General features: G+C 40.7%; 2 protein-coding genes and 2 long non-coding RNA genes across 6 annotated transcripts; 3 read left to right on the forward strand and 1 right to left on the reverse strand.

The window, feature by feature from the left end:
- The first annotated feature begins 20,673 nt into the window (after positions 1-20,673).
- On the forward strand, positions 20,674-22,225 carry LOC116045266. Its single transcript, XR_004103889.2, has 2 exons — positions 20,674-20,773; positions 21,791-22,225. It is a non-coding gene; the product is annotated as an uncharacterized LOC116045266 (long non-coding RNA).
- Positions 22,226-23,210: 985 nt separating this feature from the next.
- Positions 23,211-24,209, forward strand: LOC116045264 (mannose-specific lectin-like). Its single transcript, XM_031292807.2, has 3 exons — positions 23,211-23,294; positions 23,558-23,651; positions 23,813-24,209. The coding sequence occupies exons 2-3, from the start codon at positions 23,562-23,564 to the stop codon at positions 24,074-24,076; spliced, it is 354 nt and encodes a 117-aa protein (XP_031148667.1). The 5' UTR covers positions 23,211-23,294; positions 23,558-23,561; the 3' UTR covers positions 24,077-24,209.
- Positions 24,210-30,406: 6,197 nt separating this feature from the next.
- LOC118494368 lies at positions 30,407-43,105 on the reverse strand. Its single transcript, XR_004896496.1, has 3 exons — positions 42,579-43,105; positions 33,225-33,226; positions 30,407-30,418 (listed from the first exon to the last, which is right to left on the reverse strand). It is a non-coding gene; the product is annotated as an uncharacterized LOC118494368 (long non-coding RNA).
- A 9,977-nt stretch (positions 43,106-53,082) lies between these two features.
- LOC116045265 (lectin-like) lies at positions 53,083-60,540 on the forward strand. Of its 3 annotated transcripts, none has more exons than XM_031292809.1 (3): positions 53,083-53,139; positions 59,944-60,037; positions 60,133-60,540. In XM_031292809.1, the coding sequence occupies exons 2-3, from the start codon at positions 59,948-59,950 to the stop codon at positions 60,391-60,393; spliced, it is 351 nt and encodes a 116-aa protein (XP_031148669.1). In that variant the 5' UTR covers positions 53,083-53,139; positions 59,944-59,947; the 3' UTR covers positions 60,394-60,540. The 3 variants fall into 3 exon arrangements, with proteins under 3 accessions (XP_031148669.1, XP_035854117.1, XP_031148668.1); XM_035998224.1 differs by lacking the exons at positions 59,944-60,037; positions 60,133-60,540 and adding exons at positions 55,343-55,436; positions 55,596-55,992 and having other exon boundaries at positions 53,103-53,139; XM_031292808.2 differs by lacking the exon at positions 53,083-53,139 and adding an exon at positions 54,890-55,005.
- Positions 60,541-61,428: the final 888 nt, after the last annotated feature.

Here is a 61,428-nt window from a genome sequence, read left to right on the forward strand (position 1 = left end):
TGATCGCTTAAAAGGGTTTGGTGAGTTTCCCTTCAAGTTAAAAGTTTACTTTCTGTGGTCTGTGCTTTAGAGACAGACATTCATTTATTTACTTATGCACAAAATACATACATCTCATTCACTTGTCCAGAATACAAAAATGTTCTTGTTGCATGTCAGTTGAACCACCATCTACAGTAACCTTAAAGAAAGATGAGCTGAAGGTGTTTGCTTATCAAATGTAAATGACTTGCTTTACCATGTTTGGTGCCAAGGAGTAACTTGAGTTAGTTCAAATGAAATGCAACAAAGCACCACAAGATGTCACACTAATCTTACTGCAGTCTGTATCTACATATGCTTCACCTTGCATGGATATTCCTGTGTATGGTTACATGGAACAGCTTCACATAAAAAAAAACATGTTAAATGTAAAATGTTCTTTTAATATTAAATAATGCCTCTCTCCATGTTAATTTTCTGGACGGAGACTTTAAAATGTCAGATTTAAATGCCAACAGGCTAAATCCCTCCTTAGATACATTTTGCAGACTTGTTAACACAAAATTAAAAGGAAAACACTCATGCATGAAGGGGAAGAGAGACGCTTTGAAAGACTTGCAATCAGACAAGAATCTCATAAAACCAGCTGATATAATAATAAAATTCCTGCTGTATTTATTAAACTTCCTGCTGTATTTATTACATTGCTACTGTATTTCTTAAATTTATAGTGTATTTGTATTGACTTTTTTTGCCTGTTAAGACCTGGCTAGGGACAACAGATGGAAACTAGATACGGCCACAGACTACGGCCTTCCGGCCGTAGTCTGTGCGGCTTCAGGTTTATAATGGACGCGCTCTGCTGTCGACATGCTGCGGCAGACGTGTCACGTTTGTGCTCCGTGTAATTGTGCGGTAGTTTTGGTTTTCCACCTCCGATGTAGAGCAGCGTACAGCCGCTTCCCTAAACTTTGTCTCATTCAGAGACCAGAGTCTCAAACGGGGCTCTGTGTCTGTCAGAAGGTCTGAGATCTACCGTATCAGCAGAGCAATCATGTAATGCACAGCAGACATTACATTACATTACATGTCATTTAGCTGACGCTTTTATCCAAAGTGACTTACAATTAAGTGCTTTCAACTGTGAAAGTTCAAACTCCAGACAACAAGTAGTAAGTGCAAATACATTAGCTTTAAATAAGCAAAACTACAAAGAGACATATGAAAGTGCATGTTCAAGAATGTTTGTTTTTTTAATCCGAGGTGTAGTTGGAAGAGATGTGTTTTTAGCCTTCGGCGGAAGATGTGTAGGCTTTCGGCCATCCTGATATCGATGGGGAGCTCGTTCCACCATTTGGGAGCCAGGACAGTGAACAGTCGGGATTTCGTTGAGTGATTAGTTCTCCCTCGCTGTGACAGGGCAGCCAGCAGTTTGGCTGATGCAGAACGAAGTGGGCGGGTTGGGGTATATGGTTTGACCATGTCCTGGATGTAAGCTGGGGCTGATCCGTTCGTGGCCCTGTATGTAAGTACTAGTGTCTTGAAGCGGATGCGGGCCGCAATTGGTAACCAGTGAAGAGAGCGGAGGAGTGGTGTAGTGTGAGAGAACTTGGGGGAGGTTGAAGACAAGCCGAGCTGCAGCATTCTGAATGAGCTGCAGGGGTCGGATGGCACATGCAGGCAGGCCAACCAGGAGGGAGTTGCAGTAGTCTAGACGTGAGATGACTAGAGCCTGAACCAGAACCTGAGCCGCCTTCTACGTTAGAAGGGGACGTATCCTTCTGATGTTATGCAGCATGTATCTACACGATCGGGTGGTTGCAGCAATGTTAGCAGTGAAGGAGAGTTGGTTGTCAAGTGTTACACCCAGGTTTCTAGCAGTCTTGGTGGGGACTACCACAGAGTTGTCAATTGTTATAGTCAGGTCTTGGGTAGGAGAGCCCTTCCCTGGAAGGAAAAGGAGCTCAGTCTTGTCGAGGTTGAGTTTCAGATGGTGTGTAGACATCCAAGAAGAGATGTCAGTCAGACAGGCCGAGATACGTGCTGCTACCTGAGTTTCAGACTCAGGAAAGGAGAGAATTAGTTGGGTGTCATCTGCATAGCTGTGATAAGAAAAGCCGTACGACTGAATGACAGACCCGAGAGAGTTGGTGTACAGAGAAAAGAGGAGGGGACCCAGGACTGATCCCTGAGGAACGCCAGTTTTGAGTGGGCAAGGTTCTGAGCTAGATCCTCTCCAAGTTACCCGGTAGGTTCGGTCGGCCAGGTAAGATGTGAGCGCAGAGCCTGAGACACCCAGATTTCGGAGTGTCGAAATGAGGATCTGGTGGTTCACTGTGTCAAAGGCAGCAGAAAGATCCAGAAGGATGATGATGGAAGAGAGAGAGGTTGTTCTAGCGATGTGAAGCTGCTCAGTGACAGCAAGGAGGGAAGTTTCTGTTGAGTGACCAGCCTTGAAGCCAGACTGGTGGGGATCAAGAAGGTTGTTCTGGTGGAGATAGGTAGAGAGTTGATTATAAATGGCACACTCAAGAGTTTTAGATAGAAATGGAAGAAGGGAGACGGGTCTATAGTTATTTACATCAGAGGAGTCGAGTGTTGGTTTTTTGAGTAGTGGGGTCACTCTTGCCTCTTTGAGGAAATCGGGGAAACAGCCAGTTGACAAGGAGATGTTAATGAGATGGGTGAGGAAAGGAAGGAGGTCAGGAGCAATGGACTGGAGAAGGTGAGAAGGGATAGGATCCAGGGGGCAGGTGGTTGGGCGGGCAGAGGTAATCAAAGTAAGAATTTGGTTTGGAGATAGAGGGGTGAAAGAGGAAAGAGTACTGGATGTGATGGATGGTAAGGTGATTTTAGAAGGTGTGTTGGAGAATGAAGAGCGTATGTCATCTATCTTTTTTACAAAATAGTTGACAAAGTGGGTTGGTAGGAGGGAGTAGGGATGAGGTGGACTGGGGGAATCTAGGAGATTAGAGAAGATGGAAAAAAGTTTTTTGGGGTTCGAGAAAGAGGATTCAATTTTGGTTTGATAAAAAGAGCTTTTGGCTGCAGAAATAGAGGCAGCGAAGGAGGAAAGAAGAGACAGGTAAGCAGATCATCTGGGTGTTTAGATTTCTGCCATTTCCTTTCCGCTGCCCGTATAGTTGATCTTTCAGCACGTACTGAGTCAGATAACCACGGTGCTGGGGAGGACTTGCGAGCCTGTCGTGAAGTAAGAGGGCAGAGAGAGTTGAGAGAGGAGGATAGAGAGGAGAACTCTGAAGGTCTGTGGCAGCGTTGGGAGGCATGAGTAAGAAAGAGTCGGATGGAGGGAGGGTTGATAAAGTACATGCCGCCAGAGAAGAAGGAGAGAGTGAACGAATATTACGGCAGACAGGTATGGTGTCTCTTGAGATATGGTTGTGAGCTTGGGAGAGTGGGAGAGAGTAAGAGATGAAGAAATGGTCTGATGTATGGAGTGGAGTAACAGTGAGGTTGGATGTAGAGCAGTTTCTGGTGAAGATGAGATCTAGGTGGTTGCCAGCTTTGTGAGTGGGTGGTGAAGAAGAGAGTGAGAGGGCAAAAGAAGAGAGAAGGTGAAAAAAGGCAGCTGACTTCTCTGTCTGGATGTTGAAGTCGCCCAGAAGTACCAGCGGAGGGCCAGTTTCAGGGATGTTTGAAAGAAGGACATCCAGCTCCTCCAAAAACTCCCCCAGAGCACCTGGTGGGCGGTAGATAACAATGATGACTAGTTGTACCGGACGGGTTATGGTGACAGCATGAAGTTCAAAAGAGAGTGGAGTGAACTGTGGCAGTGGGTAGAAAGAAAATCTCCACTTGGGGTTAATGAGTAGGCCTGTCCCCCCGTCTCTCCCAGTGGGTCTTGGTGTGTGGGTGAAAGAGTAGGCAGAAGAGAGGGCAGCAGGGGTGGATGTGTTGGTCGGTGTAATCCAGGTCTCAGTGAGGGCAAGGAAGTCAAGGGATTTCAGGCTGGCAAAGCCAGAGATGAACTCGGTCTTGCGAGTGGCAGACTGGCAGTTCCACAGGCCACCTGCAACAAGGTGTTGAATGTGTGTGGAACGGGTGGAATAGGTAAGAGATGTGGGGTTGCGGAAATGTTGCGAGCTAATGCGTGGTTTGTAGTATCTCCGAGAGGAAACACGGACAGGAATGGAAAGCAGGACATTTCCGGATGAAGACACTGAGCAGTGTAAGTGAGATAAAGATAAAAGATAAAGATAAAGATAAAGTTAAGCCCACTTAACTTCCCACTTAGCCTCCCGCGAAGACTCCTGCGTAGACTCCTTTGTCTTTGTCCTCCGAGACTATGGTGCAGGTAGATTATTTTCTGTGTATAGTATAGTATAATGACTTTATTCTTGTAATAGCCTATTATCACTTTATTTTTCTCAAAATATCAAGACTCCTCCAAAACACAGAGAGCACAGATGGGATATATTTTGAATGTGCAAAAAGTTTTGAACATGAGCAGTAATCTTGCTCAAACACATCTGAAATAGTACAGTCCAGGGCTTTATTAATCCATTAAAATGAATTAATGTATCATTGAGGTGAATAATTGTCATAGGTTACTTCCTCAACAAAAGACGCAAAAGAGGAGGGAAGAGTAAATTATAGGCTACATGTGTGCTGACTCAGATATAATTAGAAAAGTCGATCTACAGGAGAATAAATAGCAATACAGAATGCCTGAGAGCCATATTGTAATATATTCCATTATGTTTTTATATTTGGATTGTAATCATGTTTCCCTTTACATAAAGATATTTCCAGCATACATTGATTCAGAAAAAAGTAAATAGGTGCATAAAAATTCACCAGAATGCAGGAAATTAAGTGTTTAATGCTCAAAATTTGCTGCTCATAGACTACTTTTTTTTTTTTTAAAGAGACCCCCACAAAGATGAAATCAGAATTCGAACCCTGGTTGTGTAAGAAATGTGAGGACAGTAGCTGTCTCTTCTTCTCCTGGTATTTCTGGTATGATTTAGTACAGGAGGCAGTGCAGCAGTTGGTGGCCATGAATAATACCAATAATGTTTGAAAGATGTGGAATATAATGATTTAATATTTGTAGTTCATTTTAAGATGATGCTAAATGGGATTGCTGGCTTCAATTTGGATGACACACACACACACACACACACACACACACACACACACACACACACACACACACACGTTACACAGGACAGATATTAATCTTACAGTGAAGCTATGTGACGGAGGAGTGATCGGAATGAAAATAAGAGCTGATACAAAAAGATAGAGACGTTTCTATTGTTCAGCTCTAACATCAGGAGACGCCAGCTCCAAAGATGAAATCATAATTTGAACCCTGCTCAAATCCTAGCAGTCTCAAAAAAGAATTTCAAAATGACTGCATGAACTTTCATCACGTAACATTACGGGTTTCAAAACTGATAATACATTTACAAAAAAACGTTGTTGTTGTACAATGCGAAAAAGATAACGAAGCATTAGCTTTTATATTCTGATTCTGAATTTGCTGGGTTGCATTGCACTAATAAAGGGAAAAAAGGAAAAAAATAGTTATGTGATTAATCATACCTTGGCGTTTAATTCTAACAATAAAACGTTTTCCTCTAAAAGCACTTGTGACATTCAAGACTGTAAGTACTCTGTAGAGCCAATAGGTCTGTAGACGATGCAGTCAACCTGGCCCTCCACTACATCCTCCGGCACCTGGACTCCGCAGGAACCTACGCCAGGATCTTGTTTGTGGACTTCAGCTCTGCCTTTAACACCATCATCCCGGCTCTGCTTCAGGAGAAACTCTCCCAGCTAGGTGTGCCTGACTCCACCTGCAGGTGGATCACTGACTTCCTGTCTGACAGGAAGCAGCATGTGAAGCTGGGGAAACACGTCTCCGACTCACAGACCATCAGCACCGGATCCCCCCAGGGCTGTGTTCTTTCCCCCCTGCTCTGCTCCCTGTACACCAACAGTTGCACCTCCAGTCACCAGTCCGTCAAGCTTCTAAAGTTTGCGGACGACACCTCCCTCATCGGACTCATCTCTGATGGAGACGAGTCCGCCTACAGGTGGGAGGCTGACCACCTGGTGACCTGGTGCAAGCAAAACAATCTAGAGCTCAATGCTCTAAAGACAGTGGAGATGGTTGTGGACTTCAGGAAAAACCCAGCCCCACCTGCCCCCATCACCCTCTGTGGCTCCACAATTGACACTGTGGAGTCATTCCGCTTCCTGGGAACTACCATCTCTCAAGATCTCAAGTGGGAGCTGAACATCAGCTCCCTCGTGAAGAAAGCACAACAGAGGATGTACTTCCTGTGGCAGAAATTCAACCTGCCAAAGACAATGATGGCTGTGTAGAAGTGCACCATCATTGTCTTTGGCAGGTTGAATTTCTTCAGCTGCCGCAGGAAGTACATCCTCACATCCTCCATCACCATCTGGTACGCTGCTAGCACAGCCAAGGACAAGGGCAGACTGCAGCGTGTCATTCGGTCTTCAGAGAAGGTGATTGGCTGCAATCTGCCGCCGCTCCAGGACCTATACGCCACCAGGACTCTGAAGCATGCTGGAAAGATTGTGGCCGACCCCTCCCACCCCGGACACAAACTCTTTGAGTCACTCCCCTCTGGCAGGAGGCTGAGGTCCATCAGGACCAAAACCTCACATCACATGAACAGCTTTTTCTCCTCCGCCACTAGCCTTATTAACAAGGCCTGGAAACCACCCTGACTCTCCACCTTCATGCCACTGTTCTCTCTCTGCTGTAATGCTCTTTGCTCTTTATTTTTTATTTATATCTATATTTATTCTTTATTTTTAATTTAATACATACTGTGTACATATACTTATATTGTTTATACCTATACTTATATTGTTTAATATTCCATCTGGAGAATGTGTGACGTGCACCAACAACACCAAAACAAATTCCTTGTATGTGTTAAAAAACGTACTTGGCAATAAAACCCTTTATGATTCTGATTCTGATGGATTCATATGTAGATTCCTGAGCAAGAGTAGTTTAACGCAGAGTCGTTGCACGATGCTGTTAAATCTGTTTATAATAGGTACATCAGGCTTATTGTGGTGATGAACTGAGGTAGACAAATAAAATTTTCATTTTCAATGTAAGAAGCAAAAGTAGAGTTACTATTCAGTTACAAATTACTGGTGCAGCACGAAAGAAATGCCAAAAATACACACATGGTGTCAATGCAACATTACCGATTTAGTTGTTTGTCTCTTTCAGAATCATGAGTAAGGGACCGTTCGGTATTTATGGAATGGACCACCGGAGGAAAATAGGGGAGGGTCATGTCTTTTTATTTTTTTCTGAGGGGAGGGTCATCCAACATTTTTTACTCTGGGCTGGGGGGGGGGGTTCACCCAACTTTTTTATTCATGAAAAGAGCAAAATTTCAAAGTGGCTTGTTTGGTGCATATTTATCCATGTAGCTCTCAGTCTCGGCCCCCTAGCAGATGGTCTGACCGCATACGCAGAGTTTGCTGGGGGGGCAGGAGGAGCACTGCCCCCCTGGTGGCTCAAACAGGTAATTGCATTGTTTAAAAAATTAGTGGAATAATTAGACCTGGCATGACCAGATATTTTATAAATATCTTAAATAACACAAAACAACTAAATGGTGATAGGTAATACATCTGATTTCATATACTGCTTTAGTAAAAATAATATTACCTGGCTGACGATGGGAGCAGCAGGACGCAAAAAAACGAAAGTTACTGTTGCACTAGTGTGATGTGTAACATGAGAATGCAGAGGTTAACTCCTGTCTGTCATGGCTGTAAAAATCAAATGGTATCTATACGTTTTTGTTAGATGCAAACTTGCACGCAAGTGGAGGGTCATGCCTCTTTCTCAGATCGTTTTGGAGGGTCATAGGAAAATTATTACTGATGAGGGGGACAGCTCAAGCAGTGCGAGGACACAATGTTCAAACAAAATAAGGATTTTATTACAGTTCTAGGGAATTAACAAAAAACACAGCATTCCAACTTCACAAGTGGGATCCGGTTAATCTTCAAGGGTCAAACTTCAAATAATGTCTCTTCTGGTTATTAAATCATAATCTTGATTCCCTCAGGTAAAAACAATCCTTTCAGCCTTACTTCAATCCGAGTTGCAGCCCGTGGCCAATCCAGCCTGTAAGTCCTTCACACACACACACACACACACACACACACACACACACACACACACACACACACACACACACACACACACACACACACACACACACACACACACACACACCACACACACACACACACACACACACACACACACACACACACACACACACACACACACACACACACACACACACACACACACACACACACACACACACACACACACACACACACACAAAAAGCTCTTCAGCTCATCAGGATCTGATCAGTCTCAGCTGTGTGTGGGAATGTAGTGTCTTGAGGGGAGGAGTTCCCGACTGCACCAGCAGATGGAGCCACAGCTGCTTGTGACTGCAGCCACTTCAAAGAAATGTAACGTCCCTCCAGGACACAGCCTCTCGTGACATCACACATCCCCCCCCCCTCGAGACCGACGTCCTCGTCAGGGCAAAGGCCGAGAAGAAGGCATCACGCCGGGAGAGGGCATCCGCGTTGCCATGGCGCTTGCCAGCCCTATGGACGACAGAAAATTTAAATGCTTGCAAGCTCAAAAAACATCTGGTAACTCAGTTTCTTTGTTCTTGGCCATCCACTGCAGAGGGGCATGATCAGATACCACCGTGAAACGTCGGCCCAGGAGATAGAACCGCAGGGACTCCAGGGCCCAGGTTACAGCGAGACACTCCTTTTCCACCGTCGAATAGTTCCTCTCCCTTGGAAGTAACTTCCTACTCAGGTAGAGAACTGGATGTTCTTCACCGTCATGTGCCTGGGCGAGGACAGCACCCAGACCCACCTCTGAAGCATCCGCTTGGACAATGAATTCTCTCTTGAAGTCCGGCGCCACCAGGATCGGACTGGAGCAGAGTGCTTGCTTCGGTTCGACGAAGGCCGCCTCCGCTGCAGGGTTCCACTTCACCATCCGTGAGTGGCGTTTGGTCGTCAGCTCTGTCAAAGGGTTAGCCTTGGTAGCAAAATCCGTAATAAAACGTCTATAGTAGCTGGCTAGACCCAAAAATGACCTCACCTGCTTCTTGGTGATGGGCCGTGGCCAGTCCTGTATGGCCTGCAATTTGGCTTTCTGAGGTTTGACCAACCCCCGCCCAATGGTGTACCCCAGGTAGTTCGTCTCACTGAAGGCCAGCCTGCACTTCTTCGGGTCCCTGCCTCCCTGAGCGAATCTAGCACCGCTTGTACTCGAGGTATGTGGCTGGCCCAGTCTGGACTTTGTATGACCACGTCATCCAAATATGCTGCTGCATACCTCTTGTGGGGAGCAAGGACACGATCCATCAGGCGTTGGAACGTGGCAGGTGCCCCGTGGAGACCAAACGGAAGCCGGGTATACTGGTAGAGCCCCTCCAGGGTGGCAAATGCTGTCTAGTCCTTAGACGCCGGGGTCAGGGGCACCTGCCAATAGCCTTTTGTGAGGTCAAGAGTGGTTAGGAAGCGAGCATGCCCCAAGGAGTCTATTAAATCATCGACACGAGGCATTGGGTATGCATCAAATTCAGACACTTCATTCAACTTCCGATAATCATTACAAAATCGTACTGATCCGTCTGGTTTGGGAACTAGTACAATGGGACTTGCCCAGGCACTTTGGGACTCCTCGATTATTCCCAGCTCCATCATCTTCCTTACCTCCTCCTGTATAGCTACTTTACGAGCCTCCGGCACGCGGTACGGGCGCTGGTTTACCGTCTGGCCAGGCATGGTGCGGAACTCATGTTGGACCACTTCTGTGTGTCCGGGAAGGGAGGAGAAGACATCCCGGTTTCGGTCCACGAGCTCCAGGGCCATCTGTCGTTGATGTGGGGACAGATTTGAACCCAGCTGAACCTCTTCTCGCACCGGTTCCTTGGACTCTGTGGGGGGGAGACAGCTGAACATTGCCTCTCTGGCGTGCCACTTCTTTAAGAGGTTAACATGATAAATTTGCTCAGGTTTTCTTCTATCAGGTTGCCTCACCTTGTAGTTTACCTCTCCCACCCGTTCAATGACCTCATATGGTCCTTGCCATGTTGCCAGGAATTTACACTCGACGGTTGGCACCAGGACCAGCACTCTGTCCCCCGACTTAAACTCTCTGGGTTGAGCAGATCTGTTGTAGGAGGCTTGCTGTTGCCGCTGACTGGCCTCCAGGTGTTGGGTAATGATTCCCCACCTTTCGTATTCCTCTGCAGCGAGCACAGCTTGTAGTTTGTCTCTCCAAAACCCACACACACACACAAGTGTGTCTCTAGGCCTTAAAAAGCTCTTCAGCTCATCAGGATCTGATCAGTCTCAGCTGTGTGTGGGAATGTAGTGTCTTGAGGGGAGGAGTTCCCGACTGCACCAGCAGATGGAGCCACAGCTGCTTGTGACTGCAGCCACTTCAAAGGAATGTAACGTCCCTCCAAGACACAGCCTCTCGTGACATCACAATAGTTATTATGTTTATTTATCAATAAACCTTTCATTGGCACTTTAACCGATTGGACTCCCCTCTTTGTCACATGCTTTGAGCCGGTTTGTGACTATATATATATATATATATATATATATATATATATATATATATATATATATATACAGTATATACTGATTATTTAAATAGTGAATTTGAAAAACAGATCTGAGAAGACGTGGAACACAAATATCACAACAGTGATATTTTTAAAGCAGATCTTCACACTTTGTGTAAACTGTGACCAGGAAAGGGGCAGTAGTTGTTATTTATGTTGACTTGTCATCATGTTGGTTGGTTGCTGTCCCTCCATTTCTAAAACATCATTTTGTTCCCTGGATGTGGCTCGTCTAGACAGCACCATTGTCTTCTCTGCTCCTTGTGCGAAGAGTAAATCTCATTAACAGTGGGAGGGATAGGCAGAAAGAGGGCTCACTCACACAGAGGCTCTCTGTGAGCACTGTGTGCTAAAAATAAAGACAGAAAGTGATTATTATAAAGCTCTGTGATTACATCTGAACTGTTAATCGGGGTGGATCTAATACTATTTCTGAATCAGGCAATATAAATGATGAGGCTCTTTGGGGCCCCTATGAGGGTTTTCTGTGCCTGTGTCTATATTTTAATTAGATGACATGTTTTACTCCAGCAAGACTAAAGAAATAAAGCATCATCTGAACCTGAATGTCATCATCTGTCAAGTCTGGATTCAAAATGTGAAAATGTGTATAGTTAGAATAATTGTGGTCTTGTGTGTCTTATGGGGAAACAAAGAGTAAAAGGCAGAATAAGAAGCAATAATTACACTCAAGGATGCTCTAATTATTTTGTTTACATCATCATACATATATATATATATGTTTATGTTTATAGTTTTTATAGTTTTATAGTTTATGATACCTTTTTGTTTTTACTTCATTGTCCTCTGTTGTGTTCTTTATCTGCTGTTTTTTCTGGAAAGCACTTTGTAACCTTGTTAAGAAAAGGGCTATCGAAATAAAGTTTATTATTATTGGTGTGAATGCCTTCAGCATTCACAACTATGTTATTCTACATCAAAACATTCAGCTCGATTCAGAATGCATTGCTACTATTTATAATATTCATAACATTCATAATTTCCGAAATATTCAACATTTAGCTGGCATTTTTTCCCCATTAAAGCAGATGGACTGAATGTTCAAAGTTGACACATTTTCATACATTTTCAACTGCTAGCTACTTATTTATACATTCACCAAGAAACTCCATTCAAACTTTGGGTTAGGGTTAGGGTTTAAACTTAAAACGTTCCACATCTTTCATACATTCAGGGTTGGTGTTCAACTTTAAAATCCCATTACTACTTTTTAAAATATTCAGTCTTCTTTGAGGCTTAGAAAGAATGCCTTTCTGCCATTTTTACATTGGTGTGTAAGGGATGGAATGCTTAGACTCAGAGGGCAGGGCAGGAAATTCTGACTTTCACAAGAGGCACAGTGAGCTGTCCTCACATTTCTTACACAACACACACCATTCTTGCACAGGATGTTCAGCAGGGTGTTAGATCTCTCATAGTATTAAACATTAAGTGATAGGAGTTACGGTTTTCAAGCTAGAAGTAGGACTATCAAAGGTGTGCCAGAATCTCGTCTTGGTGTTGAGGCCTGAGATCAGTTATCAGAGTCCGTCAGTTTGTCAGTTAGTCCATCATGACATCATGTTAGCTGACAATTAACACCTCCTTTCTTGCGTCTGTGTGTGTGTGTGTGTGTGTGTGTGTGTGTGTGTGTGTGTGTGTGTGTGTGTTCTGCAGCATTCCTCCTGTTCAGACTGCTGGGTCTCCTGATGTTAGAGCTGAATAATAGAAACGTTTCTATCTTTTTGTATCAGCTCTTATTTTCATTCCGATCACTCCTCCGTCACATAGCTTCACTGTAAGATTAATATCTGTCCTGTGTAACGTGTGTGTGTGTGTGTGTGTGTGTCATCCAAATTGAAGCCAGCAATCCCATTTAGCATCATCTTAAAATGAACTACAAATATTAAATCATTATATTCCACATCTTTCAAACATTATTGGTATTATTCATGGCCACCAACTGCTGCACTGCCTCCTGTACTAAATCATACCAGAAATACCAGGAGAAGAAGAGACAGCTACTGTCCTCACATTTCTTACACAACCATAGCATAGAGGGCACTCTGAGGGAACAGGAAGGCCCCAGGACAGGGACAGAGAGGCCTCGGCAACAGGGAACAGAGAGGCCTCGGCAACAGGGGACAGAGAGGCCTCGGCAACAGGGGACAGAGAGCAGCAACGAAAGCAGAAGCCTTCAGGCGGCCGAACAGGTTGGCGAAGGTAGAGTCCCTCAGGCGGCCAAGCAGGACGGCGAGGACTCCGAGGTGGCCGTCGACGAGGGTAAAACCCCTCTGGAGGGCAGCGGCGAAGACCAATCCCCTCAGGAGGCCGTCCGCAACGGCGAAACCCATCAGAAGGCCGGCGGCGAAGGCGAATCCCTTCTGAAGACTGGCGGCGAAGGCGAAGCCTCTCGGAAGGCCGGCGGCGAAGGCGAATCCCCTCTGAAGGCCGGCGGCGAAGGCGAATCCCTTCTGAAGGCCAGCGGCGAAGGCGAATCCCCTCTGAAGGCCGGCGGCGAAGGCGAATCCCTTCTGAAGGCCGGCGGCGAAGGCGAATCCCCTCTGAAGGCCAGCGGCGAAGGCGAATTCCCTCTGAAGGCCGGCGACGAAGGCGAATCCCCTCTGAAGGCCGGCGACGAAGGCGAATCCCTTCTGAAGGCTGGGCAGGCTCAGCAGATGAAGGGGCAGCTGGGCTGAAGACAGGCGACGGGTCAGCTGGGCTGGAGACAGGCGACGGGTCAGCTGGGCCAGTGTCTGCCAACAAGGTAACAGGATCAGTAACAGACAAAGCAACAGGGTCAGGAGTTGGCAACTCCGCCGACAGGGTAACTGCAGCATTAGTCGGCCGGACCACCGACAAAACACGGGGAGCAGGAGTCGGCCGGACCGCCGACAATACACAGGGAGCAGGAGTCGGCCTGACCGCCGACAGGACACGAGGGGCAGGAGTCGGCCTGACCGCCGACAGGACACGAGGGGCAGGAGTCGGCCTGACCGCCGACAGGACACGAGGGGCAGGAGTCGGCCTGACCGCCGACAGGACACGAGGGGCAGGAGTCGGCCTGACCGCCACAGGCAAAGTCTCATGGGGGCAGAACAAAGGCAAAGTCACTAGGGAGGTCTCTGACAGGCCCCCAGACAGGCGGGAAAACAGAAAACAGGAAGTAAACTGAACAAGACAAGTGAGAACAAACAGATTACAAAATAAAACAGGAAACCAAGCAAAACAGAGAAACAAGACTACACAATAAAACAGAACAAATACCAAAACCCTGACACAACCAGGGTTCGAATTCTGATTTCATCTTTGTGGGGGTCTCTTTAAAAAAAAAAAAAAAGTAGTCTATGAGCAGCAAATTTTGAGCATTAAACACTTCATTTCCTGCATTCTGGTGAATTTTTATGCACCTATTTACTTTTTTCTGAATCAATGTATGCTGGAAATATCTTTATGTAAAGGGAAACATAGATTACAATCCAAATATAAAAACATAATGGAATATATTACAATATGGCTCTCAGGCATTCTGTATTGCTATTTATTCTCCTGTAGATCGACTTTTCTAATTATATCTGAGTCAGCACACATGTAGCCTATAATTTACTCTTCCCTCCTCTTTTGCGTCTTTTGTTGAGGAAGTAACCTCCTTAAATGTGCATATGACAATTATTCACCTCAATGATACATTAATTCATTTTAATGGATTAATAAAGCCCTGGAAGCTATTTCAGATACATATGTGTTTGAGCAAGATTACTGCTCATGTTCAAAACTTTTTGCACATTCAAAATATATCCCATCTGTGCTCTATGTGTTTTGGAGGAGTCTTGATGTTTTGAGAAAAATAAAGTGATAATAGGCTATTACAAGAATAAAGTCACTATACTTCAGAAAATAATCTACCTGCACCATAGTCTGCTGTGCATTACGTGATTGCTCTGATGATACGGTAGATCTCAGACCTTCTGACAGACACAGAGCCCCGTTTGAGACTCTGGTCTCTGAATGAGACAAAGTTTAGGGAAGCGGCTGTACGCTGCTCTACATCGGAGGTGGAAAACCAAAACTACCGCACAATTACACGGAGCACCAACGTGACACGTCTGCCGCAGCATGTCGACAGCAGAGCGCGTCCATTATAAACCTGAAGCTGCACAGACTACGGACGGACGGCGCGCTGCTCATCTCTATTTTTACAGCGAGAGTGGACACTAAGCGACGCACAGGTCTTCTTCAGAGCTCCGTGTGTTTTGGAAAAGTGCTTTATTTATGATTTAAATAATGGTGTTGATGATTTTTAGAGACCCCCACAGGTGTATGATTTTACTGCTTTCATGGGAGCTCATCCTCTCTCTATAGGAGCTCAGCTCCCACTGGCTCCCACGTAATTCGAACCCTGTACACAACACACACCATTCTTGCACAGGATGTTCAGCAGGGTGTTAGATCTCTCATAGTATTAAACATTAAGTGATAGGAGTTACGGTTTTCAAGCTAAGTAGGACTATCAAAGGTGTGCCAGAATCTCGTCTTGGTGTTGAGGCCTGAGATCAGTTATCAGAGTCCGTCAGTTTGTCAGTTAGTCCATCATGACATCATGTTAGCTGACAATTAACACCTCCTTTCTTGCGTCTGTGTGTGTGTGTGTGTGTGTGTGTGTGTGTGTGTGTTCTGCAGCATTCCTCCTGTTCAGACTGCTGACTCCTGATGTTAGAGCTGAACAATAGAAACGTCTCTATCTTTTTGTATCAGCTCTTATTTTCATTCCAATCACTCCTCCGTCACATAGCTTCACTGTAAGATTAATATCTGTCCTGTGTAACGTGTGTGTGTGTGTGTGTGTGTGTGTGTGTGTGTGTGTGTGTGTGTGTGTGTGTCATCCAAATTGAAGCCAGCAATCCCATTTAGCATCATCTTAAAATTAACTACAAATATTAAATCATTATATTCCAAATCTTTCAAACATTATTGGTATTATTCAACTTTTCAAAGACATTCATGCTAATTAAACCCATTCCCACTTTTTCAACTATTCTCACTACTTCACCTTCTTCTTACACAATTCAAGTCAGCAATCCAGTGTAGCGTCAGCCTTTCAACATACAGCATTCACACCGCAATTTCTTCAGAAATTGCATTCTCTAGTTATTATTAGGGCCCAAGCGCCGACAGCGGCGAAGGCCCTATTGAAACTGAAGGAATTATTAGGGCCTGAGCAGTGAAACTGCAAGGACCTATTGTTTTTGCTAAGATAATTATTCTGCAACGTCACTCGCATTTTTGAGGGGCTTAGCATGCTGGAAAACTCACAAAAATTTGCACACGTCAGACCTGGCAAAAACTACAAAGATTCAAGTATGTACACATATCCACCACTAGGTGGCGCTACAGCAGAAAAAACGTGTTTGACCCTATAACTCCCAAACCGTACATCGCACATTCAAAAACCATATATCTTCATATTCCCTGGATTCAACTAAATCTCCTGATATAGGCCACGCCCATTTCTGCCTAGACTTTTATGCGTGAAAAATCGTGATTTATCGAAAACCTACTTTGTCGAAGTCCCCCTAGACCGTGCGACCGATCTGCACGAATCTTGGCAAGCAGCATCTCCAGACCGACCTGACAAAAAGTTATCAAAAGAATTTTTATAGCATAAAAATTGCGCGAATTATGCACAAACAAATTTGTGTAGCTAACTATAAAAACACCAACTTTGCCATATCTGGACTAAAATTAAGACTATCAAGGCGAAACTTTAGATTATTGTTTGCCATGACCCTCTGGAGGTCCCTCACACATTTTATGAACATTGGCCACTAGGGGGCGCTACAAGTACAACAAATGTGTATCTCATGAACGGCTCATCAGATTTTTACAAAATTTGGAGGATACCATCTAGGTTAACTCTGAAACTATTTAACGTGTTACCCTCTTTCACATCCATCAATGACATGTCGTCCTTTGAAGATCATGCTTATGTCACAAAAAACCCAAATACTGCACGATTGAGATGTTTCGGAGAGATTTGAGTAGTTCAAGCAGACAGGGACATTCACTTCTCATTATAAAAGGAGGGGCATGGCCCTCCCCTTCTCTAGCTTCATCCCCTGCCCATATGCTACTATAAAAATGGAGTGAATTTCACATCTTGCACTTTACTCCTTTTCCACAACTTGCAGTCTGACTGGGGTGGGACATTCAACCCTGTAAGTATTTCATACTTTTATACTAATGGATGGATTCATACATTTCTGAGAAAGAGTAGTTTCATGCATTAAGGAGTTATTGCAGTTTGATGTTTAATCTGTGCTGTTTAATTTAGGTTTATAATTGGTGCATTAGACTTATTGTGGGTATAAACAAGGGGGAAAATAACTACTATTCATTTTGGGAAACCAACACACAAAACGCATGTTTTCAATGCATTTTCAGTGTTGATAGACACAGCAAAGACTGTCTTTGGTTACAGAATCATGAGCAGGAACTTCTTGTCCAAAAACAATGAGCTTCGCAAGGGAGACTTTCTGATTTCCAACAACAAGGAGTATAAGGCTGTCTTCCAGGTGAGTAACTCCAAATATTTGTGCACTCCAAACATTTACAGTATAAGGATGCATTATACATATTCACTGATCAGTGTAAAAAGTAAATGCAAAAGTAAGGGAGCAAGTGTTTGAAGATGCACACTTTGATAGTGATCAAATGTCTGTTTCTGCCTGCAGGATGATGGTAACTTTGTCATCTACGGCTGGAAGCCTGTGTGGGCTTCAGACACTTGTGGTTCAGACGTTTTCCGCCTGTGCATGCAGGCTGACTGCAACCTGGTCATGTACAACAAGGCTGGCAGTCCAAAGTGGCATACAAACTCCTACAAGCCAGGAGATTGCAACATGTGCCGTCTTCATCTGACCAACGATGGCAAACTGGTGGTGTACAAGGAAAGTGATGAAAGTAATTTCAACATATTATTGATTGTAATAGTCCATATATCATTTCAATTTCGCAATACAAAGAAATAGACTAAACGATTTAGTCTGAGTGTCATTCTCAATTTCACAATGAAATAAAACGTAACCACCGTCTCAGATATCCTCAGTGTCATAATGCATGTAGTCTTTAACTTCTACGCAGGGAAAATGCACTAACTGGCAATAATGAATAAAGCCATTGCACAGCCAAACTATGTTCTAGTCTTATAATGTATACGTAGTGGTAACAACACCTGGGTGTTCAGTCGTATCGTGTGTTGAACCGTGGAAATAAATAGACAAACAATTTTGGAATTTGCACTGAGATGTTGTCGGGTAGCCTATTCACTGAATATTCCGCCATCAGAGATTGCATTGTATTGCTGACAGGTGTTTCAAAATATCTGGGAACTTTTCCAGAGCTCTGAATGGCAGAGGATAGCTACAGATTTATTTATATTTAAGATGTATTGGTGGTATTTACCTCAAAAGCACATTAAGCTAAAAGCAAGGTGACTTGCGAGTGCTGTAAAATCGATCGTGGCCTATGCGGTTTGCTCACATAGTCTAGTGGTGTGGTGGTGAAGTGCAGTCATGCTGCGTTCATGAGCGTAGGGTAGGCTCAGGTCTACGTCCTGTAGCCTATATTTTATATTTTAATTTAACGTCTTTAATGGTAAGAGACCACACAGGGATGGATAATGAGCATTGTTTAAGATTAAATTACAATGCCACATATGGCAGACACCTTCAGATATGAGAGACCCCCTCAGATTTTTGACTTTGTTGCTTTCATGGGAGCCAGTCCTCACTCTATGGGAGCTCGGCTCCCTCTGGCTCCCACGTAATTCGAGCACTGCCTGGTTTTAGTTCCGGGAAATCTGGTCACCCTATTGCAGCACCATCATTAACAGAATTATGATTTACAATCATTTATTTCTTTTAAATGTCTCTTACTGGTTTGTGTCCAGGGAACTCTACAGAAACGTTTAAAAAACGTTTCAGAGCGAGTCACATTCTTCTGATGGCGCTTTGCTACAGTGGCTTTACTAAAATGCTTCGCATCACCAATATTGTAAAGAAAACTGCTGTTTGCAAAAAAACGTAATGCGACACAAATAATCTGCTGGGATGTAGAGCATGTTCACGATGGATGACGTTAGTGATATGAGGACGGATAAGGTATCTACATATCTGATGGACTGTGAAGAAAAACGATACTGCTCAAATAGGTAATTATCTGGAAAACGTTTCAGAAAGCAGGTTTAGTGAAAACTCTGAGTTTGTTAACCCTGAGATGAGGGAAACTGGGTTTTCTGTTTCAGAAAGAGAGGTAACTTAACCTCAGAGTCAGTTACTATGGTTACTGAGTCTGTGAACCTAACCTGGTCGGGAGCAGGTTTGCTTCAATAAAATTTATAATTTATAAAAATGTACGTTTAAAGTGCTTGTTGTGCTGTCTGATAGTCTGAGGTATAAAAGAGAGAGCATACCGCTTAGTTCGTGTCACGGGAGGCCTTAGCCTACCACTACGTTCCATAACTGCCAGTCAAATTACCATGAAGAGGGTGACCCAGGTCCCTCGTTATTTTCTGTGGCATTTTTGCCAGGCAGTCATCATATACTTGATCCACTGTATTTAACTCGCCTACCATTTTTCCAGCCCTTTTAGTCACTCTATCAATCCTGGCCTTCTCGGTTATCCCAGCATTCCCACCCCAACCCACCACACAGTAACTCCAAACACTACATATCACTGACATAAAAAACATTCTCACCACATCTGTATTCACCTTAAAGGACTGCAACTTCCTCATACAGTATACACGTGGACTTAATTTTTTCATCAGTAAGTCAACATGATCTGACCATGTTAGCCTATCATTAAAATAATATGCGCATTTACTCTAGCAGCAATTTTCTCCCACGCAAATTCCCTCTCTTTTACAGCAGCTGCTGTGATTGCTTTTTTAACGAAATACATGTTCAAACTCACTGTATGTGCGCATGAGTATTTCCACTGAGCCGTTTGTTTGTGGTTGTTGCCATGGTGAATCGTAGTAGGCCTATCATGGATCCATTCATGCTGCCTTTTTATTGTGGTGGTGCAGCACGTGAACCTACTCTGACTTGATTGAACCAACTCAAATCAGCTGTTCTGGAACCGAAAACTCAGAGTTTCACATCTCAGGGTAAATCAACTCAGAGATCAGGGATAGACTCAGAGTTTGTTAAACCTCCTTCCTGAAACGGGCCCCTGGTTACGTTCACAGGCTCAGTTACCATAGTAACTGACTCTGAGGTTAAGTTAGCCTACCTCTCTTTCTGAAACAGAAGGTTCCCTCATCTCAGGGTTAACAAACTCAGAGTTTTCACTAAAAATGCTTTCTGAAACGGACCCCGGGTAACTGAAATAAATCCAGGGCATGTTGATCTTGATTCGTAGCACAGACCTCTGGATTGATTTCCGTTACCCGGCTTCACCTAACCTAACAACCACGGTCCCGCATAAGCTGTGTCACGACGGTGGTTAACAACTAGTTCAATCAACCCAGAGTTTCCCAATCCAGCGATGCGCACGTTCACTAAAAGGAGGCGGTGTTTGCACATGACCAATCGCAAACATCTACCAGAGCCGCGTATTTTACATAAGCATTACTTCTAGAACTATAATTCTACATAAATATGAAGAACACAGACACGATTTTACAGGCAAAAAGCAATACAGTCGCTGCTTCCTAAAACAGGAAGGAAAGCTGGCAAAAAATAGCCGACGCTGTAAATGTAATGTAATATAATAATGTAAATCACTTCCCCATCAGTCAGACACAAGATCTGACCATAATTAGACTTGTGCTTTCCATAAACTGTCGTCTATTATTTCAGTTGCAACCCTGGCAGTGGTAGCGATCATGGGAGCAAATAAAAAATATAAAAACATAATTCAAACCGATGTGTCATCATCATGCTGTTTATGTTTTCTAATGACTTCACAGCCACTGATGGACTGTGCAGTTTGCTACAAAACAGCAGCAAACCAGATAGTCGATCCCCAAGCCGTATGTTCACTGTATCCAGAAACCGAGACTCACAGAGGTATTGTTCTTTGTCCTTTTGTGTGTGTGTGTGTGTGTGTGTGTGTGTGTGTGTGTGTGTGTGTGTGTATGTATGTATGTGTTGTTATCCCCTATCTGAAGGTTTTTGTTAATTAAAATAAATATACAAAATGAAAACCCATTATTCCACCCTTCTTCAGTAAGCTACACAATGCTTTATTCCCTCGCCAAATGAGTGTGGCTATCTTGCCTTTATCAGGGTGGTGCCTGTCGTTTCCAGTTTCCTGAAAAAGAAAAAAAGAAGAATTCAACCTCAGACCGATCAACCTCAAAGAGGAACTCTACTAAATTTAGATAATTAAAGTCTGTTTAAAGGTGTTGAAGAGTATGGCTGTACATGTGAAAAAAAGTTGTATAAAACCTTTTGTGGCTCTAAAGGGAGCTTCAAGAAGTTTGATGAATTGCCTCAAATGACATCACTTGAGGCTGCGTCAGTTGGGTCTAAAGACAAGTTTGAAAATGTAAAAAAGTCTGGAGGTATGGAGTTGGAGAGAGGTGAGATTAACCTGACCTCTGTAGCCCGCTCCTCATCTCTCTCTACATTAGCCGCTACTAGCATAGCACACTCGAATCTAGGACCAAACTGTTGGCTGTCAAGTTGCATTGTGGGTAATGTCAGCGCCAAGTTTTGACAAGGAAGATGTTTTTTTTCCCACACTATCATTTTCCACAACTATATACATATATCATGAAATTATTAATAAAATAATTTGAGTTACATGAAAACATTCACTTGGAAACTCAACAGCAGTTTGGTGAGGTGAATAAAGCATGGTCTACTGGAGATGAGTTATGCAACATGTTTTAATTTAGCATTGAAGCTCACAGTGGTCTGCACTTTGCTGTGTGTGTGTGTGTGTGTGTGTGTGTGTGTGTGTGTGTGTGTGTGTGTGTGTGTGTGTGTTCTTAAAGTTAAAATGGTGCAGTGTATGTGTTGCTTCCTGCACACAAAGGATGCCTGAACAGACATCTTCAGGTGTTTTCTCTCTTGTTTCAGGAGATGAGGACCACCAGGACAGAGCACTGCAAAAAAATGACTTACAACAGTGGAGCTCCTACGCTGTTGGCTGTGTCTACTGGCTAAAATAAAAAGCAAAAATACCATCCTTCATAATATAGTAAACGGAGAATCTGCGCTTCACCTGTTGCATGCTTAATTCACCATAGTGTCGTAACTTTGACAAGCCAATTCTCATTGCAGTTTCCTGCAGATTTCTCATCCAGGCTTCACTTATAATAAACAAATACAAAAGCAGCACATCTGCATATTCATTCATTGTGTTTTTGTTATGTTTTCCCATCTATAAAGCTGGTGGTTCAGCCTCACTTTAAGCTCCTCTCTGCTGTGATAAATGAGTTCCTTCATTGCTCATAAAGTCACTGTATTACAGATGTAACATTGTGTAATAAAAAAAGAAGAACAAAAAGTGTTTATCCATGTTGTGTGTAGACTTGTTATGATCCAGATTCTTTACAGGCTGGAATCCTCATCATGGATATCTGCCTTCCTACAACCACACTCTCATTCAGTACTTCCTAGGCTGTACGCAGGGTTTTAGAAATACAGAGGTCCAAAAACTGAGCTTAATAGAGGGGTTCTGGGTCCCCGCCCGAAAGAAATCAGATCTAAATATGTAAAATCATATCTTTGGGTAAAAAACAGCACATAAACGTGAGCAAATTGTGTGTGTCTTTGTGTTATTGGGAATATCTTTGATATACACAGAAATACTGAAGTCCGGGCCTCAGTGACTTTAATGGTGTGTACGGGTAACAACAGCTAAAATAAAACTTTGTTTTTTCCCTCAAGAGGCACAGCTCAGCCACAAAGGGCAAATGGGCTGTTGCTCGGGCAACTTTAGCCCATTCTTGTGCAAATCCTGTAGTTGACACAATGTACAGAGCGTGGGAAGTGAGGCAATAAGAGCCTTCTTTGTCTTCTTTGTTGTCTGTTTGGATAAAATGGAAAGGTTAATAAAATATCACCGCCTGCTCAGATTTCAACTTTGATTTTCAGGTTTGTAAACTGAGTGAAAAGCTTCAACACCTGTCACGCTATGACTTGCTGACTTATCCTGTAATTACAGTATGACAGCTTAATGTCAAGCTCATGCATGTTCCCAGATGGGTAAAGACCCTTGAGCACGTTCTTGTGTACATCAGAATTGGTAGCTAACTAAGGTGTCAATCACTGCTTAACTCTGAAACTATTTAAGGTGTTTCCCTCTTTCACATCCATCAATGACATGTCGTCCTTTGAAGATCATGCTTATGTCACAAAAAACCCAAATCCTGCACGATTGAGATATTTCGGAGAAATTTGAGTAGTTCAAGCAGACAGGGACATTCACTTCTCATTATAAAAGGAGGGGCATGGCCCTCCCCTTCTCTAGCTCCATCCCCTGCCCATATGCTACTATAAAAATGGAGTGAATTTCACATCTTGCACTTTACTTCTTTTCCACAACTTGCAGTCTGACTGGGGTGGGACATTCAACCCTGTAAGTATTTCATACTTTTATACTAATGGATGGATTCATACATTTCTGTGCAAGAGTAGTTTCATGCATTAAGGAGTTATTGCAGTTTGATGTTAAATCTGTGCTGTTTAATTTAGGTTTATAATTGGTGCATTAGACTTATTGTGGGTATAAACAAGGGGGAAAATAACTACTATTCATATTGGGAAACCAACACACAAAACGCATGTTTTCAATGCATTTTCAGTGTTGATAGACACAGCAAAGACTTTCTTTGGTTACAGAATCATGAGCAGGAACTTCTTATCCAGAAACGATGAGCTTCGCAAGGGAGACTTTCTGATTTCCAACAACAAGGAGTATAAGGCTGTCTTCCAGGTGAGTAACTCTAAATATTTGTGCACTCCAAACATTTACAGTATAAGGATGCATTATACATATTCACTGGTCAGTGTAAAAAGTAAATGCAAAAGTAAGGGAGCAAGTGTTTGAAGATGCACACTCTGATAGTGATCAAATGTCTCTGTTTCTGCCTGCAGGATGATGGTAACTTTGTCATCTACGGCTGGAAGCCTGTGTGGGCTTCAGACACTTGTGGTTCAGACGTTTTCCGCCTATGCATGCAGGCTGACTGCAACCTGGTCATGTACAACAAGGCTGACAGTCCCAAATGGCAAACAAACTCCCACAAGCCAGGAAATTGCAACATGTGCCGTCTTCATCTGACCGACGATGGCAAACTGGTGGTGTACAAGGAAAGTGATGAAATTTGGAGCTCTGCTAACTCTAGAGGCATGAAATGATGTCATGACATGACAAGCCTATTAAAATTGAATGCTTTGCAAAAGAAAGTCATCTCTGGATGGCAGCTTGAGTTACAATCAACCTGCCAGCCATGTAATCTGTAATCAAATAAAAACACATTTTCACAATGTATAAATGTGTTTATCTTCTCTTTGTACTTGGTACTGGTTATGTTAAACAGTTTTACTGTGATGTAGATGTCTTGGTAAAGAGCACTAGTAGTTTTTGGGCGGTTTGTGTCCAGAAAAAAAGGGAAAGTAGAAAAAGAATAATGAGATAAATCGGAGAACATGAGTACACTTCACTCAAACAAAACTAGTACTACTTTATACTTAAAAGTCCTACTTAAAAAACATTCTAATAAACTAAAATATAAACGGAAAACAAAACCAAGGCATGATCGCTTAAAAGGGTTTGGTGAGTTTCCCTTCAAGTTAAAAGTTTACTTTCTGTGGTCTGTGCTTTAGAGACAGACATTCATTTATTTACTTATGCACAAAATACATACATCTCATTCACTTGTCCAGAATACAAAAATGTTCTTGTTGCATGTCAGTTGAACCACCATCTACAGTAACCTTAAAGAAAGATGAGCTGAAGGTGTTTGCTTATCAAATGTATAATTATAATTCAGATTACTGTATCTGCAGAAGATTAACATTTCTCTGCAAGAGCCAGACATACTCAGTGGTAATGTTTTATGTGAATACACTGATCAACTGAAAATGTTTGAATGAATAAAAAATCTATGAATGGGGCCCCGGATAGCTCAGTTGGTAGAGCGGACGCCCATATATAGAGGTTTACCCCTCGACGCAACAGCTGTGGGTTTGACTCTGACCTGCGGCCCTTTGCTGCATGTCATTCCCCCCTCTCTCTCCCCTTTCATGTCTTCAGCTGTCCTGTCTATTAAAGGCCTAAAATGCCCCAAAAATAATATTTAAAAAAATAAATCTATGAATGTTTCAGGAGTAAGGACATTTGTTACTCAAAATGTTGTCTGTTTACATTATAAAACAACCATGGTGTCTGAAAAACTGTAAATGACTTGCTTTACCATGTTTGGTGCCAAGAAGGTGTGGTATCTAAGTTAGTGTTCAAATAAAAGAAATTATTGCAACTGCAACAAGGCACCACAAGATGTGACACTAAACTTACTGCGCTCTATACAGTATCTACATATGCTTCACCTTGCATGCATATTCCTATGTATGTTTACATGGAGCATTTGCACATAAAAAAACATGTTAAATGTTTTTTCAATATTAAGTAATGCTTCTCTCCATCTGAATTTCTGGTAGGAGATATAAAAATGTCAGATTTAAATGCCAACAGGCTAAATCCCTTCTTAGACACATTTTGCAGACTTATTAACACCAAAATTAAAAGGATTTCAAAAACAACTTGCAATCAGACAAGAAAGAAAGCTGAGACTCTAGTGGATTAAATGAGATAATTTGCATTCATGTGTGAGGATGTCAGTCCCAATAGTAGCCATGTCATTGTAGTGAGAGCATTTTATGAAACTTGACCTCACTGTATAAAATGACATGTTGTGACTTTAAGGATTATCACAGCCTCATAAAACTTTACATCCCCAACCTAGGACATTCAGAAAATGGCTTTCATTCTGTAAGTGCATTGCAGTTAGCGCAGCCCACATTATTTTGGGATAGATTCAAATGCAGCAGATTTGTCAGCATTCTTTGTGTAAACTCTACTCCAATAGTATAACAAAAATAGGCTTCAAAATTCGTAAATTCTGTCTTATTTCATACGGCTCAACCCTATAATGGACTTTGCTGTTGTTTACTTGATCAAGGCCCTTCATTGCCATTTTCTATCCATCCACCAGACTTTCCCTCCCACCTCCCTCATCTGCTGTTCAGTCGCCTGCCTTTCCTACACACCCCCTCTCCTGCATTTTATTATCTCACCCGCCTCTCAGTTCATAAACCAGCCGAGTTCCATTCCATAAATTCCACTTACTTTGAGCCTCTGAGCCCCAAAACATACCCTAAAGCTGTACCTGCCTGATTTTGGACTTTGATTAAATGTAGTCTGCTTTATGCATTTACCCTGAGAATCTACCAGGTTGGTCGTCAGGGCCACGCCTTCTCTGCTATCTATAACTCTATATCTGCTATATATTTGTTAATTTCATATGTATTTTCATTTTTAACCCTTGTGTGGTGTTCATATTTTTGTTACACAGCCAATGTTCCCGGGTCTGGTGGACCCACCACATTATTAGGCTTTTAAATCAATACAGCCATAACAATTTACGTAAAAATACTTAACAGATGTTTACTTAGCTCAATTACCAATGAAATATACATAATTTATGGTTCATAATTGCCATTTACCCCTGTAAGATCACATTTATGATCATATGAACATTTTCGTTTTTTGTGAGAAAACAAGGAAATTCAATTATAAAAAAAGGTTAAAAAAATATAAACAAGATTTTTGATAATTATTGGTGCTTATTTTTTAGAACTTAATCTGAACAGGTGAAAGTGCTTGAAATGTAACAATTTTGTAACTTTGTGTGGGAATAGCAGGTGTAGAAAGACAACATAGTTTCATAGCACCTACAATTAAATACACTCGGGTCCAGTAGACCCGAACACCTCATATGTAATAGTTATGTGTAGGGGGGGGTGTACTGTGTGCAGTCATTGAAAATAAGTTATTTTTTATGTTCTTCACAGAAAATGAGCCAAGGCCAATAAGTTTGAGTTAGAAGAAATAATAAATATTTTTTTTAAATAATTGAAAACGCACACACAAGGGTTAAGTCACTTCCCACGAGTCTATTATCGTAATTTAATTGCTACTCTCTCCCCTGGTTGTTCGGCTTCAAGTGCATTTCATACATTAGAGCTTTTAACCAATCAGATTCCCCCCTGTGCTGTCTCCGGGTGAAAAATGTACTCAAGGCCTTAAGAATTTCGAGTGAATCACTCTGCTGTTTAAGCAAATAGGGACAATGTTGTTGATTGTCATATTCTTTAGCCAATCAAATTTCGAGTTTGCCCTGTTGGGCGTCTTCTTTGACAGGCCAGAGCAAACCCCAGCGACCTACGTCGGCTTTTTTTCAGTATAGTATACGGTGGCTGGCACGTGAAGCAAAACTAGCTAGCACCAGATAACCGTAGCAGTAACGTTAGTTTAAGTTTGTTTCGAGTTTTAGATTTAAAGTTAATGAAAGAAAGGTGGATGTACTTTTTCTTCAAATATGAGCAAAGATGAGCAGCTTTTGGTAAGTTTAATGAATTGTTCTGCATTTTAAAATGGTTTTAGGCTACTACTGCTTCCTTTAGTTGCTGCTTGTGTTAAAAAATTGAGTAGTGTGCGGCCGCTAATGCAGCTTTATGCAGACATACAACATACACACTCGAGAGGCATAGACAGCTGCATGCACAGATCAGCTTCTCACTGAACAGACTCCTTTGACCTCACATCTGGACAAGATTACATATTCAGCTCTCCTTTGCACGAAACATAAAAACCTGGAGAACGTTAGTTCTCATGGCCTCTTAACCTGTCATGATGCCATACCCAGATGTTTCCCATAACTATCACCCACAGGGGGCCTCAAGTTGTCACGCGAGGCCCACACACACAATAACCCCCTGTAATACACTGCACAAGATATCTTTGAAAGCATGCAGACTTAACATTTGTGTTTTTGATTGCTTTGTGGTCGGTGTATGAGTAAATGTGACATTGTTGTGGGTTTGTTTTTGTTTCTTTGGTAATTACATTGATTTTGACCTGGGCTGCGTCTCATTTCTCTGTCTTACCCTTTCCCCTTACCACTTCCCCTTAGTTTTGCGCGTTCACATGAGAATAAGGGCTATCCCAATTCTCATTTTGATCGAGGGGTAGAGCTAAGGGGAAGGGGTAGATACCCCTTAGTTTTAAGCAAAGTCGCAAGCTTACTTGAAAGTAAGGGGTACCTAGAATACACTGCGCAGCCGGCAACAAAGGCGACCAGAGAGACCCATAAATGTAAGTATTTTTGGCTTAAAGAATTGATTTAAAAATTACAAAAGTCTTGTTTTGTGCTCTACACAGTCCTGTATATATTTGCAACCATGTTCTTAATTGAAACGTTTTATAAAATAGCTAGTTTGTTACACTAATGCTAACGTTAAATTGCTGATTTGCATAACAGTCCCGCATTTGTTTGCCTTGAATGGACTCCATGCATGTCTACAGTTTTAACTAAACTCCATTAGCAGCAAATCTCGTTTGATATCAGTGTATAACACTACTTACTTTGGAGACATCGATGCGTGCTTTACATTTACTATCCTGTATTACACAGGGACGCATGAGGAAACCTGGCAATTGATCCACAACGAAGGTTCTGCGTTCATGTTGTAGCCATTCATTATTGTATTGGTACTGTATTATTGTAATCATGTGTAATTCATTCCTGTTCATGCACCTGTACATTGTTGTTGGTTATGATACAGGACACTAATAAAATAAATGGGGTTGGAGGGAAAGGTTACTGGTCAACAGGCATCAGACTTTGGTCTGGAATTTCAGAATAGCTGTAGTTTTTTTGTTTGTTTGTGGTCTTGTATGTCTTTTTTTAGTTTTATACATTTGAGTGCCTTTTTATGTGTGTGACATGTACGTTATGGTTCTAATAGTTGTAATAGTTGTAATAATGTTATGTTTACTTTATTGGGCAATAAAGACAGCTTTTTGTTAACAAAGAAAGTGTTTCTGAACATTAGTGACATTCAAAACAGTGATAACTGACACAGATGTACACACAATTTAATTTTATTTATTTATTTATCTCAAACAATCAACAATGTTGCAAGACAAAAAAAATTAAAAACATAAAATAAAACACAAACAGAATCTAACAACAACAAAAAAACCAAAACAAAATAAATTAAAGCTGCAAGCAGCGATGGACGGGCCCTCGCGCCTCTGCATGCGTCGGGGTTACCGGCGTTTGCCGCTCCTTGCGACCGTGCATTTGCGCTGCACTCAGACACTGCAAATTGTCACCAATGAAAAGGGAACTCCCTGCTGAGTTCAACGATACCTCACACAAGACTCTACGTCATACAGTTCATTAGCTGTGAAAAAGGGGCGTGGCTAAACTATAGGGGGCGGGAAAAACCATCACCAATTAAAAAGGAACTCTTTTCTGAGTTCAATGATACCTCACACAAGACTCTACTTTAGATGGGTCAGCATTTATGAAAGGGGGCGTGGCTTAAACATAGGGGGCGGACCAAACCATCACCAATGAAGAAGGAAGTCTCTGCTGAGTTCAATGATACCTCACACAAGGGTCTACCTTAAATGGTTCAAATGTTATGAAAGGGGCGTGGCTTAAGAATAGCAGGCGGGCCAAACCATCACCAATGAAGAAGGAACTCTGTGCTGAGTTCAATGACACCTCACACAAGACTCTACCTTAAACGGTTCAAATGTTATGAAAGGGGGCGTGGCCTGAGTACATGGGCGTGGTTAAAGTATAGGGGGCGGCTCAGTATCACATGTCGACCACACATTATAAGTTTCATGTAAATCGGATGATGTTTGTCATAAGGTGCATTTCCTGTTGCCAGCGCTATGACCAAAAGTAAATATTGTCCTGTAGATGTCCTCAGATCTGCACCCTTGTCAATCGTGAGAAATTTCGGGCAGATACGGCAACGTACACTCAAGTTACAACAATTTCTTTGTTCATTGCTAAACACTCAAAATGGCCGCCACGCCCACACCGTTTGACGAAAAGTTTTTCTTTTAATAACTTTTCATCTTTAAGGTGTTGAGATGGTACAGACAACATTTGAAGTCCGCCGGATAAAATCTCTAGGAGGAGTTCGTTAAAGTATAGCACCTTGACTTTTAGGCCTACTTCCTGTTGCCACTAGGGGGCACTATGACTTTAAGTACATATCGTCCTTTATTTGTCCTCAGGGTTGGACTCTTATGAATCCTGAAAAGTTTTGAGCCAATTGGACAATGTACACTCAAGTTACACCCACTTCCTGTTTTGATGGCGAAACGCACAAAATGGCCGCCCCGCCACAGCCACGCCCTATGACTAAAAGTTTTTCTTTCAACAACTTTTCATCTTTAACGTCTTAAGATGGCACAGACCGAATTTGAAGTTGATCGGATGAAATCTCTAGGAGGAGTTCGTTAAATGTTAAATGTGGAAATGGCCAAAATCACACTAATTTTAGAATAAATAAATAAACTTTGAAATCAAAATGGCGGACTTCCTGTTGGGCTTAGGGTATGGCTCCAATGACGTTTTTTGTACATCTTGACATGTTACATATGTGTACCAACTTTCGTGAGTCTACATTAAACGCACTGCAGGGGCTCAATTTCTTTAACTTTGTAGGGGGCGCTAGCAAACCATTTTTGTGCGCCTATTCCCAAAACCCTTAAAATACGTAAATTTTCACCAGACTTGATGCGACCGCCAATTTTGGTGAGTTTTTGAATATGTTAAGCCCCTCAAAAAGCCAATTCATTTGGTGTAATAATAATTCCTTCAGTTTCAATAGGGCCTTCGCCGCTGTCGGCGCTCGGGCCCTAATTACACAGAACAGGGTCCTATTTCAGAAAGCAGGTTTAGTGAAAACTCTGAGTTTGTTAACCCTGAGATGAGGATAACTCTGGGTTTTCTGTTTCAGAAAGAGAGGTAACTTAACCTTAGAGTCAGTTACTATGGTAACTGAGCCTGTGAACCTAACCTGGTCGGGAGCAGGTTTTCTTCAAGGATCCTCGAGTTTCTCTCAGTCTCCTCCCTCTGACACAGCGCTCATTCGTTTCCTCATTCATTCAGTCTGTATCAGGCGCATTTTAGCGCAGTTTGTTATCGGCATGAATTAAAAAAAATTGTTGGTTTATTAAAATGGCATTATTAACATGGAATTTCCTTTTGTCTACGATCCCATTGATGAAGAAGCTACTTTACTTCGCAGGGTGTTATATGTCGGGAGATGATATTGAAACCCAGACATTTTAATTTTTATATAACTTCCTATTTGAGGGGTAGCCTATCGTTTTTCTTCCATCAGTTATGTAGCCTAGGCTACATAACCTTATCCGTCCTCATATCACTAACGTCACCCTCTAGTGACAAAGACTAGACGTGACACTCTTACATCCCAGCAGATTATTTGTGTCGCATTACGTTTTTTTGCAAATGGCATTTATCTTTACAACATTGGTGATGCGGAGCATTTTAGTAAAGCCACTGTATAGTAAAGCGCCGTCAGAAGAGTGTGACTCGCTCTGAAACGTGTTTTAAACGTTTTTAAAAGGAGTTCCATAGTATTGCAGGAGAATGATGTAAACGCTTTGAAATAAAAGATTATGGATTACAATTCTGTTAATGATGGTGCTGCAGCCTCAGAATAGTAGCGTAGGCGTAGGCCTAGTACTTTTTCGTATGCAGTCAATCTAAATGAATTAGATTAGGGACTGTTCGTTATTTAATTAAGGGGCCACCGAAGGAGTTTTGTGGACTCTAACCTAAAAAGACATGACCCTTCCCTCATCAGTAATAATTTTCCTATGACCCTCCTAAATGATTTGAAAATGAAGCATGACCCTCCCCTTGCGTGCAAGTTTGCACTTAGAAAAATAGAACAGATATCAATTGATTTTCACAGCCATGACATACAGGAGTTAACCTCTGCATTCTCATCTTATAAATCACACTCCTCTGTTATGGTGTGGTGGCCATTTCAGTAGATTTACTCACTAACATTGTTGTGGAAACACAATAGGCATGGAAACTAAATGCACACTTCATGCATTACTGCATTACTTCAAATACTAAGTTACTCCTCTAGTAAACTAGTATTCATATGAAATAGAACAATAAAACATTGAGACCATTCAGCAAAGGACGCTGGGATATAACCAATTCAACACCGGTTGCTATGGACTTGTCACTGGGCTTCGTCATTGTATATTTTAGCACATAGGTAAAGCTGCCGAAGCTGAACATTATATTCCAAAACACATATCTTTATTTTTAAAGCAGATTTTAAGTTACATTGTAACAATGTAACAATTCGCCCTTATGAAATCCAATCGCGGCACGGCTGTTTTGGAACGCAATAGACAGACGCTTAAATTCAACTAAAATGTAACAGTGAACAATCAGTGTTGGACCTACAATCTGTTGAGATGCCTCTCCAAACTCACCATAAAACGTTAAAACACGTTGAGAAAAAAGATCCGTATTTTGCCGTAATCCAATGACATGGAAAAAAGTAATCCACAGCGATCAGTAGATCCACAAAAAGGTAAATGACACGGTGTATCCAGCAAGGCCGATATGAGCGTCACATACGAGGCCTCTCCACTTCGCCGTTTAAACAATGTGGAATAAACGTATAAAAGTCCAAATCTACACAAAACCCGCAATCAATTTGTAAGCTGACATCACATGTATATACATGGCATTTAGGAAACCTTTATTGCAAGGTTGGCATGGCAAGATGTCCAGACTAGTGCAACAGTAACTTTCATTTTTTGCGTCCTGCTGCTCCCATCATCAGCCAGGTAATATTTTTTTTACTAAAGCAGTATATGAAATCAGATGTATTAACTATCACCATTTAGTTGTTTTGTGTTATTTAAGAAATTTTAAAATATCTGGTCATGCCAGATGTAATTATTCCACTCATTTTTTAAACAATGCAATTACCTGTCTGTTACCTGTCTGAGCCACCCCCAGCAAACTCCGCGTATGCGGTCAGACCATCTGCTAGGGGGCCGAGACTGAGAGCTACATGGATAAAAATACACCAAACAAGCCACTTTGAAATTTTGCTCTTTTCATGAATAAAAAAGTTGGGTGACCCCCCCACCCAGACTAAAAAATGTTGGATGACCCTCCCCTCAGCAAAAAAAAAGACATGACCCTCCCCTATTTTCCTCCGGTGGTCCATTCCATAAATACCAAACGGTCCCTTAGACTTTGGCAGTAATGTTTTAAACCCCGCCATGCACGCAAGTGTAAACGCGAGCAACTACACACTGCCTGCGTGGTGTGAGCGTGGTGTTTCTGTTGTGTGTCAGCTGCGTGGATTTTTCTGTCTTTACACACCAGAATCAAGTCTGACGCGGCACTGCTGCTGCTAGCCTTGTCTGTACACATGTATGTTTCTTGATTTACTACACTCAAGCAGTAGTATACTTCATGTTAAACATAAATATATACTGATCTGATCTACAGCAAAGACAACGTCGGCAGTATTGACGGCAAAATAGGCTACAGAATATTTTGTTCTGTATTGACAGGTGCAATATTTGAAAATCGATAATTATTTCTTTTTTTAAATTACATTTATATCTGCATTTTTCATTTTTTTATTTGGTAACATTTAAGTTATTTATATTGTTTATGGCACAAGTGACATTTTATGTTTTGGCCCTTCAGTTGAGTTCAAAATTAAATGGACGAAATAACAAACACTTGATTTTTTTTCACTTGATTTTTTTTTTAAATTAGTCGTTAAGATTAGTCATTAGAAAATTAGTCGTTAGTGGCAGCGCTAATGTCAAGTTCTCTAATGTCCTGCAAATCAGACATTGCGTTGTTGCATCCACGCAGGAATAAGGCGTAATCCTGGAGTAAAGACACATTTTCAGCTTTAACAACAGGCCATTTGAGCACCTTTTCAATATAAGCTGCCGCAATCTTTGTTTCATTGCCAAAGTGTTCTTGTAGGAGAGCTTTGGCTGCTTTGAAACCTCTTTCAGGACTCATGTGTAAACAGCTTTGCACAAGGTTCCGTGGGCGCCCTCTAGTGTATCTCTCCAAAAAAATACATGCAGTCCCCTTTAGAAGCACTTTTGTCTTCCACACAGTGTTTAAAGGCTTGCATGAAAACTTTGGACTTTAATGGGTCACCTTCAAACACTGGTATCTCTCTTGGTGGTAGTTTACTTGCCCTTTGTTGTTGTATTAACATCTCAGATATTTCATTTTGTCTTTGCAGAATTTGTATTGTGGAATTTTGATTAATTGCATGTTCAACATTTTCAATCCTTGCTCTTTTGACGGGTAAGGTTTTATTTTCCATCCTGGACTCTTTGAGCTTTGAATCCGAAATGACAGTTTGTTTTGCCACGTGTTTCTAAAAATAGGATTCCATTCCATCTTGATCTGAACAGGCCTGCAAAACTGCAATTTCTGCACCTGAGGCTTCAATCTGAGCATCCATTTCCAATTGCTCCATTTGTTTGCGCAGTTGTGTTTGAAAATCCCTACTCCAAATGTTCATATCTGTGTGCTAACCATATGTCGTTCCCCCATTGTGATTTCCAGAACTTAGAGTTATTTGGAGTTGAGTGACATTCTTGAAAAAAATAAAAATCTGCCTTGTATTTCTTTGCAAACAAAAATAAAGCCTTGCGTTTCACATTATCTTTCAGACCCCTAACATTAATTGACAATAAAGACAAAGACATAGAACAATACTGTGAAGGAAACACAGATAATTAGAGAAAATTACAATTTTTCCCTCTATGAACACTTAATAGCAGACTAACTCTGCAGTAGAGGAACAAAACCTATGGTCAAAATAGCAAGAGCATGTTTTCCATCCTGCTCGATAATATGTACTGTTGAATAAACACCAAGAAATAACTTATTCATTTCAACACTAGGATACTTTAACGACTTAAACTCCCTCTTCTTTACTTCCAAAAAAATAAAAAAACAAATAAAAAAGATTGGTGATATCAAATCACATAACATAAGTGTCATATTCTGGCGATTAACGGTAGTGGCCTATGAGATCCGCACATTAAAAAACAAAATTAGACTAGATTGTTGTCTATGAGAATCTATTAATAACTTCTTTTTTTTTTTACACCTTTATTTAACCAGGAAGAGACTCGTTGAGATTAAAAATCTCTTTTTAAAGAGTGTCCTGGCCAAGACATGCAGCAGTACAACCACACATAACATATAACAACTGAAACAGCAAATCCTTCAAAGTCAACCACAATCCTAAACACATCAGGCAAAACATCTACAGCCAGATGTGGCTGCCTCCAAGTCAATCAACATCCTCTTAAAAGCGACCAATGAGACCAGCTCATTAAGTTTAATTGATTTCTGTAACTTGTTCCATGTAGAGGGAGCAGCAAACTTAAACGCCTTTTTTCCCAGCTCAGTTCTAACCTTTGGAACAGACAGAAGGAAGAGATCCTGGGAACGAAAATTGTAAGTCCCGGACCGGTACTATTTACACTGATATAGGTCAGAAGGTAGGATGGAAGTAGACCTAAAATAGCCTTGTAACTTAATTACCCATTTAAGAGTGGGCCAAGTTAAATTTTGGACAGCACCGGCAAAAATGACAGCCTAGTAGCAGTAAAACAACCTTCATTCACAAATGATTACTTTTTTACCGTCAATGTATGCAAAGGACCCTTTGAAGCCTGCTTTCTTCCCCTCCTTCCTCGCCTGTTCAACCAACGGCTACAGTTTGTTTCTGATGTCCTTGGTCTCCTGAGTCAGATCTTCATATAATTTTATTTTCTTTTCCTTGATTCCAGATTTTGTCCCTATGCAATCTTGACAGGAACTGCACAATGATGCGACGGCTGGAGTTCACCTGAGCAGAGCGGGGACCCAGTCTGTGCACAATGTCCACGGAGTAAGCCAGATGATGAGCGTTGTCAGGATAGACCTGGCTGAAAATGTCAACAATGATATTCTTAAAGTTCTCTCCAGTTTGCTCAGGAATGCCAGCAACTCACAAGTTCCATCTTCTTTTGTACACATCCAGGTCGCCGCACCTATCCCAGAGAACAACATTCTCCTTTTCTAAGATGTTGACTTTGTTTTGCAGGGATACAACTTTATGTGTCACGTCTTCAACTTGTTTCCCCACGGAGTCAAGGACATCGGTGACGGTTTTGATGGAGTTGGTGTTGTCTTTAACCGTTACTTTTAATGACTGAAGACGTCTGAGTGATTCCTCTTGCATTTTTTCAATTCTTTCCATTACCGTTAACAGACGTGAGTTGGACACAGGCTCAGAGTCATTCTCGTCGCTTGTTCGTAACTTGGATTTCTTTGCTGCTCGCGGTTTAGGAGTTTCTGGTAACGTTGACGGGGCCAAACACATCTCAGTTTGCTAGATATTGTTGAAGTGTTTGATTTAAATTGGTCACTCTGGGATTTCTTGGCATAAGAATGCATTACAATATGCATATCTTCCACTTCTTCCATGGTCCAAAAGATTTTCGAAAAAAAGAGAGTAAAAAAAAAAGAATAAGAGAGGGCACTTTCTGAGTTAGTTTCTTAAAAAGAAGTCGCAGTTTGACCACACTGAGTTAGCAAGTTGCTCGAACCTTCTGGATAATTAGCTAGCTAATTAACTCGGCTAGCAACTTTTTGTTCAAGAATAAACTAAAGAAAAAAACACTTGTATGAGGAGCTCTTCTTGAGAGTTTTCGTCTTAGTGAGTTATTTTTCCATAAGGTTTCTTCTGTTCAGCCCTTAGTCATGTTTAGTTGTTCATGGGCATCGGAAAAACATTTTTCCCAGTGAAAATGTCATCATTCACGTCACTTCATGTGGGAATCAGAGGTGGGAAACTCGGGCTAGATTTTGCTAACAGAGTTTCCCAGTTGGTGACGCGTTGTTGAGAACTGACGTTTGATGTAGGCGACTTTGGTTCACTGAAAATATTTCAATGACAATAAACTGTTTATTGTGGACAAACGCCTCTGCCAAGAAACATACACAGACATAACATGTTTCAAATTATTCATAAATAGGCCTATGTATAAAAAACAACACCTTATCCGCGTCCTTTCCCGTTTGTTGTCCTGCAGATAACACAAACAAACACCTGTCCATGTGCTGTTTGTATGCTCGCATAAGAAAACAGCAGCAAATCCTTTGTCATTGTGGCCTCCATGTTTTCACACACCTGATGCTCTAGGCTACGCCCAACAGTTGGTGGCAGTCATGCAACAAGTTGTTATGCCAAACGCCAATATAACAGAAGAAGAAGAACACGCATTCCGACCATAGACTGTATATATTAATATTATACAGTCTATGATCCCGACCATGGGATTTTATGTGGCAAGATGCGGTCTGGAATATCTGGCTTCATTATTATTGTTACATGACATTTCACAACATCATTACTGCATTGTCAGATGTATTTTAAACTGTATTTTAAACACCAGAAGAAACAGAACTGATTACTTTTTATGTACACCCTGACACATGGTCCCCAGGACATTTACTTTGTAATTGAACTTTTGACAAATAGCTCTGAGCATCTGAAAAAGGAAAATTAGTTTTATGTAATGTACGGGTGGTTGAAATCCTTGAAAATGCTTAAATTTTGATGTTGTGTTTTCAAGGTTTGAAAAGTGCTTACATTTTGGATGAAATGCTTGAAAATGCTTGAAATTGTAACTGTATTTCTTTCATAGGCACCGATAAAATACTGAGCATGGTTAGAGGTGAATGGAAATGAGGTGTGTGTGTCTTTAATTTCCCCACTAACCCACACTAAACTCTAGGATTGCATAGATAGAATTGGCATCTTGTAACAACCTGGGAATTTTGACTAGCTGGCAGCGAGTTTTAAAAACTTGTGGTGGATTTAATGGATTTGCTTTCTCGTCGGTTGTTTGCCATGGATTTTAACAAGGGTTCAACAAAAGGCAGTATCTAAATTACTACATTCCTGCTGCTGGCGTATGGGTGTGTGTGGAAGGTGTGTCGTTGCGGTTCCAACCAACTCGCATAGTTTTCAGTCAGTGGACTGTCATTGGCAGGCGAGAGCTAGCTTATGAGAAGCAAATTTTATTTCAGTTGTATGGAACGCCAAAAAGCTCACATTACGTCACTTTCCTACCTGTTTTGAACAGTCAGGACGTCATTTTATACGTCGTCTAATGACAAAACGCCATAAAAAGCGCCGTGGAATGCTCATCTAACGCCGCTTTTTACGTGGCTCAATACGCGTATCATGCAAAACGGCGTAAAAAGCGCCGTGGAATGCTCATCTAACGCCGCTTTTTACGTGGCTCAGTACGCGTAACATAACGCGTCAAAAGACACATAGTATATATGATAATGAGTTCCACCCTGTCTTTTCCAAAGCCAATACATTTGGACTGTTATCACCCAATCAGTAAAGAACAACAACAGACCACATTAATCCAACCCAGCACAGACTATAACATAATATAATATAAGCACAGACTAACATTTCTTTTAGTAACATTCTAAAATATGTGCTTAAAATGATGAAAATGGATGGAAACCCAGCTTTCCACAGGCCAGGAAGTCTATCCACAATGTCATGAAGGTGGCTGAAAACATAATCTGATATGCTCTTCGTGGAGAAGTTCTACCAGACCAGGTTTCAAGGTGCATCATGTAGGAACACACTTGCTGTTCTGCCTCCAGTGGTCCAATCGTCTGTGCTGCTGCATCCAAACCAAGACCTGCAGAATGAAAGCTGATACACAAGTTGTGCATTTGCTGAACAGTCAGTTGCACACACCAATATAGGCTACTCCCAGTTGAAAGCCTATAACGTCACTATTTACTTTATTATCATTAGGCCACTTACTTGTACTCTTAGCTACATCTCCTTGTACCTAATAATGTAGGAAGTAGGCCTAAGCATGTTGGTGAACTTGTTACATCAATACATTGTTGGTACAGATGTATACACTTTAAGTCTTTAAAGCCTGTTAAAAACGAATTTCTAGTGGGTGAGTGCCCCCTAGTGGATATATTGCATTATGTTTGGATTGTGGCTCTTCAAATCAACTGGATGGTTCTATTGGTTCTATTATGTTAATAAAAGTAGGGGGAAACACAGACGTTATTTACTTAATATGTAGCTACAATGCAGCGATATCAGTCAAAACTAGCTCATTCATTTTGCGAGATGAAAGTCTGTGGTTTTAATTATTGGAGGTTGGTGCACTTATTTTACCAAGAGCGAGTTAGGACAATATCAGTGGCCTTTAGTTAATTATATCTGCAGCAAACCTTCCACAAATGATAACCTATTAAATGAAAACACAATACAGTTTATCTGCCTACAATTTTAGTTTACCGATTGCCAAACTAATAGAAAAATAGACTGTACAAAAAAAAAAAAAACTCTCCCAAATCCACCAAGCTTTGTTCATACTTGTGCTGGGTTGGATTAATGTGGTCTGTTGTTGTTCTTTACTGATTGGGTGATAACAGTCCAAATGTATTGGCTTTGGAAAAGACAGGGTGGAACTCATTATCATATATACTATGTGTCTTTTGACGCGTTATGTTACGCGTACTGAGCCACGTAAAAAGCGGCGTTAGATGAGCATTCCACGGCGCTTTTTACGGCGTTTTGTCATTAGACGACGTATAAAACGACATCCTGACCGTTCAAAACAGGTAGGAAAGTGACGTAATGTGAGCTTTTTGGCGTTCCATACAGTTGTACATGTAGCCTTGTATTACGGGCTGTGAATTAAGATATCCTACAAGTCATGCTCTAATGCACCGCTTGTTACTGGATAAGTTGTTGATTATGGCTTGCAAAGTGTTTGTGTAGTTTGTCAAGTAGGTTAGCCTAGGCTACTAGTTTGCATCGCTAGCTAAAGTTTAGGGTGACCAGACGTCCCCGGTTTCGGTGACCTGTCCCCGGAAATGTCCCCGGTTTTCACTGTGACTGACAGACCCGAAATTGGAATAAAAGAAAGAAAACATTGACCAAACGCGCACCCTAAACGTGCATGTGCCCATATTTTACGATGCTAAAATTACTGTTTATTTACATGGAGTCTGGTGGGTTTAGCGAACGCAATTTCGCGAACTTTTTATGTTTAAAAAAATGATCTTACTCTTTAACAGAAAGGTCGACCTCCTTAGAAATCCTTTCCATAATGTTGTCGGACACTTAAAATATTAATTTGAGCCTGTCAGTGGCAAAACGAGCACTTTTATGAACGTAAATACAAGCTGGACAATTGTCCTATTAACTTACATTGTAGCTTGTTTCACCGTTTCCGACTGCAGAGATCTCGTTTAATACTGGACCAATGTCAAAGGAAAATATTTCCTCAATAGCTTTAATTGTCTCTGATATTTAATGAGCTGTTGCAAAAACAAGCCCAGCCTGAAGCAATAAAGCAAAAGCTGTCAGATAAATGTAGTGCAGTAAACATTACAACATTTCCCTCTGAGGTGTAGTGGAGTACAAGTATGAAGTAGCAGCAGGGGCGATTCTAGGATCAGACCTTTAGGGGGGCTCAGCCCCTAATGAGAATGTGACACGGATATAGTGCATGCAAAAGTGTTAATCTGCGCCATGAAATTACCAACTTCTTCACAACCATCTCCTGCTCTCCCTCTGACAGAGACTCAGCTAAAGGCGTGAGTCTGGCACAACCACCTCAAACAGAATCTAAGCTTTCCAGTGATATTAGCGCCAGTTGCTGTGACAAATGGTTTGTGAGAAAATTAACATTGAACTTACATGAAATGTTATCATATTTGCATTATGCATACATCTCTGCACACCCATTACTCTCTGTGAAATATCTCCCAAACTCTTCACTCAACACATGCATCGGTACAACAAGCGGTTCCCGGGGAATCCAGTTTTGAAATTGCAACAAAATTTCTACATGGTCTCCAACTTTGGGCCAATGTATTCTCATGTAAACTATGTCAGCACAGACATTTTTGTAAATTGCTTAGCCAGTGTATCCCACCATAATGGTTATTATATTGCCAGATTCCAGACAATCCCACTTACTTATATCCCACTTACAAATATGAATATATATTTCTACTGGTATGCTTCCTAGTGACATTAATGCAAAAATATTAAGAAAAAACTATTCCACCTGTGTGTGCATGGTTAAAATTCTGAAGTGCAAAATAGTTCAGGCTACAGCACAAGTATTTCCACCCATAGATAAGAATATTCAAATCTATCCTCTGAATTTCTTTTCAAAGTGCACCAGATTGATGCATTTAAACGTTAAAATAGACAACATTTTCTTACAGGGGAGCATGCCCATGGATCCCCCTAGGGGGCCCTGGGGCAGTGTCCCCGTTTTAAGTTTACAAAGATTAAAAACATTACCTGTTTGGGAGTATTTACGCTTCTGAGCTGAAAATGTCCCCGGATTTTGTCTCAGAAATCTGGTCACCTTAAGCTAAAGGCTACCACTAGCTATACTGGATTTTAAGTTAGGCTACCAAGATTATCTTTTTTTTTATGCACCCGTGTGTTATTCGAATTACCTTGATCTTGGCATTTACGTTTCGTGAAACAAAGGCATAAAGCAGTATCTGACGTCACGGGCTCTACCACAGTTTCCCTTGGCTTTTTGAAGTTACGGCAAAAACATCATCTTATTTCCCCCCCAAAAATAACCAAATTGAAACTTGATGTTTGTCTACATGATCAAACTTATGTTTATTGTCCTAAAAATTACAATAACTCATTTTCAAAGTTACGACCTTTTGCCTTAGCCTTAGCATAGCTGTCTTATGTTATGTTATGAACCAGAGATTAAACATTTTAAAGGTGATAATTCAGGATTTATACAGCAACATAGTTAACTGACAACTATCATTTTCAGCAGCTTACTGATAATTGTATTGAGAATAAACATAATTAATAGAAACACAATTTTGGCTGTTTATAGCATTATCTCTTAATGATAAAAACACTAAATAATAATTTTGACTATGTATTGGTATGTAATTTACGGTGGTGTAAGGTGCTGGAAAAAGCTTTCAAATGGACCTTGAAAGTGCTTGAATTTGACCTTGGAAAAGGTGTACGAACCCTGAGAAAGCCTTCTACTCAAATGTGCTCTATTGTGACCAGCCCAGGAAAAGGAGAACACACACAGACCGTAGTTGCATTACCAGGACTCAGCTACAGGCGTTTACAAAATCTGAATAAACCTGGAATTTTGTGTTTATAACTCCCAAGCTAAGCAGATTGACATCATTGAGACTAAAAAGGCACAATGGGAGTGGGTGGAGGTCCTGGCACCCATGCAACAAACACAGCTGCTGTCTCCCACCTTTGTGTCCTCCAATAAGCTGGGACTTTGCTGTGACCCTAGAGACACCCTGAGCTCTTCCTTCTGATCTGCAGACACTGTCGGCAACAAGCTCACCTGGACGGACAAATAAATCCAAGACTTTTGGAATTATTGTCATTGTCAAATCTCCAAGCATCTATGCAATGCTATGGTGTTACAATACTGTTCCTACTTTATATCTTTGCTGTAACATTTTTCATAGGGTTGTATGTTATATCTGGTTAGATTCGCTTTATAGGCTACACATTTAATCTAGTTAAATCCACCCATTGTGTTTCAATGTATTCCCTTTCTGTGCTGGATGTTTTTAAGGCTGCAGGCTGAGTCATGATTGAAAGAGTCACACAGGGCCTGCAGTAGCAATACCTGATAGGTTGGATATTTCAGCATTCAGGTTTTCAAATGTATTTCATATCTTGTATGTAGTGTGCTACACAAGAAGGTTAGTCTGGGGACAACCTTCACCCACAGGAATAGATTGGAATGTGTGAATCTATTAGAGGCATAGGCCATAAAAGGCATAGTTTGAAAGTAACTGTTCCACTGAAATAGATAGACTAGAATGTGTGAAGCCCCCAAAAAAGTATAAAGGAGGAGTTATTTTGATGTTTGTTGAGACACTATGGGTACATGCTCTTAGGAGTGTGTACACAGGGTTATCTCCCTCTCTCGGGAGAGAAACCTTGGCATATACATTTGGTGCATGTCAACTGTTCTCCCTTTCATGAACGTTTGTTTGTTTGTTGTGTGAATAAAGCTGCATTAGTCTGAACTCATTGTACTCAGCATTTGTTAAAAGTCTTCATCTCATTTCCAGATATTGCCACGTATCATTTGGCGTCACGAACAGGATCAGATCTACTGAGAGGTGAGTAACTGTTTCATTCAGTGTGAATGAAAAATTTGGTTAAATGAAAGTATGTGTGTATTAGCGTAAAGAAAACGTTGAAAGAACAGAAACATATAGAAAGAGAACTCTGTAAGGTGTAAATGATTTTGTCATGGCCTTCTGCCACAATCCCCCACAGTCACACAGGAGTGTTTTTGAGCTGTTTCTTTGAAATAAGACCAGGTCCGACTAGTTGTCTCAGTGTAATTCTAGACTCATAAGCACAGGAGCAATTTACTGGTAAGTAAATTGACTTGCTATAACTGTGGCTTAGATGTGTATACAAGAAACATCATTTGAACGACACTGGCCAGTGGATCGTGGAGTGGACAACTGCACATGGACTGATTTGGTTGGCAGGTGTTGGGACTACTGTTCTGAGTTGTCTTCTCAGTACATCACATATTCTATATCTGAACATCATTTTGTTTCATATTCTAACACTTATATTCTGTAACACTTTCCTATAACACTCCCTCCCTGTTTTCAACTGGGCGTTGGTTCATGCACCTACTGCTTACTGCTGCAGTTTGTATTTTTCTTTTTTTAACAGTTTTGGTTCAAGCACAATGAGCAAGATGGAGGTGCAATATGATGCAAGGCACTCAAATAAATAAATGGAATTGCACATGTAAATAAATAATGCATAACAGCACATAACAAAAATGGGCTAATAAGGTGAGAAGAGAGTAGTTTCTACAGAAAGGAACTCACAGGAAGCTAAAATGCAGATCTTCACAGGCAAACAAAGCATAAAACTGAAATTAGTAATTTAAAGGCTGGCAACAGATAACGTTGTAGATAGCCAGCTTGCAGCATCAGTCTTTCTGATGTTGTGGCGTGAGCGGCTACAGCTCACAATGTGGTCGAGCCGCAGCTGGACCATATTGGAAAAACAACGTAATCACAGGGGCGGTCCCTGATATTCCTAGGTGGCATGAACGCACCACTTGTTAGCAGTCAACAGTCGTGGAATGTAACAAATAAGTACAATTAAGTACAAATACTTCGTTGCTGTACTTAAGTACATTTTTCACGTATCTGTACTTTACTTAAGTGAAATCAATAGTGCATACTTTTGACTTTTACTTCGTTACATTTTGCAGCAATTATCTATACTTGTCTACTCCGCTACATTTCTACAACGTCCCATTACATTCATATTCTTTCTGATCAGTTTTTCCCCCTGCCAAGACGTCTTCCTGACCGTCACGTACGGCACAAGCCGGCCCAAAGTGGGAGTGGGTGAGCAGGTCAGGGATGGCAAGTGATGGTAATCCCCGTAGCCCTCCGCGGGGTAGTGGAGCTGCCGAACCCGCTGGCAGCGCCCTGAGTGCTGCTGCTACAGGTGGAGATGAGAGCTGAGCTGCTCTGAGGCTTTACGGATGGTTACAGCCTGGTTGTCATTTCCTGAATGTCCTGAACGTCTCGAAAAGCGACTCCGTAAAGAGAGGGTGGTTCATTACATGGAGGACAGACCGAGACAGAGTTTTTTGTTTATTTTTCAGACATACATATATAGACATTAAGAGAATAAATCGTTATGCAAGTAGCCAACTTTTTACTTTTACTTAAGTAGGGTTGTCATTGTGGTACTTCTACTTTTACTAAAGTAAATATGTCTCTGGTTATTTGTACTTTTACTTAAGTAGGCCTACAGAGATTCAGTACTTCCTCCACCACTGGCGGTTAATCTTAAATCTTTGTCATATTTACGGTTGTTTTTTGCTTGGAACAATGCCGAAAAGTTGCTGTTTGGCGTTCTGCGCCTCCTAATAAGTTAAAAAATCCTGATCTTAAGTTTTACACTGCCGAATAGACAGACATAAAGATACCCATCAGGGAATGTTAACGGGGTTGTCGGTCTCTAAATGTTTTGACTTTTCTGAGCGCACCTCTTTCTCTCTCTTTCTCTCTCTCTCTCCGCTTACCGAGCTCCACCGGATCTTCTAACGGTGACGCCGTTATCAATCGAGTATTGATTGATCGGTAGGCGGTGCTTTTACACCGGTTGATCTCTAATCTGCAACATAACCTGCTCCCGAGCAGGTTAGGTGTTCAGCATAAGTTACCACGGCGATTTAACCCGGTAACAAGTGATCCACCGTCCTAATACACAAAATCCTGGGTTGAACCTGAAGTTACCTCGTTAACGCCAAATCTTGCTTTCCGTATATTGTGTTTCTAACAGCAGCGTTGCCTGCCTCTTTCACCAGATTCGTCACCCAATCACAAACATATTACTGGCGATTTCCAGGTCTCATTTCATATCTACTGCAGTGAATATGATTGTATAAGTGAGCACGACATCACAGCCACCTACAAAAAATAAATTTAACAAAATACAGTTATTGCAAGTTTGCGTCGAGCTGGTTTCGATCCATTGAGAGCAAAAACACATTTTTCACGTCCACAGCTCTATGCTGCGAGCTACTCAAACACTCCTGGGGACCGTTTCAGGAAGGAGGTTTAACAAACTGGGTCTAACCCTGATCTCTGAGTTGATTTACCCTGAAATGGGAAACTGAGTTTTTTCAATCAATTCTTGGCCTGAAGAATTAAGGTAGCTATGTCTATTTTTTTTAATTGTCTTTGTTAAACCATTTATAGCAGCTTCAGTAATGGGGAGTGATAACATACAGTAGCAGATTTTAAATAAACGTTCTCCTGAAAGTCCTCAGCAGAGAATGAAAGTATCTAATTAGAACTGACAAACATGTAATTGTAATCTTAATATGTAAGAAGTTCTGTTTCAGATATGTCCTGCTTTCAGTTCCCTTTACTTCTTGGATCTGCATCATGAGTTTGGCACTCTCACTCTGCCTTCAGGGAATTCTGGTTCATTCTTGTTTTCACATCCACTTCAATTAAAGTCCACTGTGAATCTCTAAGTTTCAACATGTTTTTTAGCAGGGTTTGTCAAAAGATAAGGCGTGTCTTTGCTGGAATGTTTACCACCAACAGTTTAAAGAAAAAGATATCCTGGTTCCCACCAATCTTCAAACTGATACTCTGAGTTTTGATTTTGAGTTTTCATAATGCATGGTTTCAGTTGTTGACTTGGAGAAAAGCCACCACTGAGATATAAGATAAGGTGCAGATCAGCAATATGTTTTAACTCCTCAACTCCCACAAGATTACAGTGTATATATATATATATTATTCGAGTTATTTGAGGAATCGTTTCAGCCCTAGTCTATGGCACAAACACACACACACGCACACACACACACACACACACACACACACACACACACACACACACACACACAAACAAACACACACTCTCTCTCTCTACCGTCTGTCTCCTACTGACTGGTGTTTAGCTCTGTGTACCTGTCTCTCTCTCTACCTGTCTGTCTCCTACTGACTGTGGTGTTTTGCTCTGTGTACCTGTCTCTCTCGCACACGCGCGCACACACACACACACACACACACACACACACATTCCCATGAAGTGTTGTGATAAGTTCTGTAGAAGTCACATCTGAGTAAACAGATAATAGATCATCTTTTCACCTTAACGTTCAGTTAGCTACTTATTATTGGCAGGTTGCTCATTGTGCACCTTTAAGAAGTCATATTCCAAAGAATTTTATCTTTCTCACACACACACACACACACAAAGACACACATTTTAACCATTTATTTATGTCCAAATGAAGAAAATGATACAGGGTCACAAACATTACAGATGCAGTACAATACATACGCAAACTCATGGACCAGTGGCATGCAGCAGGTCTTCACAATATCACTTAAAGCCAATGTTGCAGGTTAACCACCATTGTTGATTAATGGGTACATAAAGCACTCAAGATATGTATATCATTTAAAAAATGTCTCCAAATAGTGTTAAAGGAATGAGAATGAGTGGAGAGTTGGTGAAGTCTCCTGGTGAGTTGCTATCTTTTAGCAATGCAGCAACGAGTGCTGGAGCTAATCTACGAACAGCAGCGCATACAATAATGACATATTTTTTTTACTGTCAGTGAATAGCACAGAGTGAAAGTCAACGTTTTCTTTATATCTAGTGACAGTGATCATGTCCTTAGTTCAGATAAGTACCAGTAAACTTATCTAGATCTAGAAATAGAAGGCATCATGCTAGCTATAGGCTAACTCGCCAGTCCCACATGTGAAATCCCCCCCCCCCCCAAGATAATCCCTATTTAAATCTTTCCCCCGACGTTGTAAGCACATTTCCGATTAGATATTCCACGTTTTGATGGTAGCCTACTAGCTCCAGTAACAACATATTTGCCTAGTGTTTATTTCTAAGTGTTCACCTCTTCCTTCGGTGAAAATGTTGTTCCAAACTGTGTTTGGCAGGTGCTTGTGTGGGTGGTGCCGTCCCATGGAAACTGCAGTGGAGACCTTGTGCTGTAGGGAAGTGAGTGTGTTTTGGTCGCTAGTCAAGGAGCTCACCCCGCGACCAGCAGATGTGACGTGCCTCACTCAGCATCCAGGATTTGAGGCATGTTGCCTGAATCCGTTTGTGCTGAAGATGGCATACACACATTTCAGGCAGGATCATGGTCTCCTTCAAGCCAGCACGCACAAGTATGTTAATTGTTTATGTTTAATTTACCATTCTTTTTACACTGAATTTTATGAACCAACTTAAACAGTTATAGGCATCTACAGATGTGTTGCATAGACAATAAATAAATAAATACATAAAGTAATTAGGCAAAACACATATAGGCTGTTCATCTACTTTATCACATTACATCTGATCCCCTTATGTTTCATGTTATAAGAAGCCAATTATCCACCTTTAAACATGACTGAGCCTCTGACATGGAAGATTACTGTGAGAGAAGGTGACTTTCACAAGCATGTTTAAGGCTTAAGCATGGAATGACTACAAAATAAAAACCTCGGTAGACAAAACATTTCATTAAAACTTGTGTGTGACAAATATATGTCAAAATCTAAGCTTTGTCTAGCTGCTTTGTCTAGGAAGTGATTAGCAAACTGATTTATATGTATATTTTTAAAAATCACGCATGGAAATGTACATAAAAAAATTGTTGCATCGATAATCGGTTTAGAATCGAATCGTTGGCCTCTGAATTGGAATCGAATCATGAGGTGCCAAGAGATTCCCACCCCTAATAAACATGCATGAAAAACAGGAATAAAATGAAGTTTCCAACATACTTATCCCTAGGCAATACCGGTACACTGCGTACAGGCAGGCTATAAAAAAGTCTTATGCATGATACCTCATAATAGCAGTGTTAGAACTGATACAAACACCAATCCACTACTGTTACCACTGCTATGTACTAGTACTGAGCATTTGAGCAACTAAATGACAATATAGCTTCACTCCAGATGTAGTGTAGAAAAGAAGTGACCAGTATTACAGAGTGTACCCCTATGGTTGGTTTATGCCTTCCCTGAAAAAAATATTGTATTATATTGTTATTTGGACGTGGGTTAATAGGAAAGGCATGTATTTTCAGAAAACATTAAAGTTTGGTTAAACAACAATGAATGGAGTGTAATTTAACATATATTCTTTTTATTTGAGAACAAAGTGCAGAATTGTAAAATAAAGCCATACAGAAGTTGTTTAAGGAAGGAGCAGGTTGGGTCACACACACAAACTGCACTCAAGGAGCTGGAGCAAAATCAATTTTTTACAGATTATGATTAGCTGAGAAATTCATAAGAACCATTTTTTACAGTATACTCAACAGTACAAGCATTTGTACACCGTTGTATCCTTCAAAAGTGTTTTTTAAGGCATGTCCGAGTCCGTTGTCTGAGGTTGAAACATCCACACAAGTTCAGGCTTTCGATGTGCGGAATCCCTTGAATCACGTAGCTCAGACTTTGTCTTAAACTGAGAATCTGAACTTTTTTTATTCCCCTGGTCTGCAGACTGGGGAACAGAGACGGGTTTGCTCACCGCAGATGTAGCTTGGCTTCCACCCCCCTCTACACTGACTTGTGGTAGGACGCGTCTCTCCAGGCCGCGGACACTTGGGCTACTCTTCCTTTGTCTTTAACGTCCAGATAACTGAAAATAATGGCCAGGATCTCCGGGAAAAGGCACGATTTGTGTGTCTCCATTTCAAACATCATTGCAGGTTGACTGCTTTTAGCAGCCGAGGTTGATTGTGGGCGACAATACTGTCGTGGTTAGCTCGCCGAAACTCTACTGCTGAAGTTGCTGGCTGGCTACGCAACGTTAGCTAATTCCGCTAGCATACGTACAGGCTAACTATATACAGTTAGCTTTGTGTGTAACGTAACAAAAACCCACCCATCTCGTAGGAGCGAAGCTTAATATTTCATTCAATAAAATTATGGTACAAAAGGCGCATTAACGCCACAGATCTTATGTTGACAACGTGGACGCAGATATAGGAAAGTCCGAAGGCAGTCGTAATATTTACCTAGCAGGTTAGGCTAACGCTGTTGCGCTAATGTTAGTCGGCATAGCGTTAGCTAGCTGTCTAAACTTGTGAAAAGCCCAACCGCATCCCCATCCAAGCTTGTGTTTCCCTCCAATATTATTATAAACTTAATAAAGACACCTGCACTCGGTCGAGACCAAAAGCCTAAGGTAACCAGATTTCTGAGACAATATCCGGGGACATTTTCAGCTCAGAAGCGTAAATACTCCCAAACAGGTAATGTTTTTAATCTTTGTAAACTTAAAACGGGGACACTGCCCCAGGGCCCCCTAGGGGGGTCCATGGGCATGCTCCCCTGTAAGAAAATGTTGTCTATTTTAACGTTTAAATGCATCAATCTGGTGCACTTTGAAAAGAAATTCAGAGGATAGACTTGATTATTCTTATCTATGGGTGGAAATACTTGTGCTGTAGCCTGAACTATTTTGCACTTCAGAATTTTAACCATGCACACACAGGTGGAATAGTTTTTTCTTAATATTTTTGCATTAATGTCACTAGGAAGCATACCAGTAGAAATATATATTCATATTTGTAAGTGGGATATATATATAAGTAAGTGGGATTGTCTGGAATCTGGCAATATAATAACCATTATGGTGGGATACACTGGCTAAGCAATTTACAAAAATGTCTGTGCTGACATAAATAGTTTACATGAGAATACATTGGCCCAAAGTTGGAGACCATGTAGAAATTTTGTTGCAATTTCAAAACTGGATTCCCCGGGAACCGCTTGTTGTACCGATGCATGTGTTGAGTGAAGAGTTTGGGAGATATTTCACAGAGAGTAATGGGTGTGCAGAGATGTATGCATAAACGAGATCTCTGCAGTCGGAAACGGTGAAACAAGCTACAATGTAAGTTAATAGGACAATTGTCCAGCTTGTATTTACGTTCATAAAAGTGCTCGTTTTGCCACTGACAGGCTCAAATTAATATTTTAAGTGTCCGACAACATTATAGAAAGGATTTCTAAGGAGGTCGACCTTTCTGTTAAAGAGAAACATAAAAAGTTCGCGAAATTGCATTCGCTAAACCCACCAGACTCCATGTAAATAAACAGTAATTTTAGCATCGTAAAATATGGGCACATGCACGTTTAGGGTGCGCGTTTGGTCAATGTTTTCTTTCTTTTATTCCAGTTTCGGGTCTGTCAGTCAACCGGGGACATTTCTGGGGACAGCTCCAGCCGGGGACAGGTCACCAAAACCGGAGACTGTCCCCGGAAACCGGGGACGTCTGGTCACCCTACAAAAGCCATATTTGGCAAGACCAGTTGCAGAGACCGAGACGGGCTTTGGTCTGTCATCTCCCCAACGTGATGTAATGCAATGCATTGTGGGGGAAAGGAGAATCATTGCAAACCGCTGTAAAATAGTACCTACTTTTTCGTATTATAGTCCGTTTTGTAATACCCAACAACATCAAATACAATGGATAACAGTTTAAATGTTTATTACCAACAACCGAATTGCGCAAATTCGTTGGAAAATGAACCCTGCAACACGGCCTTTAATAAGCACAATACTCAGTTCTTAAGGGTATAAGTAACAACGTCTCCGCCATATGTGGCGGCTGCCAATAACAGCAGATATGGCACAGTACTTTGCAAGCTGTTTAGCCCTCTTTTTGGCCATCCCAAGTTGTTGCAGCCCTCTTACTACCAACCTGTGTGTGTGTCCTAGGCTACCAACTATGAAAATGAGTAGTCTGCACCTATAGCCTAGCTCTGAGATGGTGTTTAGGTGTGGTTGGTATTTTTATATATTTATGGGGGGGGGGTTATCATTTCATAGGGAGACAGAGGGAGTTCTTTCAAGGGAGACAGAAAGAACTGAGGAACAGGGAGACCAGGGACAGTCAGGTGTAGAGTCTCAGCTAAGTGTGTTGAGCTTAGTTCATATTTTTGGAGGTGTGTGGCTGTCAGGGTTAGCAAATGAGCTTTACCAGTGGCTCACTAATTTACATTATGATCAGCTAATTTAACAAGTGTACAAAAGCATTGTATTTCTTTTATATGGGGACACTTTTTGAAAATAAGTCATTATGTTTTAAGGTATTTTTGTGGCTTGATTGTAAACAACTTAAAAATAAATACATGGTTTTAAAGAAGAATATTTTGGTCAATTTAGTCAGCTTTTCATTGAATCAAGAGAAACGCTGAAAAAAAGGATAATGGTACAGTCTCCATGCTACACTAATGATAGTATTAAGGCTTTCCTCTGTGTACACATGTCCTCTACGAGTATAATTGGTTGTATTATTTGTGTCCCCTTCAAAAATTGCTCTTCTGAAATTTTATGTTTATTGTCCCCCCCCCATTACTGTTAGATCAGATTTACGCCCATGGGGAAACCAGATAGAAAGGGTTGAGTCTGGTAGGGAAGACTTGTAATTTGGCTTTTACTGTAAATGTGAGAATGTCACTAGGCTTCCTCAGTCATTGTATATTTTAGCATAGGTAAGCTTGCCGAAGCTGAACATTATCCAAAACTCCATTTCTCAGACAAGTGTCAATTTGGGAGCTTGCATGCTACCACTCCTTCCTTCTCAAATGCCTTGAAAAGGCTGTCGTTTGCACAATTTCACAAATAATCACCGGGACCGAAAGGATATTTGAGTCGGGTATGGCTGCAGCCTGGAGACCTCCCGTCTCATGCCCTCTCGGCTGGTGCAGTCCGTGAGAATCGACTTTTCAAAATAAAAGCTTGCGTCTGGTATGTTTTTGTCAATGTGTTTTGGATGTTTTTGAACTAAACAGTACGGCAATCATGCTAATGAATAAAATTATTTTTTCAGCAGATGTCTTAGTTACAACACAATGGAGCTAGCAAAGCAGTTTTGTGTTTATATGTGCGAGCGGGATTTATTCAGTTTGGGAAATCCCACGGTCTCTAAAGCTACAGCTCAAATTGTCTGGCTGACTAAACAGGGAGGGACCCATCTGCTAGCAATAGGGGCCGAGACTGAGAGCTACATGGATAAATCTGCACCAAACAAGTCACTTTGAAATTTTGCTCTTCTAATGAATACAAAGGTTGGGTGACCCTCCCCCCTAGGTTAAAAAAAAATGGGATGACCCTCCCATCAACAAAGAATAAAAAGACATGACCCTTCGCTATTTTCCTCCGGTGGTCCATTCCATAATTACCGAACGGACCCTTACTGAGCCAAAAGGATACGAACTGACGACAGGGGATTGTCAAAGGACGTTTCTCAATCTGTGTTCTTCAATTGACTTGTGTTCTTTTTTAACTCCTTTTCGGAGTTAAATTCCACAAGCACACACACACCGCAGCTTCACACACACACACACACACACACAAAAAATGCACTGTGTAAACAGTTGTATAATAGTACAATGGAGCAGAGTGCAAAGGCTGCTGAATAAATATGAAATGATTAATGTAACCTGTGCTTTGTCTTTGTTATTGTAAGGTAGAATTTGCAATTCTAAGGAAATGAGAGTCCGGACTTTTAGATAAGAATGTCACGTCATCTGCCACTCCCTTTCCATCCCCAGATCAGGTAATATAAAGAAGATGTGAATTTCACTTCCTTCACTTCTGCTCACAGACTAACTGGTGTGACATTCAAGACTGTAAGTACTCTGATGGATTCATATATAGATTACTGAGCAAGAGTAGTTTAACGCAGAGTCTGACTAAACAGGGAGGGACCCATCTGCTAGCAATAGGGGCCGAGACTGAGAGCTACATGGATAAATCTGCACCAAACAAGTCACTTTGAAATGTTGCTCTTCTAATGAATACAAAAGTTGGGTGACCCTCCCCCCTAGGTTAAAAAAAATGGGATGACCCTCCCATCAACAAAGAATAAAAAGACATGACCCTTCACTATTTTCCTCCGGTGGTCCATTCCATAATTACCGAACGGACCCTTACTGAGCCAAAAGGATACGAACTGACGACAGGGGATTGTCAAAGGACGTTTCTCAATCTGTGTTCTTCAATTGACTTGTGTTCTTTTTTAACTCCTTTTCGGAGTTAAATTCCACAAGCACACACACACCGCAGCTTCACACACACACACAGACAGACAGACAGACAGACAGACAGACAGACAGACAGACACAGCGCAGCAGGCAGAGGCAGGGGAGAGAGAAATACCCATTTCTTTTAGGGAGACTTGTTTAAATTATGCCATAGGCTATACATTAGATTTAGCATTTAGTTCATATTTTTTGGTGTATTTGTTTTCTGATTTATTAGAAGTTGAGTTTCAGTCTGTATGATAAATTAACAGTTGTACATAAAGTGGTAACATGCTATGACATGTTGTGTAGACTAAAGGGGAGACACCAACCTTTATAATTTGAATTGCTAATTTGTTGTCCCTGGGCATATACAGTGCACTACAATAATATAGAAATGATAATTCCACATAACACTACTAGGAACACATAGGACACACCAGTGCATATGCCTACTTATTTTTTTAATTTAAACTGACTTAAACTAATACACTAATAATAGTAGGGATCGCGTTCCACTCTTTTGAATAAGTACGGGGTGTTTGAGCTAAACCATAAACAATAAAATGAAAGCTCAATAAGTTTTATTTTTCAATATTATTGCAATAGTTGTAGCATTATGAGGTTTTCTTGTCCAGAGATTGTTTTAAGACAAAGTGGTTATATTGTTGTGGTTTTTATTTCTAGCTGTTATTTTGGAGCACTGCAGGGATCCTCTGTGCTGGGAGTGTTGAGCAAAAACAGGAAGAATGCATCGTCTCAAACTGTTAACAGCGTTTTCTGTGCTTGTGAACTTGCGGGTTCATTCTTCCAAGAACAACCAGCAAGAACGTTCTCCCCAAGAACACAAGTTCGTTCTTTTTGCAGGCACTGCTCTGAGCGATCTCTCCAGTTTATTAAAGTGAGAGTTTTTAAGAATATTTTTCTGCATCAATAAACGGTGGAAATGTGGAAATTTATGCAAAGGAAAACACAGGTGCAATTCAAAATTTAAAAAACATAATGGGATATAATGCAGTCAGGCGTTCTGTAGCGCTTTCAAATATTTATTCTCCTGTAGATCAACTTTTCTCATTTAATGTTATGTAGGCATGAATTACTCTTTCTCTGTGTTTTGTTTGTAGAAGTAACCTCTTTAACTACTTTTTACAGATATAAATATATGTATAAAAAAAAAAAAAAGTATATTTTGAAAAAAAAAATGCAATGTGTAAACAGTTGTATAATAGTACAATGGAGCAGAGTGCAAAGGCTGCTGAATAAATATGAAATGATTAATGTAACCTGTGCTTTGTCTTTGTTATTGTAAGGTAGAATTTGCAATTCTAAGGAAATGAGAGTCCGGACTTCTAGATAAGAATGTCACGTCATCTGCCACTCCCTTTCCATCCCCAGATCAGGTAATATAAAGAAGATGTGAATTTCACTTCCTTCACTTCTGCTCACAGACTAACTGGTGTGACATTCAAGACTGTAAGTACTCTGATGGATTCATATATAGATTACTGAGCAAGAGTAGTTTAACGCAGAGTCGTTGCACAATGCTGTTAAATCTGTTTATAATAGGTACATCAATGGATGGATTCATACATTTCTGTGAAAGAGTAGTTTCATGCATGAAGGAGTTATTGCAGTTTCATGTTAAATCTGTGCTGTTTAATTTAAGTTTATAATTGGTGCATAAGACTTATTGTGGGTATAAACAAGGGGAAAAATAACTACTATTCATTTTGGGAAACCAACGCACAAAACACGTTTTCAATGCATTTTCAGTGTTGATAGACACAGCAAAGACTTTCTTTGGTTACAGAATCATGAGCAGGAACTTCTTGTCCAAAAACGATGAGCTTCGCAAGGGAGACTTTCTGATTTCCAACAACAAGGAGTATAAGGCTGTCTTCCAGGTGAGTAACTCTAAATATTTGTGCACTCCAAACATTTACAGTATAAGGATGCATTATACATATTCACTGGTCAGTGTAAAAAGTAAATGCAAAAGTAAGGGAGCAAGTGTTTGAAGATGCACACTCTGATAGCGATCAAATGTCTGTTTCTGCCTGCAGGATGATGGTAACTTTGTCATCTACGGCTGGAAGCCTGTGTGGGCTTCAGACACTTGTGGTTCAGACGTTTTCCGCCTGTGCATGCAGACTGACTGCAACCTGGTCATGTACAACAAGGCTGGCAGTCCCAAGTGGCATACAAACTCCTACAAGCCAGGAGATTGCAACATGTGCCGTCTTCATCTGACCGACGATGGCAAACTGGTGGTGTACAAGGAAAGTGATGAAATTTGGAGCTCTGCTAACTCTAGAGGCATGAAATGATGTCATGACATGACAAGCCTATTAAAATTGAATGCTTTGCAAAAGAAAGTCATCTCTGGATGGCAGCTTGAGTTACAATCAACCTGCCAGCCATGTAATCTGTAATCAAATAAAAACACATTTTCACAATGTATAAATGTGTTTATCTTCTCTTTGTACTTGGTACTGGTTATGTTAAACAGTTTTACTGTGATGTAGATGTCTTGGTAAAGAGCACTAGTAGTTTTTGGGCGGTTTGTGTCAACAAAAAAAGGAAGAGTAGAAAAAGAATGAGATAAATTGGAGAACATAAGTGTACTTCACTCAAACAAAACTAGTACTACTTAAAAGTCCTACTTTAGAAACATTCTAATAAACTAAAATATAAACAGAAAACAAAACCAAGGCATGATCGCTTAAAAGGGTTTGGTGAGTTTCCCTTCAAGTTAAAAGTTTACTTTCTGTGGTCTGTGCTTTAGAGACAGACATTCATTTATTTACTTATGCACAAAATACATACATCTCATTCACTTGTCCAGAATACAAAAATGTTTTTGTTGCATATCAGTTGAACCACCATCTACAGTAACCTTAAAGAAAGATGAGCTGAAGGTGTTTGCTTATCAAATGTATAATTATAATTCAGATTACTGTATCTGCAGAAGATTAACATTTCTCTGCAAGAGCCAGACATACTCAGTGGTAATGTTTTATGTGAATACACTGATCAACTGAAAAACAATGTTTGAATGAAACTCAACACAAAATGTTGTCTGTGTACATTATAAAACAACCAAGGTGTCTGAAAAACTGTAAATGACTTGCTTTACCATGTTTGGTGCCAAGAAGGAACTTAAGTTAGTGTTCAAATAAAAGAAATGATTGCAACTGCAACAAGGCACCAAAAGATGTCACACTAAACTTACTGCGCTCTATATAGTATCTACATATGCTTCACCTTGCATGCATATTCCTATGTATGTTTACATGGAGCATTTGCACATAAAAAAAAACATGTTCAATGTTTTTTCAATATTAAATAATGCTTCTCTCCATCTGAATTTCTGGTAGGAGATATAAAAATGTCAGATATAAATACCAACAGACAAAATCCCTCCTTAGTCTGGACAAGTCAGATATCGAGGTATACCTGGAGTTTTTTCAATCAATTCTTGGCCTGAAGAATTAAGGTAGCTATCTCTATTTATCAAATTGTCTATGTTAAACCATTTATAGCAGCTTCAGTAAATATTAATGGGGAGTTATAACATATAATAGCAGATTTTAAACAAATGTTCTGCTGAAAGTCCTCAGCAGAGAATGAAAGTATCTAATTAAAATTGCAAACATTTAATTGTAATCTTAATATATAAGAAAATGACTGAAGTTCTGTTTCAGATATGTCCTGCTTTCAGTTCCCTTTACTTCTTGGATCTGCATCATGAGTTTGGCACTCTCACTCTGCCTTCAGGGAATTCTGGTTCATTCTTGTTTTCACATCCGCTTCAATTAAAGTCCACTGTGAATCTCTAAGTTTCAACATGTTTTTTAGCAGGGTTTGTCAAAAGATAAGGCGTGTCTTTGCTGGAATGTTTACCACCAATAATTTAAAGAAAACAATATCCTGGTTCCCACCAATCTTCAAACCGATACTCTGAGTTTTGATTTTGAGTTTTCATAATGCATGGTTTCAGTTGTTGACTTGGAGAAAAGCCACCACTGAGATATAAGAAGGCTGCAGATCAGCAATATGTTTTAACTCCTCAACTCCCACAAGATTATATTATCAGTTATTAAGCAATCAAGTCAAATATGAGCTGATATCCAAAGCAGAATATATCACTGTCATTGTGTGTATGTCACTTTCTGCTGGTCTATGATATGTTTGTTTGCAGTGTGCACAGTGTACCCACCTTAATTTCATTTTTTTGGAGGATTCGGTGTGAGATACCTCTACCACCACTTTTACCTGAAACCCACCAAGTGTGCCAAAGGAATGACTGAGTCAAACCCTCAGAGATGTCCTTTCAGGAATGACAGAGTGAGTGAATTTCAAAAGGAGAAGCATTCATTTCAAATCTATGCACAGCATCATCATGCTGTTTATGTTTTCTAATGACTTCACAGCCACTGATGGACTGTGCAGTTTGCTACAAAACAGCAGCAGACTAGATAGAGTCGATCCCCAAGCCATATGTTCACTGTATCCAGAAACCGAGACTCACAGAGGTATTGTTCTTTATGTCCTTGTGTGTGTGTGTGTGTGTTGTTATCCCTTATCTGAAGGTTTCTGTGCAAAACACTGGACACTATAGTGACGTAACTTTGAAAAGCCAATTCTCATTGCAATTTCCTGCAGATTTTTCATCCAGGCTTCACTTATAATAAACAAATACAAAAGCAGCACATCTGCACATTCATCACAGATGTAACATTGTGTAATAAAAAAGAACAAAAAGTGTTTATCCGTGTTGTGTGTAGACTTGTTATGATCTAGATTCTTTACAGGCTAGAATCCTCATCATAGATATCTGCCCCCCTACAACCACACTCTCATTCAGTACTTCCTAGGCTGTACGCAGGGTTTTAGAAATACAGAGGTCCAAAAACTGAGCTTAATAGAGGGGTTCTGGATCCTCACCCCAAAAGAAAATCAGATCTAAATATGTAAAACGATATCTTTGGGTCTCAAACTGTCACGATTGTGAGTTTCTGTTGTAGTTTTTCCTGCTTTATGTTTTTCTCATGGGTTTTTCTCCCTTGTCATGTCTTGTTTTACTTCCTGCCTTGTGTTTTCCCGCCTTTGTGATGGTCGGCCCCACCCTGATGTGTTTCACCTGTTTCCCGAGCCCTCGTGTCACCTGTCCCTTGTTTCACCTCGTTACCTTGGGTATTTAGTCTCTGTGTTGTCTTTGTCTGTTGTCGGATTATTGTATCGTGTTTGTGTTGGTGTGTATTTCTACCCTATTGTCTCGGTGTTCCAGTTTGTTTCGTGTTCCTGGTCTTTTGGATTCCTCAACATTTTGCCTGCAAGTGTTTTGATCAGTTCTTTGTAAGTCACACAAAAGAATGAAGAATTTGGATCAAGAAAAAAAAACTAAAAGCACACATACAGTACATACACTCAAATACTAGCATCAGATTGCAGGAAATGAAGTGTTTAATGCTCAGAATTTTCTGGGGGATGACCCCCAGACCCTGGCTTTATGTCTCAGAGTCCCCACTCCCCAACAATGTTGAAACGAAACCTACCACATCATATGTTAGCTGTAATTTCAACCAGCAACCTTTAGGCTACTAGTCTGTCTCTCTAACCTCTGGACTACAAACCGCCCAAGTTGCCAACCTATAGTTTCTACCAGCCCACTCTAATATAGCTGGTTAAAACTGGCCCTGATGTGTGTGTACACATAGGCTATAAGGAATTTGACTTTGGTTTCTGTTGCTCTCAATGTACATACAGCTGAAACACGGAACAGAGCTGAACAAGGTGAACATTTACTACTATTTACAGATATAAATCTGTGTATACATATGATATGATATAAAATTAAAATAGTGGACAGTTGGACAATAGTACAGTGTTGCAGAGCACAAAGGCTGATTTATAAATATGAAATGATTAATGTTCATGGTAATTAATGGTTGCTGTATTTTTGTAAAGGTAGAATTTGCATATGGGAAATGGGGCTTGTAAATACATGACCAAGAATTTAATTTATGTCGTCTGCCACTCCCTTTCTTTATTTATCTGTTCATAATATATATTACATTACTGAGCAAGAGTAGTTTGTTTATTTAATATAATTACTCATTTCATTTATTATAATTTATTATTGGTTTATTTATCTGTTTATAATAGATCATGCATTACTGAGCAATAGTAGCTTGACGTAGAGTCATTACAGGATGCTTAAATCTGTTTATAATAGGTACATCAGGTTCATTGTAGTTATGAACTGAGGTGGATCATTACAAATTAATTTTTCATTTTCAATGTAAGAAGCAAAAGTAGAGTTACTATTCAGTGCAGCACAAAAGAAATGCCAAAAACACACACATGGTGTCAATGCAACATCACCGATTTAGTGTTTGTCTCTTTCAGAATCATGAGTAAGAACTTCTTGTCTATAAATGATCAGCTCCATATGGGCCAATTTCTGATGTCCAACAACGGGAAGTATAAGGCTATCTTTCAGGTGAGTAACTCTCTAAAATGAAATGCTCACTCTACAGTATATTTTGGTATGATATTGTTTGGATATCTTTTAAATGTCTCTGTTTCTGCCTGCAGGATGATGGTAACTTTGTCGTCTATGCCTGTGCCAGTAGCCCACACAAGGCTGTGTGGGCCACAGGCACTAATGGATCAGACGCTGCCCGCGTGATCATGCAGGCTGACGGCAACCTGGTCATGTACAACCAATGTGACCAAGCCAAGTGGAGCTCAGGGACACACATCAAGGGATCGTGCGACATGTGCCGTCTTGAACTGACCGATGGTGGCAAATTGAAGTTAACCAGAACCGTAACTCAAAAAGTTTGGAGTTCATGATGAAATTATATCTTCACATGACATCACAAAGCTTGGTTAAATTGAATGCTTTGCAAGTACAAGTCTTATTTGAATGTCAGTGTGAATTACAATAAACCTGCGTGCTATGTAATCTGGAATCAAATAAAAGCACATTTTCACACTGTATAAATCTGTTTTTCTTTTCTTTGTTCTTTTCTTTGTGGAATCATAGTGACATAAACAGTTCTATTTGTAATGCATACATCTTGGTAAAGAGCACTGGAAGTTATATCAAAGTAAGTCTTGGTAAGAAACCAATATTTTGGTCAGTCAGCTGTTCTAATAACATCAAAAACATCATTAAGTAGGCCTACACAATTTCCTAAAATTGATAGGAACTCCCAGGATGAGATATATATATATATATATATATATATATATATATATATATATATAGTTGATTCCCTGATGTTTATGAGCTCATCCCTAGTGAAAGAGCTCCGGGTATTGCAGGAAAAACAGAATTAACAATAAAAACAAGACAAAACAATGTGCACCAACACACTGAGGCAACCGTATCTTGATCATAAATTGCTTTACCATGTTTGGTGCCAAGGAGTAACTTGAGTTAGTTCAAATGAAAGAAATGATTGCAAATGCAACAAAGCACCACAAGATGTCACACTAATCTTACTGCAGTCTGTATCTACATAAGCTTCACCTTGCATGGATATTCCTGTGTATGGTTACATGGAACAGCTGCACATAAAAAAAAAAAAAAAAACATGTTAAATGTAAAATGTTCTTTTAATATTAAATAATGCTTCTCTCCATGCTAATTTTCTGGACGGAGACTTTAAAATGTCAGATTTAAATGCCAACAGGCTAAATCCCTCCTTAGACACATTTTGCAGACTTGTTAACACCAAAATTAGGATTTCAAAAACAAAGAAAACACTCAATGCATGATGACTTGGCAAAGGGGAAGAGAGACGCTTTGAAAGACTTGCAATCAGACAAGAACCTCATTATAAAACCAGTTGATAAAGGAGGGTTGGTTGCGCTACAGGATGT

Source organism: Sander lucioperca, chromosome 23 (assembly GCF_008315115.2).
Source record: "Sander lucioperca isolate FBNREF2018 chromosome 23, SLUC_FBN_1.2, whole genome shotgun sequence".
NCBI lineage: Eukaryota > Metazoa > Chordata > Actinopteri > Perciformes > Percidae > Sander > Sander lucioperca.

Bases quoted from the DNA above. Each gene is read 5' to 3' on its own strand.
- LOC116045264 (XM_031292807.2), top strand. From the start codon at position 23,562: ATGAGCAGGAACTTCTTATCCAGAAACGATGAGCTTCGCAAGGGAGAC. The intron at 23,652-23,812 runs GTGAGTAACTCT...TTCTGCCTGCAG, and splicing joins AGTATAAGGCTGTCTTCCAG to GATGATGGTAACTTTGTCAT.
- LOC116045265 (XM_035998224.1), top strand. From the start codon at position 55,347: ATGAGCAGGAACTTCTTGTCCAAAAACGATGAGCTTCGCAAGGGAGAC. The intron at 55,437-55,595 runs GTGAGTAACTCT...TTCTGCCTGCAG, and splicing joins AGTATAAGGCTGTCTTCCAG to GATGATGGTAACTTTGTCAT.